Source organism: Haliotis cracherodii, unplaced genomic scaffold (genome assembly GCF_022045235.1).
Source record: "Haliotis cracherodii isolate W230 unplaced genomic scaffold, xgHalCrac1.p SCAF_8, whole genome shotgun sequence".
Classification (NCBI taxonomy): domain Eukaryota; kingdom Metazoa; phylum Mollusca; class Gastropoda; order Lepetellida; family Haliotidae; genus Haliotis; species Haliotis cracherodii.
In genome coordinates this window covers 54,231,020-54,297,611 of record NW_027266341.1, presented here as the reverse complement: position 1 = coordinate 54,297,611, position 66,592 = coordinate 54,231,020, and the positions used below count along the sequence as shown (strand labels likewise).

Here is a 66,592-nt window from a genome sequence, read left to right as displayed (position 1 = left end):
TCCAAGATGAGGCTACAAGAAATTATTAGATTTTGATCCACCGAAAAAAGTGAGGCAGGTTGCATCATTATTGTTATATTTTATGATTCATTTTCAATACTATAACTATTCAAGGAATATGTGATTCCCCTGAAGCATGGGTCTTTTGTATATCATCAAGAAAAGAAACATCATCATCAGCGCGGCATTGTTGATGTCATTTGAATCATAATGTTGGATTGATGTCTCGCTAGAAACGACGTCATAGCTGAAAATTGTGGACGTCATTCTACAGTAGTGGTTTCTTAGATGGCGGTCACGATCAGTGCACATTTCTCAAGGAGAGCTTAAAAGGATTAAGAAATAATGGGTAATAAAGTCATTATTACACTGCATGTGTATCATACTGATTTTACGAAACTTGTGTAAGAATTAATGTATTCCTCTCAATCTCGCTCAGAAAAGACAGGTTATATATGTATATGTATATGTATATGTTTCTAGGTTTGTCAGCACCATACCCGTGCTCGTGGGTTTCACCGAAGTGGTAAATGTCTGAGGCCTGCATTACTTCGGGCTTTCCACCCACATTAAGCTGACACGCTGTGATATAACTGGAATACTGTTAACAACCCTAGATAACCTGATTGTATTGTTGGCCCAGCATTACGACTATTGTCCATGTCTATGCATTGTCTCCATCACTGGGATGCTGCTTATTGTATACGGACGAAGGAGATACTTCACCTTGATTCAAGATTGCATGACAGAGGGCTTCATGTTGTTAATCAAACAGTCTGCTTGTCACACTTTATCATGCAAGTGCAATATTTTGTGTACAGTGTTTTTGTTCTGTAACCATGGTAACCAATGACGTTTGATCATGTGATAGTCGGAATGACAGTTGGTGGTATGAGTGAACTGCTGTTTCATTGACAATCTATACTGATGTATCCTCCTCTGTACATGTGTGGAGATATACCAGTAAGCTTTAAACACATGACAAGGGAGTACTTCAAATTTGTTTGTGAAAACAGGATGCCCATCATTTACTCACACATTATTTCAACCTTCTTAATAAAATCAGGGATGAGAATGGATATTTTTCTTTTCAGCCGAAACTTATTTGCTTTGGAGCATGGTCTATAATTTGGGGTTGTTTAGGGGAGAAGCCGTGAGATTTTAACAAATTTGTGATCACTAAAATTCGCGGAAGATTCTCACCCCTGTAATGAAAAAACCTGTTCTATATTTTCAAATATTTCTCTTTATAAATTTGATTATTATTTAGGGACAGGTCAATTATTATAGGTAGAGGGGAATCTTGAAAAAAATGTTACATCTTTGTTTTGGGGTAGAGGCATAAAAAAATGTTACATAACATGGGGGTCTGCAGCAAAATATAACACACCCTAAGACCAATCTCCTCCACACCCCACAACCCCACAACCCCCCCAAAAAAAACAACACACACATGCACAGAGTTAAAGGCCAGTCCCTAAGTAGGTAGGAGGTCTAGTTCCACTCAAACTTTTATCAGTGTCGTCTAAGGCGCCGCGATTCGCTGTGCAGAGTTACCTCCCTTGGGAACGCCAGAAACCCATGATTGTGGGTTTGCTCCGATTATGTTTCTAGGTTTGTCAGCACCATACCCGTGCTCGTGGGTTTCACCGAAGTCTGAGACCAGCATCACTTTGGGCTTTCCTCCCACATTAAGCTGACACGCTGTGATGTAACTGGAATACTGTTAAAAGCTGTGTTAAACCCAACTCACTCAGTCACTCAATTTTATCAGTGTTTGTCTGCCACTAAGATAACACCTTAATTTCTCTGCATACCAGGTGCAACTTGAAATCAAAGCTTCCATAGGGTGATCTCTAGGTATTTTATTTTCATTGCAGTCAGTATCAGATTCGTACATACGGGTAGAGCTGTGTACATTTTAGGATTTCGAACTTCCAAATATTTTATGAAGAAAAATTCAAAATATTTCTATTGATTGAATGTGTCTTAGGATGATAGGTTGTGACCACAACAGTGACAAAATGGCTGCCTCATGTGGACTGGACTGTGTGTATATTCAAAGTCAGTGGATATATTGAATATTTTCTTGATCACGTCAGTTCATATTTGTTATAATGTTGCAGGTCCATATGAAACAGGTGAGCTAGAGAGCCACATTGCTTGATTTCTCAATTCTATAACATTGTTAGAGGCATGATGGGTCTATTTTCACGTATCTTTCATCACAATGACAAAGAAACTGGGATTTGGTGGGCTGCTTGTGAAGAACTGGCAGGAACGTCAGCCTCTAAATGGTATGCCAAAATAATGTGTTGATGTATATTTCCTATTGTAAATAATAATTGTGACTATTTTTGTTGTAAATAAATATATATCAATGATGATGACTTTGGTTTATTCTCTATTTTACACACAATATGGGTGGCGTATTCGTCTAAGGTAGCGCAAGAGTTGTGTCCTTGTGTTGTGTTACTAGTTTTATCAAGCAAACACTGTTGTGAGTTTATAGGAAGCAAACATTGTCGTGAGTTTATAGGAAGCAAACATTGTTGTGTTGTTGGTTGGTTTGTCGTTTTATGCCGCACTCAGCAATATTCCAGCTATATGATCGAGTCTGGATCAGACAATCCAGTGATTGATATCATGAGCATCGATCCACACACTGCAAACACTGTTGTGAGTTCACATGAAGCAAACACTGTTGTGAGTTCACATGAAGCAAACATTGTTGGGAGTTTATAGGAAGCAAACACTATCGTGAGTTTATAAAAAGCAAGCACTGATATGAGTTCAAATGAAGCAAACACTGTTGGGAGTTCGTATGTAGCAATCTGACTTCAGGTTTTCTTAACATGTTTTTCTCAGCTTCAACGAACTTTTGACAAGATGTTTGAGTGAGAAAGTGGTTAAACTATCTGAGCTATCTGAGTGTCAATGCTGACATACACATGACAGCCAGGGTTGGTCATCCTCGGTGGTGATCATACTATTCATATGCAACTGCCAATATGACCATCCATGTTGACCGTCTTTTAATTTTGTCATTACCAGAGTGAGTGAGTGAGTATAGTTTTACGCTGCTTTTAGCAATATTCCAGCAATATCACGGCGGGGGACACCAGAAATGGGCTTCACACATTGTACCCATGTCGGGAATCGAACCCGGGTCTTCGGCGTGACGAACGAACGCTTTAACCACTAGGCTACCCGACCGCCCTCATTACCAGACATAGTTATCAGACACAGACAAAAATAATACTAATATTATTTTATTTGTTCTGCATAAAAGTATTTGAAACATTGTGTAGGCATATTTGGAATGATTTTACAAGACATTTAATAAATGATAAGTGGTTGAAAGGAAGTAGTACAACTCAATGGAAATTAAACCAAAATCAAAGAAACTGATGATACATAACACATTTTACAAATTAGAACATACATTAAATATTCTGAAATTTTTCAATGAATGACCAAAACGTCAAAGCATTGTTATTTTGATGATGTAGACATTTCACTTCCACTTGTTTGGCAAATACAGCCACACCACAACAGTGTATTGTTTCCATCATTCGGACAGTAGGACTGGGACGAGTCCACATTTACTACCCGGCTATCCGACCCCACCCAGGTACCCACTGCAGGTCTCGAGTTGGGAACAAAATGTCTGATTCAGAATTGTTTTAACACAGCCCTGGCCAAAACTATTTAGATACATGTATCAAACGAAAGTTGACACGGAAGTTGACTGAAGCGTTATCCTTACTCAAACATATGCAGCAAGTCAAAAGGAATGTGTGTAACGTCAGAAAGAAATGCGAACATTAGCGACATATAGTGTAAAACCACTGAGCTAAAGTGAGTTTTTGTCATTAAACAATACATCACGTGACTAACCACGGGTCTGGGTAGTCCTGTGGGTACCCAGATCCTCCTCAGGACCCATCCGACCCTAGTACCCAAGTTACCAGTCCCAGCCCTACCGGACAGCATCGTTGCGTCATTCAGATCTTATTATGACATATTTCTGTAATGGGGAGCTCAAAAGGATTATTATTATGACACATTTTTCTGAAGGGAGCTCAGAAGGATAAGAAATAATCGGTAATAAAGAAATTACTTCAAAAGAGATTATTATATGAGCATGTGTGTCACACTGATTTTACGAAACTTGTGTCAGATAACATGTATTACCCTCACTCTTGCTCGGGGAAATACAAGAAATTCTGAGACTCGTTTCGTAAAACCAGTATGATAACATACTCATATATATCTCTATTTACTACTTAGAGGTGAGATATGCAGACTGATGTGTTTGAGTAGTATAAATGTAATACTGATGTAGGGTCTCTATAATTGTAGTTCTGATATAGGCTCTCTATGAATGTAGTTCTGATATAGGCTCTCTATGATTGTAGTTCTGATATAGGCTCTCTATGATTGTAGTTCTGATATAGGCTCTCTATGATTGTAGTTCTGATATAGGCTCTCTATGATTGTAGTTCTGATATAGGCTCTCTAGGATTGTAGTTCTGATATAGGCTCTCTATGATTGTAGTTCTGATATAGGCTCTCTATGATTGTAGTTCTGTAAAGGCTCCCTATGATTGTAGTTCTGATATAGGCTCTCTATGATTGTAGTTCTGATATAGGCTCTCGATGATTGTAGTTCTGATATAGGCTCTCGATGATTGAAGTTCTGATATAAGCTCTCTATGATTGTAATAATGATAGCATTAAAATAAAAGAAGTATCAAAACCATTTCAATAGTTGTGAATTCCAATACATGTTTTTTTTCTGGGATGGTCAATTTTGCAAAACATGACTTGAAAGTCTATCGTTATATTTTAAGAACCTCTGTTAAGGAATATATCTTTGTCTATAGATTTGGGGGTTCCAAGACGCTGTGTCGCTCTGGTTTCACAACATTTCTTTAAACAACAAAGTCAGTCAGGCACAGAACAATAGAGGGGTGATTTGGACCATCCCACTGAAAGGGGTGTTCAGTGACACGAGTGGGCATTTGGCAAGATGTGCAGAAACATAGACAGCAAGCTGACTTTCGTCGAGACGACCCAGTCAACTTCCGATTAGCCATTAGTTCCTGTAGCTGGCATTGAGTTAGTGAGTGAGTGAGTTGGGTTTAACGCCGCTTTTAACAGTATTCCAGTTATATCCCGGCGTGTCAGCTTAATGTGGGAGGAAAGACCGAAGTGATGCAGGTCTCAGACATTTACCACTTCGGTGAAACCCACGAGCACGGGTATGGTGCTGACAAACCTAGAAACATAATCATAGGTTTCTGACGTGCCCAAGGGACGCAACTCTGCACAGCAAATCGCGGCGCCTTAGACAACTGGGCCACCAGTGCCCCCAGCTGGCATTGAAGACATGTGGCTTAATGTCCTTAATGAATACCCCTTCACGACCCTTGAGTACTAAGATTTGCTAAAAATGTTACAGACTTTTGGGTAGAAGGCACCCATGGCCATATGTGGAACCACCATGAAACTGTTGCCCCAGAAGCACCAACCATGTTGAGGGGTGGCATCAGAAGTTGACAACCATTTGGGGCAGTCCTCACCCAAACATCTATATATGATAAACTTCTTCAAGACAGAACAAGCCTACACTGAAACCACGATACTCCAATTACATATTGGAAGTCCTGTTCGACCCAGAAAGAAGAACTCCCGCAACCTCCATGAATCCCTGGAGTCCCATCCCGAGAGAGCAGAAAGTCACTGTTGGTCATTTGGTTGGACAATCAATTGTTCAATTTATATGTGTACTCAATATTTGTATGGGCTGCTACATCCATGTACATATCCTTAGTTTAAATTATGAAAATAACATATTTAACGAATTTAAAATATTATTTTAGAAAGTATGTTGATTTTCAAACATTTATTGTAATTGTATAATATTTCAAAAACTATTTACTGATATTCAAATATTGCTATGGGAAAAATCACATATGAAGAAATATTTAATATTTAAGTACCCCTAATGTTAGAGTGTGTTACTCCCACAGCTCATAATTCCTATGCCATTCAACCCATCCAAGTACCCCTAATGTTAGAGTGGGTTACTCCCACAGCTCATAATCCCTTTGCCATTCCACCCATCCAAGAACCCCTAATGTTAGAGTGGGTTACTCCCACAGCTCATAATCCCTATGCCATTCAACCCATCCAAGAACCCCTAATGTTAGAGTGGGTTACTCCCACAGCTCATAATCTCTATGCCATTCAACCCATCCAAGTACCCCTTTTTTAGAGTGGGTTACTCCCACAGCTCATGATCCATATGCCATTCCACCCATCCAAGAACCCCTAATGTTAGAGTGGGTTACTCCCACAGCTCATAATCCCTATGCCATTCCACCATCCAAGTACCCCTAATGTTACAGTGGGTTACTCCCACAGCTCATAATCCCTATGCCATTCCACCCATCCAAGAACCCCTAATGTTAGAGTGGGTTACTCCCACAGCTCATAATCCCTATGCCATTCCACCATCCAAGTACCCCTAATGTTAGAATGGGTTACTCCCACAGCTCATAATCCCTATGCCATTCCACCATCCAAGTACCCCTAATGTTACAGTGGGTTACTCCCACAGCTCATAATCCCTATGCCATTCCACCCATCCAAGAACCCCTAATGTTAGAGTGGGTTACTCCCACAGCTCATAATCCCTATGCCATTCCACCATCCAAGTACCCCTAATGTTAGAATGGGTTACTCCCACAGCTCATAATCCCTATGCCATTCCACCATCCAAGTACCCCTAATGTTAGAATGGGTTACTCCCACAGCTCATAATCCCTATGCCATTCCACCCATCCAAGAACCCCTAATGTTAGAGTGGGTTACTCCCACAGCTCATAATCCCTATGCCATTCCACCCATCCAAATGTTGGGAAACCAGGGTGGCCAATAACACATAAAATACAAAGTACCGTCACGTCTCGTTAATCCGACAATCTGCCTTATCTGACAAATGATGGGAACCAATTTAATTAGTGCTATTCAGACCCGTTTATCTGACAGTCCTGCACTCTGACGCCGACATTATGAATGACTGAAATTACTCATTAATCAGTCTGGTTAATCCAACACCGTGATCAGTGTACAGCCCTGTGTTTTGATGCGAGACGACTCAGCTAGTAGCTGCATATTACAAAGGCTGCAGAGATAAACTTGCCTGGCAATAAACAACTAATGCTTTCAATAAACCATGTATGTATGATGCCTTGTGTTTATCATAGACGTGGATTTTCTTCTTTGAATCAAACTTATTGACTGAGAGAAGGAAATCTCACATGGACTGTCTTAACATTGACTGTATTTCCTATCAGACAAGAAATGCCAGATAAATCTTGTCTACATGCTTAAATTTAGTTAGTTTAAATCATTCCAACTTCCATCTTTTCTTCAAAACGATATTTTTTGTGTCCATTTTTTATAGTAATGTGCATAAAATGTGAAGTATTGCGTCTGGTAAAACTTTATCTATTCCTATTGATAATGACCCAACACATTGTAAAGAAATTTCCCTCAAGTAAACATTGCAATGTTTATTAACAATGAGTGAAGGTTGTTCAATGCTGCAGTCACCAAAAACGAAACTAAATTACAGCTGCCTGTAAATCATGAAACTAAATCATAGCGACCTGTAAATAATGAAACAAAACCACAGCGGCCTGTAAATAATCAAACTAAATCATAGCGGTCTGTAAATAATCAAACTAAACCATAGCGGCCTGTAAATAATGAAACTAAATAATAGCGGGCTGTACATTATCAAACTTAATCACAGCGGCCTGTAAATAATCAAACTAAATCATAGCAGCCTGTAAATAATCAAACTAAATCACAGCGGCCTGTAAATAATGAAACTAAATCATAGCGGCCTTTAAATAATCAAACTAAATTATAGCGGCCTGTAAATAATCAAACTAAATCACAGCGGCCTGTATATAATGAAACTAAATCATAGCGGCCTGTAAATAATGAAACTAAATCATAGCGGCCTGTAAATAATCCAACTAAATCATAGCGGCCTGTATATAATGAAACTAAATCATAGGGGCCTGTAAATGATGAAACTAAATTATAGCGGCCTGTAAATAATCAAACTAAATCATAGCGGCCTGTAAATAATCAAACTAAATCATAGCGGCCTGTAAATAATCAAACTAAATCATAGCGGCCTGTAAATAATCAAATCATGGACTCAAAGCTTAACAAGGTGCTAAGTGATGATATGCATATATACACATACATTTGTTTGTTTGACGTGGGTGTCCATTCGAAGCCCAAAGGTCCGCTGGTATGGCTTCTTGTTGACTGTTGTGTATCAGCGATGACATATTTTAAGTCAATCTATCCCCACTATGAAGCTATGCAGCTAAAAATCATAAACTAATTGTCAAATTGTATAAAACATAACATTGTCTATAAAACAAATTCCAATTTGGCAACAGGTTGCATATTATTTTTTGGCAAAGGTGAATGTGAGAAGCGTGGCAATGTTCTTTTAAGTATGCATTGTAAAAAAACTTGAATAGACCAGCAGACATCCTGAACAACAGACACTAATCACAGTTTGTTTGTTCATTCATTTGTTGTTTAACGCCGCACTCAGCAATATTCCAGCTACATGACGTCAGTCTGTAAATAATCGAGTCTGGACCAGACAATCCAGTGATGGATATCATGAGCATTGTTCCATGCAATTGGGATAAATGACATGCATCAACCAAGTCAGCGAGCCTGACCACCCGATCCCGTTAGTCGCCACTTACGACAAGCATAGTCCCCTTTTATGGCATGCATTGGTTGCTGCAGACCTATTCTACCCCGGATCTGCACGGGTTTCTAATCCCAGTAACCCCCTTTACATCCATACGTGATTCCTGCTATTCTATTTGGCAATGGCACTGACATATGTTAAATATTGAAATGAAATTTACACTAGTGAAGGGATAGATTGTTTTCAATACTGTACTCATGTTATAACTATTAATATAATCAAGTAGATACAATTCTCAAACTGATAGCACCATTAGGCTCTCTGGCACACATGAACTTATGAAATATCACACATTAAATTCTAAACTAGTTCAAATCAAAATCATACAGATCACAAAAGGTCAAAAACTCAAATTACAAAAAAACATATAAACATCTATTTTCACAAAATTGCAATCATGAAGTGATATATTAATTGACAAAACGGTACATATAAAAATTGCTGAGTAATAATTCAAAGTAGTGAGTGAGCGGGTATAAATGCTTTGTTTCAGTTATATCATGGCATGTCAGCTTAGTGCATGTAGTGTGGGAGGAAAGCCTGAACAGGTGGAAACCACAAGCATGGGTATGATGCTGACAATCCAGGGATCATAATCAGGGCAAATCTTGTCTCAAACCCATGATCAGTGGATCCTGGTGCACCCAAGGGATGCCACACCACACAGTGAATTGTGGTGCTTTAGACTGGGCTACCCCTCCCCCCAAGAATTCAATATGGCGGCAATAATGGATACTATTATATACTATCCATGATGTAATAAGTAAAGATTTTGATGGAGATGTAACCCCACATGAACATTCATTTCAGGCAAGTCGAGGTGTAAATGTTCATAACAGATCGACAACAGATAACATGTCCTGCAACAAGCTCACACGAACCTGTGTCAGTTGAGCTAACAACATCAAAGTTAATATGGATTGGCCCCCGAGGAGAACAACTAAATCACAGATGCTTTTGTTTGTTCAACACTACACACTCTTCACAATCAAGAGGTGAGGTGAAATGGAGACTAACGTCGCGTCCAACATCATTGCACTTTTATATCGACATGCATCCGAGTGCATGTGCATGTGCATGGCTGCTTGTACTAGTCCGAACTGATGCCAATTTATAGTGCTAGCCCACTGAGATACCATGCCGCAGTTTAACATGAATACCCCACTAAGACACAGTATACTGACTCCAAGCCGACCAGTCCTCGTTTTAGCCCCTTCATACTGAAGGCCAGAATGGGTAACAACAAGTACCATATTTTAACGTCTTTTCGTATGACGCGGCCGGGGTTCGAAGCCCGGACCTTTCACTCTCTGGGCAGATGCTCAACCACTAGACCACGGATGTGGTCTGTCAACCAAGAGACAAGAGTATTCCACCAGTCATGGTGATTGTCACTGAGCAATATTTGAACAATTCTGGTTTGCTTAAATCAGGTGTTGGCATTTTTTTCCAACCATAACAATCTTACTGAAATTCTCTTCAAGCATCGAGAAAGTATTCTGAGACACAATAATCCTGCTGGAATTCTTCACAAAAACATGTTAAGTAATTTGACTGTAATGAATGTAATCGAGCACAACACTTCCTCAGGCCGAGTTAACATGGTTCAAATAGCTGCTGCAATGCTTTGGCCAACGCTGTTCTTGACTATCCACAAGATGCCAGAATAATAAAAGCATGTGTGTAAACAACTGTCAAAACTAGCTAATCAAGAGTGACGAGATTCTCAACACATTCCCAGTCATGCCGATCGATCAGCAATGAAATTGTTTGGTCACGTCTGCTTCAAATAATTCAAAATGGCTGCCACCTGATGATGGTGATAGTTTCATCATCAGCTGCTATGGCAACCACAGGACTCTTGCCATCATCTCCAAGTGATATAGATGTGATTGTGTTTTTCCCAGTCCTAACAACACTATCTGGATGTTTGAACTCCAACATATCCCACGATTTGTTGTCTGGTATACTGTAGAGGAACACTCCACCTGATGGTAGAAAAGGAAATCAGTTCATGGACGCAAAATTTGTCTGTGAAAGAGTATTTCAGTTGTTTTGTAGCATACCAGCTCAATGTGTGAGGAAAGCACATGGTGACACAGGACGTATAAGCATGAGTGAGTGAGTTGGGTTTAACGCCGCTTTGAACAGTTATCAAGTTATATCATTTTGTGTCAGCTTAGTATGGGAGGAAAGCCTGAAGTGATGCAGGTTAGGGCTGTGACAAGTCCAAATTTACTACCCAGGTACCCGACCCCCTATCAACCGACCCTACACGAGTACCTGCTGTAGCTCTCAAAAGTTGGGAATTGTTTTACTGGAGCCTTGCAAAAACTACTTAGATAGTAGCATACATCATTGGATCATAGGTTTTCGGACATCATACGTTTTCTGACGGTCATGTTTATCGCAATTACTCTCGCCATAATGGGGGTGTAGCATCATGCAGACATTGTAAATAGCCAGATGATGGCTTGTTTTAAAGGGAAAGTTGTCTTTTATGAGAGAATGAGATTTTTTACAGTTGTTCATGTGATTAGAGAGAAAACTACGAATTTTCTTAAGCGTCCAAAAACCCATAACACTGGGATACACGTACAAAACAATCTGATCAAGCATACCCTGAAGTTAACTGGAGCAGTTTCTTTAATAAAGCATATGAAGGTCAGAAGGAATGCAAACATTAGTGACTTGTAGTGTAACCATGTCATTAAACAATATATCACGTGACTAACCACAGGTCCTACTCATTACCCACCCGACCTGAGAACCGAGATACCCATCCCAGCCTAATGCAGGTCTCAGACATATACTACTTAGGTGAAACCCATGAGCACAGGTACGGTGCTGACAAAACTAGAAACATAATCAGGGTCAACAGGGATTCGAACCCATGATCAAAGGTTTCTGGCATGCCCAAGGGATGCAACTCTGTATTGCAAATTGCAGTGCCTTAAACGACTGGGCAACCCTTGCACATGAGCATGACCTGATGGGGTTAAACCTATTTCTGGTGTCCCTCGCCGTGATTTTGCGGGAATATTGTTACAAGTGGTGTAAAACCATACTCACTCACTCATTTCACTCATATATACTCAACAACAAAAGTTCCTGTGACACCAATATTTTAGTGTATTTTTCAAACAAGTAAAGTTTGGTTTTCAATATTGTAATACATGTTTGGAATCAAGTCACGAAAATGGAACTGCTACAGAAAAGCATGCATTCCATGCAAAAGTTGACTTTTATGCAAGCCCCATGCATTTCACTTCCCAAGAATGGGTTTAAAAACACGTGCGTTAACAGGATTCCATATGTATTGTTTAGCATCGTGCTGACAACAACCACTCAGAAAAACAACAAAATTACGCAATTATTCAACATTATGAAATGCCACACCTGTCCGAAAATGAGCGTCAGCGAGCCATTGGTATGCTTGAACCAGGATCGAGTCAACATGATGTTGCAAGACCATTTAACGTCCACAGAAACACCATTTGGTGTTTATGGCAACGTTGGCAACAGACGGATGCAGTCAGAGACCATCCTCGGAGTGGCAAGCCACGCGTAACCAATAATCGACAAGACAACTGGATTCGAACAAAACACCTACGAAATTGATTCCAGCCAGCAACAGTGACTGAAAGAAGCATCCCTGGCCTTCGATGAACATCTTCACAAACCGTACGTCGCCGCCTCAGATGTGCAGGGATTGTCGCCAGAAGACCCGCCAGACATCCCATTTTGACAGGAAACCACTGTCAAGCAAGTCTAAAGTGGTGCAGACAGCGTCTTCGCTGGACAGCCATGCAGTGGGGACAAGTTCTATTTACTGACGAGTCTCATTTTCACCTCAGCCACAGTGATGGACGGATTCGAGTGTACCAACGTCGAGGTGAAAGTTACGTCAATCGTTGTGTCATGGAAGAAGATCGGTTCGGGGGCGGTTGCATTATGGTATGGGGTGGGATTACAGCAAGACAAAGGACCCGTTTGATAGTGGTAGAGGGAAATCTCAATGGACAGCACTACCGTGACGAAATCACCAATTGAGCACATGTGGGATGAGATGGATCAGCGCCTTCGACATCAACCACATGTTCCACAGACACTCCAGGAACTTTGAAACATGCTCCAGATGATATGGACAGATATCCCACATGACTTTGTGCGAAGCCTGGTCCATTCCATGAGACGAAGATGTGTTGCTTGCATCGCAACCAGAGGTGGACACACATGCTATTGATTTGTAAATTGACATTTTGGCATGCTCATGTTTTTTATGAAACAACGCATTTTCTGAAGTCAGTATGGCAAATTAAACCATTTGAACACTTACAGGAGTCTTTATCTGTTGCAAACCGAAATTGTTTCAGATTTGGTAAAAATCATAACTTTGCATTAAATCTTATTCAATGTCACAGGAACTTTTGTTGTTCAGTATAGTAATGTAAATGCATGTGTGTGTTTGAGGCTGACTGTACTACCTCGGACATGTCAGTTTTATAGAGCTAGCCCGCTGAGACACCATGCTGCAGGTGAACATGGATACCCAACTGAGACACGGTATACTGACTCTGAGCTGGCCAGTCCTTGTTTTAGCCCAAAGTGCATCTCAATGATAGACGCTTGGCAGCATGTCTCACCCATAGTTGTAGCAACTGCTAATATGGTCCCTCTCAATGATAGACACTTGGCAGTTCCCTGGTACGTCTCGAACAAATCGTCTGCCAACCATTGGGTGAATTTTGTGTCCCTGCGTACCCACAGGCTACCATCATCTATAAATAAGTAGAAGCATGCATACAGAATAGTTCCTCGTATACCCAAGGCAGTCAGCGAGTGAGTGAATGCTGTTTTATGCCACATGCAAACCAGTTGTTAGGGTACAATGACATGATGTTGAGGTGCGATGACACATACTTCATGCTGTACAACAAGAGTTATCAGCAGATGACAAACGCCTCAGCCCCCACAAATTCAAAAGAACAAATTATCTGACAGTTACTTTCAGTCCAACTTGATGAGAGAACTTCTATCTAATCTGCCTGTCTGTGTACAAGAGTAGTCATTGAGCTGTTAAAACAATACCATGGAATTGGGATTCGGAACTTTGTATTTCTATGTCAGGTACACACCACTATGAACAGAGTCAAAGTCAAAGTCAAACTTGTTGCCATGGAAACATAAAAAAAGAAAATAAATCTAAACACCCCTAGTAGCAAACAGCACCATTTGGCAACCTGGTCTTTGTATGTGCACAGTTTCAAGAAAGAATACCTATAAGTTTCAGAGATATGGTCCGGACAAACACACCTCAATGAACAGAGTCAAAGTCAAACTTGTTGCCATAGAAACAGGAAAAATTAATATTTTCTATATTCCTAAATAGCAAAAGGTACCACTTCAGCCCTTCATTAATATACATGTACCAAGTTTGGACGAAAAATGTTGAACAGTTTTTTAGTTCAGCTCTGAAAACAACATCCATCTTCGTTTAAACTAAGTCTAACTTGTTTCCATAGAAACAGGGAAAACTCAAATTTTGAAAACTTCCTAAATAGCAAAAGCCCTTGATTTAGATGAAAACTCTTTCACAGTAACAACACGGAAACAACCCCCATCCTTTTGAGACTATGTCCAAATTGTTTCCATGGAAATCGAGAAAAATAAAAATGCCAACAATCCGCAAATAGCAAAAGGGACCACTTTAGGAAATGTTTGATATATCTGCCAAGTTTGTTGAAAGATATTAAATGGTTTTCGAGTTACACTCTGGAAAGGAAATGATTACGGACAGACCAGATGTCGACTATATCCCCCCCCCGCATTTTAAAGCAATAGGATACTACTCACCTAGAAGACAAACCAGACGTTCCCCTTGTAGACAGATTTGCTTGACACTGCTGGAAAACTTGTGTATGACTTCAGGCTCTCTGCCCTTCAGCTCATCTACACCACTGTCCCACATCATCAGGTTGCCCATCACGTCCCCCGACACAACCTGCACAACACCAAGTCACTACAGATTAGCCAAGACACAAACTTCACAACACCCCACACGCAACCTGCACAACACCAAGTCACTACAGATTAGCCAAGACACAAACTTCACAACACCCCACACGCAACCTGCACAACACCAAGTCACTACAGATTAGCCCAGACACAGACTTCACAACACCCCACACGCAACCTGCACAACACCAAGTCACTACAGATTAGCCCAGACACAGACTTCACAACACCCCACACGCAACCTGCACAACACCAAGTCACTACAGATAAGCCCAGACACTGCTTCACAACACCAAGTCAGTACAGATAAGCCCAGACACTGCTTCACAACACCAAGTCACTACAGATAAGCCCAGACACTGACTTCACAACACCAAGTCACTACAGATAAGCCCAGACACTGACTTCACAACACCAAGTCACTACAGATAAGCCCAGACACTGACTTCACAACACCAAGTCACTACAGATAAGCCCAGACACAGACTTATCAACACCAAGTCACTACAGATAAGCCCAGACACTGACTTCACAACACCAAGTCACTACAGATAAGCCCAGACACTGACTTCACAACACCAAGTCAGTACAGATAAGCCCAGACACTGCTTCACAACACCAAGTCACTACAGATAAGCCCAGACACAACCTGTACCACACCCTATAGATCAACCCACATCTCCCACACAACCTCCTCCAGCCCTCTTGGTTAACTTTTAGCCCTGGGAGCCATTGGGTCCTTATGGGTCCTTATCTTCCCTTCACTAACTTGCTAGAAGCGCTGACCCAGCCCCGGGACATGCACCCGGACGGTCCAGCCTTAAACCCGACAGTGCATGAGCGGTATGTGTTACTGTCACGCCTATAGACAGTTATCTAATCTAGTATAGCCTTCACCTCAATTGGCAACTTTCACGTTGGTGTATGGACAGTTATCAATATATTCCCAGTTTGTAAAATCATCTTTACTTCTCTTTTTCCACCGTCAAAATATTACATCCATTTCAAGATAATGAGTGTTATATGTCACTGTAGAAAGCAGACCGAATAATACTACTCAAAAGAAGTTAAAGAACACCCAACAATTTTCATATGACTATAGTTAATCTGCCTTGCCATTCAAACACATATATATTTACCGTGCCAAATGTCATGGCAACAGCTGTGACATTGGATGTCCTTTGTCCCCAAAGCTGATCCGTCTGCTCTAGGTTCAAAGGTCGGGAGGACGCCACCCGCCACACAGGCTGCCCATGAAGCACAGACGACTTGGCTGCCGCTACGAAATACTCGCCACAAACACTGAAATGAAGTTCTACAGATGGCTACAACATATATCAGGGTATGAAACTCCCAAAGATTTCTGCCAGACCACAGGACTGGCTAGCTGAAATACTTGCCAGCCCTGACCAAAACCTGCCTGCCAACTATAATCATATGTTTCTCAGGATAAGCTAACGAGGTTTCTTTTTGGTTACATTTTATTATTCATATTTACATGTGAATTAATGCTTATCATCGGATAAATTTTTTGAATATTTTCACACATAAAATATAACCCGACCGTCGGGCAGGGGGATTTGAAAATCTGGCAGCCCGAGTTGAAATCAACCCGTCTCGGACGGTCGGGCAGGCAGGTATTTCGAACACTGCATATATGGCATTGTTCTCTAACTATACACTTTCCTATTGGTCTGGGTGCTGTTGTACAAAGTGATCTTAGCCCTAAGGTGATCGTAACTCCCATACCTTAACATAGACTTACGATAGTCGTAGCGCTCAGGTTGTTTGTACGACGACACCCTGGTGGTGTTTAATGTTATCTACAAATATGATATCTTGATGTGACTTCTTGAAAGAGGAACTACAATAAACTTTGTTTATAATGAACACGCTTATAAAGAACTGACAGACATAACAAACTATTTTTTTGTCCCGACTATATGTTGTATATATGTTGTATATATGCTTATTACAAAATATGGTTATAATAAACTAACATAAGTGGTCCCTGTGGTCACAAGGTCAGAAGTGATGCAGGCCAAACCAAAGATTTTTGTCAGGACAGATCTGGGATTTGAACCTGTGATCATAGGCTCCTGGCACGATCAAGGGATGCAACTCTGCACAGCAAACTGCAATGCCTTTGATGACTGTGCTACCCATTCCCCCTGATCAAACAAACCCAATTAATCCCACACAAGTCAACCAAGGAAATTTGATATATCAGAAGGTAATTGTATTGTCATGACATGATCATGATGATAATATCTTGACTAAATGTGTGTTTTGAATGTCTATTTCTAACCCTAGATGACCCTCACATCATGACAAGCATGAAATGCCAATAACTTATTCTATCCCAGCATTCAAACAGGTGCCAAACTAACCTGAGATTGTTGACTTGTTGGGAAAAATGTGCAATATGATGTGTGTCTGTACCCCGAATCGTTGACACATTGATGACGCAATCTCGAGATGAGGAAGCAACACATGGACAGGCATCTTCCACTTGAGCAGCTCCTAGATCTGTCCAGCTCCTTTCTGTAATCATATATGAGACATGCTGCCATTACTGCAAAGTACATAAAACAATATCTAATGTTAGTCCTGTTGCTACATTTTAACAGCAGCCTCACTGCTTACAGCAGATGTACATAACAAATGACCACTAAGATGATATAATGGAGGACTGCAAATAATCATATTCTGCAAGTGAAACCAACAAAATCATAGCATTAACAAGTACAATGTTGTTAGGCCATCCACTTGAATGTGGGGGAAAAAAAAGAAAAGATAGAAAGATAGGTGTAACTGGTTGAGAAATGAGAATGCAACTGATAGGATTAGTCTAAAAAAACATATTTGTCTTGGTTCTCAGGCACCGCCCGCATCATCATAAAGTCTGCCGCACGTTTCGTTTTTATTTGAATTTAAAAATAAAAATTTATATCCTAAAACAATGCGATCCAATATGTCACACAGTTATTTCCTTTTACATGCACGCTGCTTTACTGCGCATCTCATGTTATGGTCATGGCGGCATTAGGAGTTTGTATACTTGTTTATAAAGGGAGGCCCTTTCCCAGGTTGATGGTACACAACTGTTTATTTGGGAACATACTAGTTTGAACAATAAAAAAAACCCCAAAACAACCGCCCATCCGCACTCTATTTTCGAAAGTCATTGCCGGAGAAAAAAATTCTTTTATTTTCTTAAGCCTTAGTGTTGTATTTTTTCATGTGCAAAAGAGGCTAACGCTAAACAAAGATCTGAGGACATCCCATTACGGGTCACGTCAGAATGACCTTCATCCAACCAATCAACGCGTCGCTTACCAGATCATGAAAGTGACAGTTGGAATGTGTTTTCTCATCATGCAACCTCGAAAATGATAACACTGGGTATTCCGAAAGACAGTTACAGCCTGTACGACTGATTCCGTCAAAATTATTGTTTATCTCTCGCTTCCGTGGGTAAAACATTTGAACGGAGGAGGCGTTGCACAGTACATGGGAAGTACTGTCATACAATTTCAACCATATATTAGACATTCTGGAATGTTTGTTTGTTCAGTTTTCAAAATTTTAATGGATTACTGTGCCAACATATTTTTCAAAAATGGATGTCACCAGGTTGTAACGAGTACCATGAAGCTCGAGAAAGCTGCTTTCTAATTGGCTGACGTATGTCATTTCACTGGTTGGTCAAAGTTTACGAAAGGTCGTTCTGACGTGACCCGTAATGGGATGTCCTCAGATCTTTGTTTAGCAAAAGCGAGAACTTAGATCTGATTTTAATGAGATTGCACTATGATAAACATGTTGAAATGCAGCACAGGAGAAACAGGTGTTTTCTTGGGTGGGATCCTAAAATAGCTTATGATGTACTAACAACAAATACAGATAGCCTATCCAAGACACACATTGACGGAACAGCATCCCTACCTGAGGCCAGCACGCGGACACAGGACACATGTTGGTGGTGTTTATGTACCAGGCCCATAGTGAGGGCGTCTGTCTCCCTCAGGTTCTCCCACACCAGCACATTGCCAGTGGTGTGGCCAGACACTAGGTACCTCTCTGTCAATCAGCGGAATAAACAGAAGCGTAAAACACTCTGAAACAGTTTACTCAACAAAAGGCAACCATCAAAAGTGCACAATATTAATACAGATACTCTGAACATGCTGAAGCAAGTATTTATTTTGCACGAGATATGACGTAATACATTGAGCACTTCGCATGCATTTATTACCGTATTCGACGTAATAAGTGCCCTGCTCTAATAAGCGCCCATGGCGATATTTACTAATATATTTGCTGGTGAACAATCCCAATTAGCACCCCTTCCGATTGATCAATGTACAAAAGACTTATTTATTCGCGTATAATACGCAATTAAATTCTGGAAAAATATGTCTGTTGTATATAAACATTTCAGGCTGTCAGCATAAACCACGAAATTTATCTTTCAAGGCTGTTTTTTTTCTCACCAAAATAACATTATATTAAAAGCCCCCCATTTCTAATTTTGAGAGCGCCCTGGGCGCTCATTACGTTGAATACGGTATATACACAGTGGAACAAGCCGTTTAAAACATGAATGTCTTACAAATTGCAGTGCCATCTGGCGTTCTTTATTACAAAGTGTCCTTTAGTTCTTTAGTACACATTGTTCTTTCTTCACGACGTCTTTTGTTTGTGAGTCGTACATTGGTATCATTGTGTATTTTGAATTCCTTATCTGTATGTAAATAATTACCTTTATTTATAACTTCCATTATTTATTCATAACATTTGACTATTATTGCATACTTTTGTCCTGTATTTTAACTTTGTATTTCTTTACCAGATGGCCACCCATAGTTGTGTTATAACAAGAAAGACACTGAAGCATTACCCCCTAGATCAATGGATGTTGCCTTGCCGTACATGAAGGGAATGGTTATCTCCATACTCGTCTCCTGCCATCGAGTCAGCAGCTCGCCTCGTCGGTATTCTCGATACAGGTCTCGCCAAAACTCCCACCCAACACGATTACACACGTCTGCAGTTATCTCCCCTTGTTCAATGAATCGACACATCCCTGTGAGTTCTACTAGAATGTAGGATGGTATTTCCTTCAGACAACATCTCAGCCAAATGTTAAAAGATGATTCCAGATGTCCAACAATTTCCTGCCATGATCGACAAACACACTGAACATGGCCGAGGGCCACGCCATCCAACTTGGCCAGAATAAAGAACTGCAGTTCGCGGGGGAATTCTAGGATGTGCATCCCTGGTGGAGACGTTGCTGAAATAATAAGAATAATTACAGGGAGACTAGAATCATGGTTTTGTGCCTATTTTGGGTACGTCTAAATATTGTTAAGTCAGTTTAAACTTAACAGGGTCCTGGGGTCCTTGATGTTTACTATTGTAACAGTGAGTGAGTAAGGTTTTCCACTTCTTTTAGCAATATTCCAGCAATATCACGACAGGGGTGTGTGTGAAGCACCAGAAATGGGCTTCACACAGTGAATCCATGTTGGGAATCGAACCGGGTCTTCAGCTAACGAGCGAAAGCTTTAACCACTAGGCTACCCGACCGCCCCTTTGAATAATAAATACATGGATATTTGCCAAAGTTGTATTCAAGAGACCAATCCCAGATCATTTTAGTCATATATCGTCTGACGAGAATTTTGTTTTGATTGGTCGGATGTGTTTGAATTTGACACATAGTCTAAAGCCTAATCTGTCTAAAATTAACTTTATTTGAAATCCATCAATATTTGTCTAAGCTTGTCCAGACCTTATCATTTAAAGGTTGCAAAGATATACACAAAGTCGTTGGAATGTAGCCTACAGTGGCATATTAGCAACATGCGGTCTCTTTCATAAAAAAAACATACACCAAAAATCCTCCACAAGTTTAAAGTAAAACCACAGGTTTTCAGTTTTATAATCAATAACATTGATATATCTTCATTTTCATAGATTACCAAATCTATGTAAATTCTCTACTTACATATAGGGAAAATATATATATTTTATTGACTTCCCTGTGAAAAAATCTCCCCGACTATGCCTAAACATGCTAAATGTGATTTTCAAAGAAAATACGATAGACCCTATATTAGCCGTGTTTGAACATTTGGTGATGTTTGTAAAGAGATAATATAATCTGGCAAGATTAATTCTGCTATGGCAACAACACCCCAGCACGACCTTTTCAGCATGTGTGATGTTCACAAAATTATAGACCCCTAGCCCAAATGTTCATCCCGTAACACGATCTTACTTCAATTCTCTAGAAATATTGCTGAAAATAGATTTTGAATTTAGTCACTGGGTTATATTGAACCATCAGTTCTCCTATCAAGAATAGTTTTCCTGTCACAGGAAGGAGTATCGTCACCTTCATGTGTTTCACCCTGCCTGTCAGTGTTGGGAAAAGACTGTTCAATCATGTGTTGTCGACAATGTCTGCAGGCAGATGTCTGTCGGCGCGTGGGCAGCCATACAATAACAGAACGAGAGTTATCTCCCTTCAATAATCTCCTTAAATAAAATTCATTCGACATTACGCGATATATACGTCAGTTCGTATTATCCTTCGTATTCATATTCATAAACTTAAAGTTTGTTTCCATAACTCACATTTTAAGCAAGTGTCGTGAAAAGGAGTGTTTACACTGGTTCGTCTTTTCTTCCTTCGCAACTAAAGATTGCTAAACTGGTCATTTGTGTTTACTGCACTTCCAGACGGATTCTAGTGCTTGTTTCTGTGTTTTTTGAGTAAATAGATTTTTAAAACATTTTTTTGTACTGAAAAACCTTACAAAAGAAGTGGTGCTTCAAATCCTCCATTTATTTATTTTATTTCTTTTAAATAGAGACCATGAAAACAATATATTCTTTCAGGTTATCAGTCCACTTCATTTAGAAAATCTTCAAAAAGTTCATCTGTTCCATATCTGATCGTGATTTCGTGCTATGTGATTATACTATACCAGTTGTGTTGTATGAATCAATGTCTTTCAATTTGTAAAATTTAAATCAAAATTGGATATTCCCAGAAAAAAAAAATATGAGTAAATTATAAGTTGTCAATCTTTATGGCTATTCTTATTCTACTGCATTTGGTCACACATTTTGTTAATGCAAGAATAAACCAGACCATGCTTGTCCCCCAGGGCTGGGACGGGTTACTTTGGTTAGGTGGGTACTGACTAGGACCTGGGTACCCACAGGACTATCAGGACCCCTGGTTAGTCCTGATATATTGTCTGATTAAAAAATTTATCTAGAATATGGTTACACTACAAGTCACTAATGTTCACATTTCTTTCTGACTATGCCCCCATTTCTTCTGGTTTTTATGTTTGCATAAAGATAAAACTTCAGTCTATTTCAGTTGATGGATGACCATCGTTTCATATGTGTATCTGAATACATTTTGCCAGTGCTACAGTCAAACTATTCCATATCAGACATTTTGTACCCATCTCTTAAGGCCTGCAGTGGTACCTGGGTAGGGTCTGGTAATAGGGGGGTGGGTAGTACAGTTGTACTTGTCCCAGCCCTACTACTCTGTCAGTGAAACAGTCATAGTATGACTGGTTGTCAAGGAACTTAATCAAGTTTGGAGGTGGGGTGAAATGGGGTTTAACATGGCGTCCAAGATTATTGCACTTACATAGCGACGTGCATGTACGTGTGTGTGTTTTTGTGGCTGCTTTTACTAGTCCGGACTGAAGCCAATTTAAAGTGCTAGGTCACTGAGATACCATGCCGCAGTTTAACATGAATATCCCACTCAGACACGGTATACTGACTCTGAGCAGACCAGTCCTTGTTTTAGTCCCTTAATGCCAAGCGCCAGACAAGGTAACAACAAGTACCATCTTTTAACATCTTTTGGGTTGACACGGCCGGGGATTGAACCCCGGACCTTCCTCTCTCCGGCGGACGCTCCACCACTAGACCACGGAGGCAGTCAATCAAATTTGGAAATAAGACATTTGGCATCAGAAAAGTATATTTATTCTTACCCAGTGTTCAGATAAACTATTGAAAATATATTAATTACTTATATCATCTTTTCATCTAGTACAAAATTATGTAGACTTTAAATATATGATTTGGAATAAGCTATTGGACAGTGTTTGTATAGCATGTGGTGGTTATGCTAATTATAGGGTTGTGAAAATGTAAAGGACACTCATATTTGTTGATATAAAATATCCACAATTTTAAATCCCACACTCTGTAATTGACAAAAACAAATCATTTATGACTAAATATTTTATTTTACAATATAGTTGATCAATGTATGTAAAGAAGTAAATAAATAATATACAATATATGCATATGAATAAAATATTCTGTAAGGATCAATTAATATATCACAAACAATCTATCTCTGTTAATTCATACCTTGATGCTTTCAGTAACTGACCTAAATGCACCATATTAACGGACCAGCTATTTAATAGTCTCATATTTATGTTTCTGGAAGGAGGAGCCTCTCCATATTTTGGGGACCCCGAACACATTCTGGAGTTATTTTTGTCCCAGTATCTTCTGGAACAATTTCTTTCTTTTTTTCAATAGGAAATCTAAGCATCCGCCATCCTCCTCCAGAATATAAAATGGTCAGTCCCAAAGTGTCACCAACTACTAATAGCGAGTGAGTGAGTTGGGTTCAACACCGCTTTTAACAGTATTCCAGTTATATCATGCCGTGTCAGCTTAATGTGAGAGGAAAGCCCAGAAGTGATGCTGGTCTCAGACGTTTACCACTTCGGTGAAACCCACGAGCAAGGGTATGGTGCTGACAAACATAATTGGGGCGAACCGGGATTCGAACCCACAATTATAGGTTTCTTGTGTGCCCAAGGGATGCAACTCTGCACAGCGAATCACGGCGCCTTAAACAACTGGGCCACCCGTGCCCCCCAACTACTAATAGAAGAATTGTGTTGTTTGTGTAAAAAAACCCAATTTTTTACCAGATATTTCAGTTCTCTCTTTGAAACGTGGGACCAAGATGAGTTAATTAATACATGAAACAATAATTCATCTTTCTAAGGTCATGTATACATCAGATAATAATACATACATATGTACTAATTACTGTGGAAACTCACCTATAATATATAATTCAACTATAGACCCAACTGCATAGCTTAAATACCTGTAAGTTTCGAGGAGAATAAGTTCATTTTCAATCTTTCACCACATGTATTTTCCCTATCTGTCAGCAGCAATATATGCACATCCTTCACCTAAATATTTTGGTGAGGAGATATAGTAGAATCAGTTGGGCTTAATAATTTATTCTCAGACCTTAAAATTAACAGTTAAAAATGACTTTTTTCTGATTCCATGAAATGGAAAAACACTTATACCTGCCACTGAAAAATATTCAGAGACTGAAACCTTTTGAAAACGAATAATGGATTTTGACTCTTGATAAGTATCAAGTAACTGAAAGCGTATTTCCGGTTGTAACAACGTGAATGACGGAATGAGGATTCAAACTTGCCGTCAGCTTGCTGAATGTTATTTCCCAAATTCTACCTTGCGTTTTCATAATGTGTCAATATACACACCAGAAAATCTTTCTCTTTGACCCAAGTGGATTACATTACATATACATGACAATGTCTATTCTGTTAAGTCAGACAGGCATACTAGAACGTCCTACAACCCTACATGAAACTATTAAATACCCATATTCGATATATGGTCTATACAGTTGGTGTGATATAAGAAAGGCAAGTGTTCTACATTTTACAACAAGGGTTCATGCGTTCTACACTGTAGAGAAACAAGAAGACAAGTGGACGGATGTTTGGATCAATGGTCATCTCCTCAGGAGCTGGAAATGCCATACACTTTGGACAGTTTTGTGTTGCCACCTCCAGCATTCTTCTTTTTCAGTTTGCCGGCCCAGCTTGGTGAACCCTGCATTGTCTGGAACAGGAGGATGGGCTAATGAACACATTTTTAAACAAGAAAACCTTGATGCGAGTCACAGAGCTCCAGATAAGCTTTTTGTGTTGTGGGTATTTTACCCATGCATTTTAAAATCATTGGGTATCAGTAATTTTATCTGGGTATTCAAATTTCAAATTTAAGTTAAATATTTAAAAACACTATTCATCCTACTAGTCCCTGCAAACTGGTGTCGTGTGGGTTCGAGAGCTTTATAGGACTCAAAATTACCACGATACTTCCATAAGAAAGTGTGATGGCAAATGATCATGGTGTAACTGTAATCATGCAGTTAAGCAAGGTTGACGGAATGCCCATTTATAATTTCAAAATAAGTTGCTGATCTGCTAATCAAATACGCAGGGCTGCTTCACAATATTTTGATGATACGCACAAGTTTTATTTTTGTAGTGTATCTGTAATGTTTGTTGCGTATTTGATACGCTTGAGTTTTATTTTACTGCATATGTCTGCATTTCTGATGCGTATTTTACGCAGATACGCAGCTTAATTGGCGCCAAACCTGGAAGGAGTAGTATCAGCTTTTTGTCTTGCAAAGTTTGACTGGAAACATGCAGTGTATTTGATTGAAAGTATTTGGCACATGCCAATGCATTACCAAGCTTGAAGAGTCATCTGCATAGCGTACTGATAGAGTAGAGAAGTGTGGTAAACGAATGTAACAAATCTAATGAAACCATATAAAGTGTCCTCAAGACAAAGATTTCTAAAACAAACGCTGAACTTCCAAATTCTCAGTATCCTGATATCTCTAATAAATAGACTCCTTGTATAAAGTACATTTCATGTCAAACCAAAAGATGAAAATGCCAGACATTTTTTTTATATTCTTCGTTTACAGACTTCAGTTTGGAATATCCTGAAAAACTTACTAAATAACCTTTCAAATTCGTTACTGAAAATATTATCTAACTATGTTGCCATGTGTGTACAGCACACCTTACCATTGAAATTGACCCAGGTCGGTCAATATTGGGGTCATCTGTCATGTCAAAACTGTTGTAGGTCATGGATTTAGGTTTGACAGGTTCTCTTGCATGTGGCTTCTTGTCACCATGACGACGAGTCGATAGATTCATCACAACTTGTTTCATTACAGCCATTTCCTTTCAAGAAAAAAAGTTTAGTTACATGTGGTGTGTGTGTGACTGGTTTCAAGCTGCTTTGAACAATATTTCAGTTGTGTTAGTTGAAGGAAAGTCTCGGTGAGGTGAGGTGAAATGGGGTTTAACGTGCATCCAAGATTACTGCACTTATATAGCGACGTGCATGCATGTGTGTGGCTGCTTGTACTAGTCCAGACTGATGCCGATTTATCGTGCTAGCCCTGATACCATGCCGTAGTTTAACATGAATACCCGACTCAGACACAGTACACTGACTCTGAGTCGACCAGTCCTAGTTTTAACCCCTTAATACCGAGCGCCAGACAGGGTAACAAAAGGTACATCTTTTAACGTCTTTTGGTATGACGGGGCTGTGGATCGAAACCCCGGACCTTCCACTCTCCGGGCAACGCTCTACCACAACAACACGGAGGCGGTGAAAGTCTCAGTGATGCAGGTCTTTGGTGAAACCCATGAGCACAGGTATGATGTTGACAAACCTAAAACATAATCTGGGCGAACCAGGATTCTAGCCCACAGTTATAGGTTCCTGGCATGCCTAAGTGATGCAACTCTGTACAGTGAAATGCAGAACCTCAATACATTACTGGGCCAGCCTAGTTACATATGGGTGTGATGATTTTTTTCAATCTGAAGGATGACAACTCACCATTTTTGACATGTGAACAGAAATTTTAAGTATGATACAATATTGTTTTGTCCTGGCGACTGAATAAACACATTGACCAGAGAAGAATCAGTTATTATGATATGAAGGAACGTCTTCAATCCAATTGAATATTACATTGTACACATAAATAGTAAGGCAATTAGAATCATTGTGAAGAATACAATTTTTTTCATTTCTATTTTCAAAACAAGCTTAGTAAAATCTAAATATTTTTTACATTTGTATACTTATCCTGCATTACTCCTTAATGCATTCACTGCTTACCTTGCGACAAAAAAAAACTGGGACAGCTAACCGGCGATGGTCCTTGGGTGAATGGCTCTGTTCGTAATCCCACTTTTACATCCCCCGTCGCTGTCCCTGTGACCTCACGTGACCAAAGGTCAACTCTTCACATCACTGCCTGTCGCCCGAGCTTAAAAAAACATACTTTTGAGGTTTCTGAAGCCAAAGTGGGGAGGCAAGTCTGCGACGGGTGGGCCTTAAACGTAGTAATGCAGGATAAGTATACAAATGTAAAAAATATTTAGATTTTACTAAATTTTTTACTTATCCTGCATTACTCCTTAATGCATCTGTATCGGACGGTATGGAGGTGGGAAATCCTCAATACAGAAACCTCGATAATTCACACCCTGACAACATGACACAGATTGGTCAGTAAACCGTTAAGCGGAAAAGTTGAGAGAAAACGCTAATACGGTAGGGTATTACAATGTGGCAAACAATTGCACATGGGAATTAAAGAATAGTTCCCTATACATTTTAGTAATAAAGACAATGAGCTGCTCAGCCAAATCTTTACTTACTATATAATTATAGCCCTGCTGACAAAAACTTGTCTTCCCCTGGCGAAATCTGATCGATTACACCAAACATGAAAAGGCTCTGTATAGGGTGCGTACATTATTTGCGTCGAGGGTTGGTAACTTGCTGAGCTACAACCAACGGCCCAAAACTCCGTACACCTTCAATGTCCTCGAGAGTCACATCTCGAAGATAATGACTAGCGAAAACTGTGTCAGACCTCCAAAAACATCCTTCCATGATTGTCTTAATAGTACAATTGCTGTGTAAGGCCATGGTAGAGGCTAATGCCCTGATCTCATGAGGATTATTCGTTCTTGGTGGATCCAAATTGGCGATCGAATAGGCCTGAAGGATGACTGCGCGTAACCATAAGGATATGGTGTTGCGACTGACCTCGGTCGTGGATGTAGTAGATACGGGTATAAATAACCGCTTCCTCGAACCACGCCTAGTCTTGGAACGGCGGATGAAAATTCGCAGTGCCCGTACTGGACATAATAGAAGTTCACCCTCATCCTCACTGCCCACAATCGTCGAGATTGGTGGAATGGTGAAGGAACGATCAGGTTGGCCTGGTAATTGATTTTTGGCAATAAAATCCCAGCACAACCCTAGATGTACCGTTCCGTGCGTCCCATGCTCAAAACGAACCCGGGTAATGTCGATTGCATGTAATTCGCTCACCCGTGCCGCTGTGGCTAATGCCAAGAGAAACATTGTTTTCTTGGTGAGGTCATAAAAGGAGGATGCATTGAGGGGCTCAAATGGGGGTCCTCGCAAACCTCGAAGTACCACGTTCAGATCCCATGCAGGTGGGCGGAACTTGGTCTTCTGATCCTCAAGCCTAAATGAGCGTAATAAGGCCTGTAGTTCCGGGATCTTAGTAATCTTACGATTATCCGGAACGGCCAACACTGAGTTAAGTGCAACCAAGTACGTGGTAATGGTGCTACCTTTCAAGTGTCTCTGGGTACGCAGATGTAGGAGGTATTCAGCTAAAAACTGAGGTGACGCTGTGGTAGGATCTTGACCTTTTGCCTTGCAAAAAGTTTCAAACGATACCCACTTATCATCGTAAAGGCTTCTAGTAGAGGGACGATGAGCTAAGGTTATAGCTTTTGCTGCCCGAGCCGAATAGCCTTTTGCACTTAATGCCTTTTTAAGACGAACCAACCGTGCAGACGAAATCTGTCTGGTGTTGGATGAGGCAATTTGCTGTGAGGGTGGATAAGTAGGTTGGACCACTGTGGAAGGGGTAGTGGGTCGTTTCCTGCTAGCTTCCTGAGCTCGACGAACCACCCTCTCGCTGGCCACCAGGGCGCGACCAAAGTCAGAGCAAGTGTTCTTGTCTCTTGGATCTTTTGTATTACCCTGGGAAGTAGAACTGGTGGCGGAAATGCATACGCCTTTAGTCCTTCCCAAGGAATGCTGAATGCGTCCACCGCCCAAGCCCTCGGATCTGGTAACGGGGAGACATATGTCAAAAGTTGATGGTTTTGGCAAGTTGCAAACAGGTCGATGTTTGGTTGCCCGAACTTCCGAACCAATATTTGGAATGCTTCTGTGTGAAGTTTCCACTCGGTGGGTGCTACCCTGTCTGGTCGTGATAGAGCATCGGCCAGAATGTTTCGACATCCGGGGATGTGCTGAACTATGAACTGTAGTTGCAGCCGATCCACTAAATGGAAAAACCTGAATGTCTGTTGCAGTAGCGAGTTGGAGTGTGTTGTTCCCTGATTGCGCAGGCACCACACCACAGTGCTGTTGTCTGTGGATATGGAGAGTTGGGTTGATTGTAGTTGATTCTGCCAATGGGATATGGCTAGGATTACGGCTTCCAACTCCAGATTGTTTATGTGCCATTTCCGATGAGCGCTTGACCATAGCCCTGAGACTGTCTGGTCTTGTAGATGAGCACCCCACCCCTGAAGGGAGGCGTCTGCGAATAGGTGTAGATTCGGGGACAACCCTGATAAAGAGATTCCTCCTAAGACATTCGACTCTATCGTCCACCAACGGAGATAAGGTCTCAAGTGCGTTGGTAGCATGATGGCCCTGAGTGGATCCTGACTCCTGATGTAGGGATTCAGGAATTGTTGTATTGGGCGTAACTGTAATCGGCCTCTGTTGGTTAGGTCCTGGGCTGAGGTGAGTAACCCTAGCAACACTTGCCATTGGTGAAGTGTGCGTGGTTGACAAAGAGCAGGTGACAGGAGGCGTAAAATCTTGTGCCATCTGTCCCTGGGGACCGACAGGAGGTTCTGATCTGTTTGAAATAGTCCTCCTATGAACTGGAGTCGAAAAGATGGAGTTAACTCCGATTTCGCCTCGTTGACTATCCAACCCAGTTGATATAGTAGTCTTCTGGTGAATTCCCGGTGGCATACTAACATCAGTGTGTGTTGATGACACAGGAGACAGTCGTCTATGTACGACTGGAACCAAATGTTCCTCAGCTGTAGAAACACAGTTATGGGCTTCATTATTCGCGTAAATAGCCACGGGGCCACTGAAATGCCAAATGGGAGTACTGCCCACTGGTAGTGGACCCCATTGAACTGGAACCTGAGGAATCTGCGATCTTTGGGATGAATCGGTATGTGCAGATATGCATCCTGTAGATCGATACTGATCAAGGAATCGAACGCTTTTATGCTGGTTCTGAGTATTCTCAATGTAATGAGGCGGAAATAGGGTGGACGCTTCAGATAGAGCTCGTTGAAAACAGAGAGATTGTGTATCATTCTCATCTTGTCTGAGCCCTTCTTGGGTACCAGGAAGATGTGAGAATAAAATCCCGGAGTTAACGCTGGGCTGTGTATAATCTCTACGGCTCTTTTCTCCAATAGTAAGTCTATGTTGGCCTTTAAAAGGACATGTTGCTTCCTTGGATAATTCCCCGGAATGGGTGCCGTGGTCAACGGAGGAAAAACCTCTATGTCTAGTTGGTAACCGTGGCGTAGAATGTTGAGAACATAATCGTCCCTGAGGATGCTCCAGTTCTTCCAAAACAAATTTAGTCTCCCGCCTACGGGGGTATTGACAATTGGGACGACTGGGGGTAGGAGATCCCAGTCGTGACTGTCTAACATTTCAATGTTTGCCCCTCCTTTCACCTCCCTTACTGTGGTATTTACCACGTCGGGATTGATAAGAACCCTGGGGTTTTCCTCTGCCACGCCCTTTGCCACGAAAAGAATCTTGCACCTGTCCTTCCTTAAGCGACTCACGTCTAGGCCTGTAGTTGCCTGACTTGCCTGATCGCTGGGAGAAATTTTGAGAAACATGCTCCAAAGCCTTGAGTGCTGTTTCATCCCTAGCGTAACTGGAAACCTTGGCGTGTGTGTCTGAAATCTGTTCGTTGAACAGAGATGATGAAGACCAGGGTTGACGTAGCAATCTGCGTTTAAACTCTGAGTCCCAAGTAGATAAGGCTAAATAACCCAATCTCCGAGTGACAGTTATTTCTGCCAACGCAGCTTTAAGATGATTCCTTATATGGTCAATCTGACGCTGTTGAAAATCAACTATAGTTTGGAGGTGATCTAGTCGGTTAGGATTATCCTCTGACAGATCCTGCTCTACCGCCCGAGTAGACGATGCTAATGCTGCTAAAGGTTTTAATACCCTTCGGATTTCTGTTTCAATAAACGCAACTCTGGTATCCTGAACCTTAAGAGTGGTAGGCCTTGACGAGCCTGTCATTCTCTGTATATCCTCATCCAAACTATGTGCCTGGTTTGCTGCCTCAAAGCCATGTATAGGAAATTCATCTTTCCTAAATCTGGGAGGTCTGAATGACGGCGTAAGTGTCAGCCTGGAGAAGTCCTCATCCAAAGATCTAATCATATCTGACATCATAGGGTCAATCGGAATCGACGTGGGATGTGTCCAAATAGTATCTTTTTTATCCACCCCACTACCCGGGGAAGGTACTGAAATGAGGCGGTCAGCTACCCAATCAGGTACTTGAGCCAGGCTAAGGTGAGTATTCCATTCGTTCGCGGAATCTCCCTCCTCATCATTAGAACCATCTGATGAATCAGAACGACGTTGATGTGTACGTCTTGATGGTGAACGACTTCTACTCCGATGTGCAATATTACCTCTGACCGAGGGCTTAGATGAACTGCCTGGTGACAAGGAATCATGAGTTGATGTCCAAGTACGGGCAGGTGTACTGGTACTACTCAACGAAGAATGTACTGTATTATGACTCATAATAGGAGTGTTATACACATTAGTCACTGGAGTAGGCGGTAAAATATGTGCTGTAGATGTATTTGATGCAGGTGTCTGATACATAGGCATAGGCGTAGGCATAGACGTAGACATAGGCGTAGGCGCAGGATACAGTTGTGTCATAGACTGCTGCCACATTGACTGTAGAAAATTTTGCATCCAATTAGTGTTTGGAATTGGCATAGGCGCCTGCGCTGGGAACGTTGGTACAGCGCTAAGCTGATCGTGCGCTGCTTGCGTAATATCATACGCTGATAGCCCTGGGGCTGATGTCCCTGTAGAAGCGCTTGTGTAGTAGGGCTTGGCTGCGCTTGGCGCAGGCATATGAGGCGCAATGCTCAATGGAGACCTGAGTCTAGCTTGGCTTGGCGCTACCCCCGACAACGCATCTTGAGACGCTGGCGCACTGTCTGCAGCCGTAACAGATGTAGAATTCTCCAAAGACTGCAAATTAGGTGCAATTATAATACGCCCAACATTCTCCGGGAGAGAAGATTCCGGTGGCATGTGCACCTCCGCGGTGACAGTTACGGCCGACCTATTATCCCTCATAGATAAAGGTTGCGTCGTAATGATCGAATCCTGTCCATCGCTCATTCGCGATAGCGATAAAGACATTTTCCTTTTCTCACGACGTGATTGCTGTAAAATACGTTTGTGAGTAACTTGCCTATACCTCGCGAAACTCGTTGGAGAGAGGTTTATACAAAAAACACATTTAGAATTTGGTGCACAAATTTGTGTACACGACAAACAACGTGGGTGAGGATCTTGAATAGATTTTTTTCCACGACAATTAGTACAACGCGCAAGCATAAGTTACGCAATAATATACTAGAAGAAAACGGGACTGGAATTTACTGCCGTAGATAATTTCTCGGCAAATTTTGAACGAGTTGAAAGTGTATAAATGCTTGAATATACGCAACTCAATGAACCGCCAAGGCTAGTAGTATTTAAAACAACATATGAAATATGTTATACATACCTAGCCGATAATTGTAAACAATTGACTACCTTCCAAGCAAACAATTGTAACACAATTCAAAATGGCGGGGAACAGATAGCACGTGGCGGGAAAAGCAAAAAAGACACGTCTTTTTTTCCCGCCTCAAAACATCAAATACAACTTCACAACATGTTGAAAGTAATATGAAATGTATACATCACCCATCGCAGAAGAATTTTAGAATGGTAGAAGAATTAGAAGGTCTAAATAAATCCAAAAAACGAGAGCTCCGCTGGAAACGTCCTAGCTATGTCGCGACAGGCAGTGATGTGAAGAGTTGACCTTTGGTCACGTGAGGTCACAGGGACAGCGACGGGGGATGTAAAAGTGGGATTACGAACAGAGCCATTCACCCAAGGACCATCGCCGGTTAGCTGTCCCAGTTTTTTTTTGTCGCAAGGTAAGCAGTGAATGCATTAAGGAGTAATGCAGGATAAGTAAAAAATTAAGTTTTACAGCGCTAAACCTGCTTAAAACCAGTTACATTGATGATTGATTCCCATCACAAAGCCACAACCTATGTTTATAACTGAGGTATTTGTACTTACCTCCTTCTGATTAAGCAGCCTCTCCAAGTCCAGGGACATCTGGTTCTTAGTTCGAACCATTTCAGTGCGCTCACGTTCTGTTTTCCTGGAATGAATACGTACACAGCTACAGCTGAAGTAGACACCATTCAACCTGCCAATTTCTCCAAAGCTCATTTTGAACATGCAGTTTATTTAAAAAACAAGATCGCAGTAGAAAACAACTAGTACCTCTACTTTTCACTAGTCTATGACTAACAGACTAGTGGCTGTGTCTAACCTGGTAGGATTGATCTGAAAGTTCAAACAGTCTCTATCTCACAGACTGCACTAAACTGTGCTAGACTAACATAAGGTTCCGTCATATTGCATGGTGCATAAATGACCTGACCGCAGAATGATTATCTTACACTCCATGGGATCAAATGTCGATCTCACAGCAATTATCTGGCTGAACATCACACAACTGATGATAAATGAAGTGAAATATGCTGGATGTAGACGCAAAATCTCTCATTTACAGTTATCTGACTCAAAAGATTCAACTGCACTCTTCAAGCTATATCAAGAAGGCCTGTATATAATCACATCAATCGGGCCAGACAAACCAGTGGTTGATATTATGAGCATGTCAAAGCCAGTCTGACAACATGCAACTAACCAAATCATGGAGAAGAGCAGGTATTCAACAAGTAATAGGGCACAGGACCAATAATTAACCAATAAGGATCAATGTGACAAGTCTCACCTGAGGTCCTCCTCCAGCCGAGCTGTGTGGTCCTTCAGCTTCCTCATCTGATCATCGCGGACTCGGATACTGTCTATAAGATAGTTGTAGGGTTGCTGGGACTGGTCTAGCAGACAATTGGCATTCTTCACCTGAGAGGTGACAGAATAATGTCATATAGCTTCAACAATTTGTTTAAAAAAGAATTAAAAGAACTGACTATCACCAAAGTTTAACATGTTAAGCAGTGTGCAACATGCTGTTCTCAATTGAATTTAAGTACACCATATTCAACCCAATTAGCGCATGATATGTAATTACAAGGTGTACATAAAAAATGAAAAACAAACAAAGACAACAGGTTGTTATCAGTGTCCCTACATTTATGATGATGATGATGATGATGATGATGATACATTTATATACCGCAGGTATCCAGGTACTAGTATCTGCTCAAATGCAGTTTTATTTGTTCCCCAACCAGTGGATTCGTTCGCATTTCCGTTATAATTCTCAACTCCCTGGGGAGTATACAACCCAAGCTGCCCAGGAACCCTAGAAGGTGTTTACATCCACCTCACATATCTGGTACCCCTATTCCCTGCTGGGTGAATAGAGGCAAATTTTAGCCCAGGGTGACACCACAAGTTTTGTGTCTTGGGTGTGTACATATTCACGTTTCTACCATCTGGTCAACTACCATCGGGTGAGTGGGTTCTTTTGAGTGCACAGGGTGTATGTACTGTACACTGGGGGTAGTGACATCACTGTAAGGACCTGTAAACATTGTTGGTCCCAAGGCCAAATAACAACCCGGTCACAAGCGGGATACGATCACAGCACCTAGCAAGATAGGTGTAGACACACAGTCGATGCTTCAATGACGTCGGAAATGTGAAAAAAGATGAGTTCAAACATGCACAAATCCATGCAGTAGTGACCAATGTGATTTTACCCTGCTCTTAACACTATTCTATCCCTATCATAGTAAGGGAAAACAAGAATGGGCATCACACATTATATCCATGTGGCTAACTGAAACTTTGGCATGACAAGCCATTCAGTCCATGGATACAACAGCAACATGTACATGATTGAATAGGCTTAACAAAATCATAGAACAGCAATGCAGACCTCCTCTGCCAGCTGGGAATTTTTCTGTTTCTCCCTCTCTATCTCATGTCGTAACGATGTGTTGGCCTTCTCCAGGTGCAAGGTCCGTCGAGCAAGGTGGACACTGGACAAACAAATGGCACAAAATTGGAATCTTGACATATCACATCATGGCCTTAGGTTGTTATTATGGAAAAAGAATTGTCAGATTGTGTATATAAAAAAACATTAATTGAAAGGCTGTATTAATGAAGACAATAGATTGTTTAGGCTATATCAATGAAGATAATAGACTGGTTAGGCTGTATCAATGAAGATAATAGACTGGTTAGGCTATATCAATAAAGACAATAGACTGGTTAGGCTGTATCACTAAAGACTATAGACTGGTTAGGCTGTATCACTGAAGATAAATAGACTGGTTAGGCTGTATCACTGAAGACAATACACTGGTTAGGCTGTATCACTGAAGACAATAGACTGGTTAGGCTGTATCACTGAAGACAACAGACTGGTTAAGCTGTATCACTGAAGACAACAGACTGGTTACGCTGTATCACTAAAGACTATAGACCCGTTAGGCTGTATCACTGAAGACAATAGACTGGTTAGGCTGTATCACTGAAGACAATAGACTGGTTAGGCTGTATCACTTAAGACAATTGACTGGTTAGGCTGTATCACTGAAGACAATAGACTGGTTAGGCTGTATCACTTAAGACAATTGACTGGTTAGGCTGTATCACTGAAGACCATAGACTGGTTAGGCTGTATCACTGAAGACAAAAGACTGGTTAGGCTGTATCACTTAAGACAATTGACTGGTTAGGCTGTATCACTGAAGACAATAGACTGGTTAGGCTGTATCACTTAAGACAATTGACTGGTTCGGCTGTATCACTGAAGACAATAGACTGGTTAGGCTGTATCACTGAAGACAAAAGACTGGTTAGGCTGTATCACTGAAGATAAATAGACTGGTTAGGCTGTATCACTGAAGACAATAGACTGGTTAGGCTGTATCATTTAAGACAATTGACTGGTTCGGCTGTATCACTGAAGACAATAGACTGGTTAGGCTGTATCACTGAAGACAATAGACTGGTTAGGCTGTATCACTGAAGACAATAGACTGGTTAGGCTGTATCACTGAAGACAATAGACTGGTTAGGCTGTATCACTGAAGACAAAAGACTGGTTAGGCTGTATCACTGAAGATAAATAGACTGGTTAGGCTGTATCACTGAAGACAAAAGACTGGTTAGGCTGTATCACTGAAGATAAATAGACTGGTTCGGCTGTATCACTGAAGACAATAGACTGGTTAGGCTGTATCACTGAAGACAATAGACTGGTTAGGCTGTATCACTGAAGACAATAGACTGGTTAGGTTTATCACTGAAGACAATTGACTGGTTAGGCTGTATCACTGAAGACAAAAGACTGGTGAGATGACAGCCTACCTCTGTTGCAGTCTTCTCTTGGATGTACTGGGCACATTGGCTCCATAACCATAGGAGAACAACACCCGTTCTGCATCCTCTTCGTTCTCAACTGGAATATAACAGAACAGTTGATCATGCATGTGTTGTTGTGTTATGAGAATCAGGAAAGTCTAGCGTAGCAGCATATGGTGACTGTATCTAGCCATCTTAGCAAATCAATTTACAATAATGCTTAAAAGAAAATGGAACAATCCTCATTACTCGTGATATGAAATGTACTCAGTTGTTCACAAAGTAGAGAGACGTAACAATTCAGTGAACTATCGATGTACGGCAGTCGTTCAAGCGTAAGTCACCTCTAACAATGCTGTGCACTGATTTAGGTATTGCATAACTTTCAGGGGTTTCTGGCAATCTGAAGTACTTGTTACGGTTCTGAAGTAAATGAATAACCAATACACTGTGCCAAACTTTGACAGCATTTAAGTGTACTAAGGCTCCCAATCCACAAGCAAATTCAAAGGTGATCATAACTCCTATACTTTAACATAGGCTTATGATTGTTGTAGCTCTTTGTAGAATGGGCCCTTGAACATACTGAAAACTAAATCACATTAATGAAGATATGCCATTAATGTGTGGTCACATCTACCTGCTTTTGCTGTGCGCTAAAATCAATACAAAAAGCCTTTTTAGTAATCTGAGTCTGTATGCACATCTATGAAGGCCACTCACCCTCAGCAGCCTGCATGACAACATCATCCAGTTCCTGCTCCATCCGCTCGTACGTCTCCAGCTTCATGGCTCTCTCAGACACGCCAGACTCTAGTTCCGACACCCTCTTCTCCATGGTCATCTCCAGGGTGTGGTACTCCTTGATCAGAACCTGCATAACACACCCACTCACTTAACGAAGCACACAGCAATGTTCCAGCTATAAGTCAAGACTAACCAGTGTTAGTTTGATTGTTACGCCACACTCACCAATATTCCATAATCAGAGTATTATCTTTATTTCATATACTAATCCTGCATAACATATTGCTCTTACTATCAAAGTCCTAAATGGAAATGAATGACAATCTAGTAGCGTTTTCAGTAATTCTTTTGCCCAACATGACCCTTGAGACATTTGATGTCGGAAGACATGCCCCCTATATGTCATAATTGTCTTCAAATCTGAGGCTCCGGCACTGATGACACAAATGTCAGTAACCGAGTGTTGTGTCTTTGGGCAAACAGGTTAGTACAGTAGACAGAAGCACTCAGGATGCAGCTTCCACTCTGTGAGGGATGGGCGGTCCAGCCTAGATAGTACATCGGCTAAGACATTTCTGCACCCGGGAATGTGTCTTGCTCTGGCCTGCAATGGAGGAGTCCTGTCTAATAGATGGTAAAAACGTAACGTCTGGTTCAAAAGGGAGTTCGAGTGGGTTGATCCCTGCTTGTTGATGAGAGAGATAACTGTTGTGTTGTTCCCAGCAATAAGCAGCCTGGTGTTGGTTAGTTGATGAGCCCAATACTGTACTGCAAGGATGACGGCTCCAAGTTCCAAATTGTTGATGTGCCAATGATTTTTATCTGGAGACTGCCCTGAGGCTGTCTGGTCAAGGAAGTGGGTTCCCCATCCCTGGGGTGATGGGACGCTTTGAACTCTGTCAGGGAAATGCCACTGGTGGTATTGAAGAGGCCTCCTACGAATGACAGGCTCTGGGTCGGTGTTAGTTCCGACTTCTCGTAGTTGAGTAATCAACCGAGTTTGTGAAACAGGCGCAACGTGAAATCCTGTTGAGAAATGAGTTGTTGTCTCTCTTGGTGGATCATGAAGCTGATTCCTCTCAGGTGTAGGTAGGAGACACTTGGCTTCATAATGCATGTGAACAACCACAGGGTCTTTGAAATTCCAGGTGGGAGAACGGCCCATTGGTAGTGGTGGCTGTTGAAGACAAATCTCAGGTAGTTCCTGTGATTTTGGTGGATACGGAGATGGAGGTGTGTTGCATGCCTAGGGGGATGAGATAGTCACCTGGAGTGATGGACAGATGTAGCAGAGGAAGCATTGTCATCCTGAACCACAGTGGAGGCTCTAAATAACGCTGATTGAACATTGTGAATCATGCATAGTTTCTCTGAATTTTTCTTGGGGACCGAAAACACTGGGGAGTAGAACCCTGGGGTCAGCTGTTGGGGGTCCAGTTCTTCTATCGCCTTTTTTCCAGCAGGATGATGATCTTAGTCCCAAACTGGGCGTGATCTAGACTGAACTTCTCCTCAACGACGTCAATGTGGATGTCAGTGGGGGAGTTCTCCAGGATGGTGTGTAGGTAGCCGTGTTTTAATAACTTTATCACAAAGTGGTCCCAAAGAGCAATCCAATTTTGCCAAAACAGAGAGTCTTCCCCCTACCGTTATGTAGTGGATAGGGATGGCTGTCCCCTAGAAAGTTCTCCTCATGGAGAACCTGGATCACCTGCCATGGCTGGATCCACCTCTGGGGTAAGCACCACAATTCTTGCCTCAAAAAGAGTCCTTGTCTTTGACCGGGAGACAGAAGGGAACTCTGTCCCTGGGGGGCTGTAGCTGAGCCTTGAGGTGCTAGCTGGTGTGGACGATGGGTTCCCAATGAGTGCCTGACAGGGTAATGGTTGCGCCTGGTTGTGTGTTGCTGTAACTGCTGCGACCTCAGCTGACAGTGTTTGGAATTGTCCCATCAAGTGCAGAGTCCAAGCTGGAGGAGCATCCTGTGGACTGGGGGAAGGTGCACTGCTTGAGGTGCCACTACTGGTGGAGCAGGCTTCTTGTAGACTTGAACAATGTCTTATGCCTATGCTTGGCCGGTTGTTGAGGCGATGAAGAAGCAAATCCTACAAAAAGCCTGTGAGGAAGTTGGTATCGCAGAGGGAAGTGCACACTGGACATCTTCAGTGTGGAGACATGGTGTTAAACAATCCAGGCAGCTTGATAATAACGCTGTCGATAACAACCATCTACGTCTCCCGCCAACAGATAAAATGTCATGGTGGAGGCATGGATTATTTACTTCCATGCGTCGAAAACACTGAAAAACCTAGTCCACCAAGGTAAAAAAGTGTGGATAACACAACGACTACGTTCAGATTTAAGAAATTTAACCAGGACAGAATCTTGAAAAAAACACAGGTATGATCTCGTCTCCTACATCCTGCTTAGTTAGCAAAGATGAGAATAATGACATATAGGAGGCAAAAGAGTTACTGTTGGTTTGTTGTTTAACGTCGAACTCAGCAGTATTCCTGCTATATGACGGCAGTCTGTAAATAATCGAGTCTGGACCAGACAATCCAGTGATTGATATCATGAGCATCGATGCATGCAATTGGGATCGATGACATGCATCAACCAAGTCAGGGAGCCTGACCACCCGATCCCGTTAGTCGCCTCTTACAACAAACAGTCGCCTTTTACTGCAAGCATGGGTTGCTGAAGACCTATTCTACCCTGGATCTTCACGTGTCAAAAGAGTTACTGAAGACCCTGACAGATAGTCATTCATTTCAAGTTAGGACTTCGATAGTAAGGGTAACCAGCAATATGTAATGCAAGATAAAAATATTCCACCTATATAAAAGCAGCCTGAAAATAATTTAGTCTGGACCAGACAATCTAGTGATTGATATTGTGAGCTATAATCCACGTCGTCAGGGTACGGTGAGGCAATCAACCAAGTCATCAAGTCTGACCTACAGATCCATTTGGTCTCCTCCAACGACCAGCATAGGCTGTTGGGGACCAATTCTAAACTGGAATCCGAATGGGTAACAAACCAGTGACTCACATCAGTAATGTCACTGTCTTGGATTTAGATAAAATCTGCAGACAACATTCCTCACATTTAGTCATTTACATCATCCCTAAAGGTATGTCTCACCTCTGCTTTCTTCTGCAGTTTTTCTATTTCCATCTCACTCTGACGCAAATTCTTCACCGTCTCCTCATGGACCATCTGTGTCCGCTCGGCCTCGAACGTCTTCAACTTCACCTCATTCTGAAGATCACCAACACGGGTGTCGCCACACGTTTGCATCTTCCGGTACCTGATCCAAGTCAGAAAACATTTATCTGCATGCTAATAAGGCATCAGATGCAACATTTATGTGGTTAACTCTTTCCAGGGTAAACTGTCTGTTGATGATAACATCAAACTATAATTCCACAATCTATGCCGAACTGAAACAGTGTTAAACACATGCAGTTTGGTGTATACTGATTCATAACTATCTTTTAAATTTCCTAATTCAAACATGCCATCCCGTTCCAGATCTCAAATGTAAGTATGTTAATCACATTTGTTCAAAGAATGGTGTAGGGGATCAAATGTAACTCACTCATTAAGCAGTTGTTCATATTTAGTATTCATCTCCCTCTCTCCAGCCTGACACTTCTCCCTCTCCGATATAGCCATGTCACGAGCCTCGCGCAGGTTCCTTCAGAAATAATTCAGAATAAGCAAGGTTTACATCATCCCTGAACAAAATGTTGTCTCTATCAACCCTTCTGAATCATAAAAGGAGGAATAACGAAAACTGTCACGTTATCAATTACTTTGTACATGTTGTAAGGTTGAGTGAACTAAGACTTAATATTGCAGTGACAATATTTCGGCCACACAGAGATAAGTCTTTGCATAAATGAACTCTTGTACTTCCAGTCATGATAAGGGGATGACATATTTTGGACCGACCTGTTTTCCCGCTCATACATCTCTTTGGTGGAAGTTCGGAGACGATCAATCTCAGCGTTGGTGCGTACACGGATCTGCTCCAACTCGTCCCTCAACTTTGCCTCATACTCAGATTTGTACTGGTCTCTGTCACAAAAACATGAAAAGATGCCAGGATACGCCTATCTCATGTATCCATACATATCATGATACTTAATTTGCGCTGTTTCCAGATGAAAATCTCTATGTTCCATGTTTTGTTTGTTGTTTAACGCCGCACCCAGCAATATTGCAGCTATATGATGGCGGTCTGTAAATAATTGAGTCTGTACCAGACAATCCAATGATTGATGTCATGAGCAGCGATCCACATGATTGGGATCGATGACATGCATCAACCAAGTCAGTGAGCCTGACTATCCGATCACGTTAGTCGCCTCTTGCGACAAGCATAGTTGCCTTTTACGGTTGCTGAAGACCCATTCCACCCTAGATCTTCACGGGTCCCTAGTCCATGTGGCCAGGCTGACAGTTTATGGTAATAGTGTTATACCTTTAATCCATCTCATACATTTGACTGTTTTAATTGTAATTCCAGGCACCCAAAACAAGGTAACTTATATAATGTAACGTGTGCTTACCTTGAGGCTACATATTTCTCATACATCTCCTCCCTTGCTCGTTTAGCATCCTCAAGCTGTCTGCTAATTTGCTGTATCTTTTCCTCAGTAAAGGAACTCTTGTTGGAAACGTCAGACACTTGGCGTGTGAGATAGTCCTTATCCTGCTTTAGCAATGCCAGGGACTGCTTGGTGGAGGACAGCTAGAGAAGAGGAAGATTATATACAACACTTCACATTCTGACAAACCAACAAGTATGGGTGTGGTGCTCACAAAGCAAGGATCAAAGTCAGAGGGACTCAACCCTCAACCTTGTCAGATAATCCTGGGCTAATGGGATGCAACTTTCCATAGTGAATGGTGGTGCTAGACCAAACACACATCCTGACCCTGCAGTGTCAGAGAAAACATGTAACACATCTGCATCATCAAAGCCTTTTTTTCGGAAAACATAACTCACTTCTAAAACACAGAGAGAAACTTAATATAGCAAGAGTGAGTGAGTTTGGTTTAACGCCGCTTTTAACAGTATTCCAGTCATATCGCGGTGTGTCAGCTTAATGTGGGAGGAAAGCCCGAAGTGATGCAGGTCTCAGACGTTAACCACTTCGGTGAAACCCATGAGCACGGGTATGGTGCTGACAAACCTAGAAACATAATTGGGGCGAACCGGGATTCGAACCCACAATCATAGGTTTCTGGCGTGCCCAAGGGACGCAACCCTGCACAGCGAATCGCGGCGCCTTAGACGACGGCCACCCGTGCCCCCCTAACATAGCAAGAAAATCATATCAATCATCAGCCATTTACCACAAAGTGATGCGCAATAACAATTTAGCTGATCCAACAGTCACTGTTAATAAAGATACTTCTTTGGCTAAAAAAAAAAGAAGTCTTGGTTCTCAGGCACCGCCCGCTTCGTCATAAAGTACGCTTTCATTTTTATTTTCATTTAAACATGTTAAAAAAAAAATAATCCTAAAATATTCTAAGTTCAACAGTAGTCAAATACTGTGTTCCAATATTTTACTCATCAAGGATATACATTTATGTAGGGAGGCCCCTTCCCAGTCTTATTGTGCACAACTGTTTATCTGTCTACACAACTGTTTATTTGGTTACATACTAGTTTGAACACCAACCCCTCCTCAAAAAAAATAACAAAAAAAACACTGCCAGCACTATATTTTCAAAAGCCATTGCCTAAGAGCCAAGTCTTTTATTTTGTTTACTGATAACCATACCTCTCTGCTGAGATCATCCCGTTCCTTCTGCAGATTGGAGTGAGCTGCTTCCAACACTGACAGCTGTCTGTGCACATCCAGGCTGTCATGCTCCAGATTATCCCGCTCACTGGAAGTTAAACCATTGCACTCATAAAATACTAACCATCATCATCATCATCATCATCATCATCATAGCTCAACTGTGAACACCAAGAGTTCTGAAATAGGCCTGTACATACATTTTTTGTGATGTTTAAGTTAACATGGTTAAATATTTTGTCATTTTTATCATAGTGCTCTTGACAAAGAATCAAGTTGATGGGTCCATGTCATAATCATCATAATCTTATGTAAAAATTCAAATATATAAGGGGTCGTAGAAGAGAACATACCAGAAATAAATACACTCCAGTATTGCCCTAATTCTTAACACAACACAAGATAATCAAGGTAATATACAGACAAATTGGACATGAATTGACTAAGTATTTCCATACGTCACAATGCAAATATTATTCTACCATACAATCAAGTGATTGATATTATGAGCAATGATCCCCTCCATCGAGGTACGTTGACACGCCATCAACCATACCTGACCACCCGATCCATTAGTCGCCTATTACATCCAGCATAAGTAGCTTCGGACAAATTCTAACCCAGAACCCACAGATTGCCAAAATTACTCTAATCCTGAAATCTTACCCTTTAACTCTATCATAGTTTTCAACTCTATAATCATCATGTTTAACTTTTCCTTTAACATCGGCATAGTTGATTGCCATTTTCTGAAACTCCACACGAAGTTCACCATGGCTTTGTCTTTCTTCATCCAGTTCCTGCAAACACAATGCACAAATAACTACCAGGCTAGCACACACTTTCCACTGAAGAATTGAAAATTTAATTCATAATAATTTCGACAAAATCATTATAAACTTTCAATGGCATTCAAGGATTTCAATGTGTGAGTGGCATTCTGACGGTGATAGATAACCTGATTATTTGTTTTACGTCAATGCCATATCCTTGTCAACTTGGTGAAGGACATTCAAGGTGTGTTGAATTTCCTTCATCTGACATGTCTAATATCATGAAGGCCATACATGATCACTTAAAAAGACTTAAGTCGCAGACACTATTAGCATGAGTAGGACAATGATGTACAGCCGAACCTTGTTGTGTCGAATTTGTTGGGACTTGGAAAAAAGTTCGAGTTATCCAGGGTTTGAGACATCCAGTGAATTTTATGCTTTTTGGCCATGCTTTTCATGTAACATTACTACATTTCTCAAGAAAATTAGTTTACACAATCATGGTTAAACTACTTGTTTTTACTTCTTTTCACTTGAACTAGTAGACTAGTGGATATCTTACAAATATAATCGTGTGGTCTCTACATTGCTTTTGACATGTTTGATATGGATCATAAAAAAATGCAAAGCATACCTTCTGTAATTGAAGAATGTCCCTAGCTGACACCTGTGTCTCTTCCTCCAGGGTCTGCTTGCTGAGACGTAGTTGATCAACTTCAGTCTGAAGTGGTTTCACTGCTTCAAACAGGCGCATCTAAAGAAAAGAAAAGAAATTCACCAATGAAACCACACTTGTCATGGAAAAAGCCACTACGAATTTGAAACAAAACATGTTTTAAGATGATTAAAATTACACACATAATTGTGCTTGCATGTGCATCTGTAAGTTTAATTTAATTTTGTTTTAAAAACCGAGGTACAAAAAAAATAAGGTGTCATTTTCATCTTGTATTAGTAGCCGTTTTGCCGAGTTACTGTTTTAGCTATAACCCTCTACTTATGTCTTATTAGTTACTTAGCACAGAATTTCTCTTTCAATGATTTGTCACTATTTTAGCTCTATGCCATTAAATTCTTAACATGAAACTATGGTGGCAAATGGGTCCAGGGCAGTTTATCATAATAAAATGGAGGTATGATACACTAGATGGTTGTGGATGGACAGATAAACATTGAGGACAATGTGCTAAAAGTACATTAAAGTGAGCAGTCAAGACTTTAGACTACACTAGTGACTAGGCACAGACACATGTATCTGCGCTGATAACCCCAAAACCTCACTTTGGTCACACAGCTGACAAATAAAGACCAAAGTAAACATTTAGCAGTAAGATTCTTACAGCGACATAATCTCTCAGTGACAAATCTTCTTCAGTCAGCGTTTTCAGTTGAAAATATTTTTCTTCGGACAGTGACAAGTCTTTCAATGTGCGCCGCACATCACCAGCCTTTTCCTGGAGTCTTTCATTGGTACCTTCCAACTGTTGCTGTCGCCGTCGAACTGCCTCTAGCTCTTGCTTGACAAGATCCTGGCGCTTCTTCGATTCTGTTTCCTGTATTTGCAACTGAGACTCTAGCCTTGCTGTCAGAATTTGTTTTTGATGAAGAGTATCGTTTAGTTTCTCTTCCAATTCCTCAACGCGCGATAAACTTTCGGCTTTCATGTTTTCAATTGTCAGATTTTTCTGTGACACTTCAATTTTCAACACCTGTATGTCATGTATCAGCTGCTTTCGTTCAATCAGCTGTTTCGTTATGTGTCTTTTCTTCGTCAATCCCTCCCCATCGCTGTGTTCTGGGGACATCGTCAAATCAGTTGGAACTGACGTCTCATAGCTGATGTCCTCAGATTCGAACTCCTCAAATGTTTTAGACAGATCTCGAGCTGCCATTTTGCCTAATATATGCTGTCCGTTTACGTCCAAATGTATTCAATATGTACCTCAGTTTTATCAACAAAAATGTTTAGACAAGTTTTGAAAACTGAGCCATTTTGTAGCGTACATCCGGGCGACTCGGGAGTTAGGAGCTCTTCTGGAAAAGAGGAAGGGAGTAATCATTGCGGTAAAATGTATTACTGGCAGGTGCTTGTTCATTCCGACCTTATGTGATTTCAGTGGCATGTCGTTGCCAACATGCTTAATGAAAAATGAAATTGTAAATTTTAGGATCTATTTATACAATATACTCCAAACTAATATATTTAAAAAAGAGAGTAATAATGGTTCCTCATGTTCAATTAGTTTGACACACTTGCATTCACTTTATTATTTATTTTTAGAGATTGGGTTTGAGCAGACGGTGATGCCACATGAGCATAATGACTCTTGACACATAAGTTGCGATGACATCCCAATACAATTATATTATCATAATAGGTAATTTTCATACATTCATATAAGAAACTAAAATAATAAAACTAAACTACTCTCGTTATTAAAGGTTGCCACTCAACATTATTTCAACATTATTTATGTACTGTTCATTTATAAGGGGGTTGGGTTGGGATGTGTGGGAATTTGGCGGGGGGGGGGGGGGGGGTCCTGAAAAAATGTTCACGGTCATACTTGCCATTTTTTAATACGGGTGCAGCAAACCAGTAAATGCATAAAAAACATGCATAGGTTTTGAAGAGCGAATATATGTAATACTGAGAGTTGAATAAGTACCAAAGCCAAAATACATAGTGTTCAGTCTACAAAAAATACGAAGGGTATTAGTGAGGCCAAAAAAGATTTCGTTTCTCTTTTGTTTAATGCATCATGTGTGGTTTGCACAATTTTGAGAAATGTTGCTATGCTATGGTGGTGAGTATAGTGTTATAGCCATGGTATCATTGACAGTCCAGTTTCGCAGACATCTCACATTGTGATTGTTGTCTGCCGGTAGATTCAGTATCTAGATTCCGAAGGCTAATTATTTGTGTATATGTCTAGAACCACTTAATTGTTAATCCCCAACTGTTCATCTTCATCAACCTTGTTGTTCACATCTGCTGACCTGGCATAAAGTGGTTCTAATATATATCTTGCACAACACTATCCATTTCATGATAAAGCACCTCATGCACGAAGCGCACATTCTAAGAAATGTTCTGTGTATGTGCGCTTTCATTTAACATCAATCAAACTTTATTTACACATCCATTCATTCACTCGTACGCATAGTCTGGGAAAACGATGTTTCACTGGCTTATGTAGAGTGTGAGCATCCTCTCCTTCAAGATATTCCTTCACTTTCTTTATATCCTGATGTATACCTGGTTTCTGTAAAGTTGATCGAAACTTAGATTGTCCATAATATGCTCCACTTTTGTAAGGATCGAAATAATAATCTTCTAGCATAAGAAACTCATACTTTCTCGCACTAGACATGATGGCAAATGATAAGGACGGTATCGAACCTATGCTTTATATTCTATGATAAACATACATAAAACAGTAGAGTGTTAATGAGTTTGATTTATTCAAATCGAGTTTGCAAGTACAATACTCTGACAACTAGATTCCCCACAATATGTTTCCATTGCTCTGTCTTGAGCTGTGCATTCAGGAAGTGGTGAGATGAGGTGAGGTGGGTGAGGTGAAATGGGGTATAAAGTCGCGTCCAAGATTATTGCACTTATATAGCGACGTGCACGCACGTGTGTGTGTGGCTGCTTGTACTAGTCCGGACTGATGTCGATCTATTGTGCTAGCCCACTGAGATACCATGCCACAGTTTAACATGAATACCCCACTCAGACACAGTATACTGACACCTAGCTGTCCAGTCCTTATTTTAGCCCCTTAATGCCGAGCGACAGACAGGGTAACAACAAGTACCATCTTTTAACGTCTTTTGCTATGACGCGGCCTGGGATCGAACCCCGGACCTTCCGAGTGGACGCACTACCACTGGACCACGGGGGCGGTCTCAATCAGGAAGTCTGCACATTGATATTGAAACAACACAAAGTTGTTTGTGTCTCTCATGCTCGGATCTACCATGACAAGTTCTCGCCATTGATAGATCACGTAGTTCTTGCCAAGTCAGTATATCTTGATGTCATTTCTTCTTTTGTTAAAGTGTTACATGTGTGAGGTGTTTCCATGGTATCAAACAAGCACCACAGACAAAGTTCAGCAGTAAGTCGTCTTACATATTCTCAAGGTTGTTATTTCGGGTTACCACATCAATTTCATCAATCATAATAGGGATAATTTTCCTCACAATAATCCTTTTACTGCTTCCAGTAGAGCCTGTGAATGAAGACTTAGCATCTTTAACACAAGTATCTCTATCTTTAAACTATAGACTTGAACGCTGAATAACTGTTCCTGCCAATCCTGTTTAGCTCGCATCACGTACTTCCATGTATAGATATTCATCTTCGACATGGCTTCTAAACACAAAATAAAAATAAATATTGAAAAGTATTCTTTGTTAATTTCTCACATGGAACATTTTCTCTCTCCATATACACTACATCGTTATTTAATAATTATTTTATTAATCGCCCTTTTTAAACAGTCATGCAGATCAGTAAAATTGTTTGATGGGCATTACTTAGAAGTTGACGGATGACCTTGTCAGTCAGATCAGTTAATTCTAAACAGGATCTATAGCAACTCCACAAGTACGTCTTTGTGGTAAGGATGCTGTTACTAATGTGAAGCCCAAGTAATGATTCTCCTTCTGTTATTTACTCACCTTGTAGCGTGTATTTTCATCTGTCGTTATCTTCATTCCCACTCACGGTTGCAGTGTACCTACTCCGCATAACTCCCCACGCGGTTTTTTGCCTTCTTCTCATTCACGTCAAAGATACGGGTATTTTCCTACCACCGACCTTTGTACCAGCCCCATTCATTCCTATACTAACTCAGCGGCAGGAAAAGCGCTTTGTTCTCAACATGTTTTCACGCAGGTTCTTCTTAGTTCAGCAAAACGCATGAGCACAGAAATCAATTGAACATTTTTCATATATTTCGAGGGGGCACCGCGATTCGCTGTGCAGAGTTGCGTCCCTTGAGCAGCCAGAAACCTATGATTGTGGGTTCGAATCCCGGTTCGCCCCGATTATGTTTCTAGGTTTGTCAGCACCATACCCGTGCACGTGGGTTTCACCGAAGTGGTAAACGTCTGAGACCTGCATCACTTAAGGTTTTCCTCCCACATTAAGCTGACACGGCGTGATATAACTGGAATACTGTTAAAAGCGTCGTTAAACCCAACTCACTCACTCATATATTTCGTATTGTGTTGAGGAATTTACGAGCGCTTCCCACTGTATAGATTTCAACTTTGAATTTTGCACGTTATCCCCTGAGCCATTGATCGTTTTTCCCCATTCTCTGTTATTCGGGATTGGTCATTTATTTGAAAAGAAATAGGGGAGGAGTTATCTTAGGACTGTATGATAATTTGCTCTGATCTTTCGTCTCCGGCTCGTGGTATGCAATCTAACGTGGGCCGCATAAAACCACTTATAATTTTCCTATCAATGATATGAGGCATTTTGCATGTGCGATAGAGCCAACACGGTCATATCACGTGGCGTAACAGCACGACCCGTATTACACCTCCTGCCGGGCTGATTAGACTTGTCACGTGTCACATTGTCACATGAGCTCAGATAATGATTTTAGTACATGCAATGCATTGTTTTAGGAGGTTGCATCTTACATCCTGGCATGAAGACGAACCTCAAAGCCCTCTTCAACATGTTCAACTGACGAAATGTGAGCATTTATTGATAAATATATGTTTATTTGTGTATATGTATATGACATATCCGTCTAGTTAATACTACCGTGAAAGCAAAACTGTCCAAAGTCCTAGAAAGATAAAGCACTCCCTGGTTCGAGCAACGCCCCCATTTTTCAACTAGCCTTTCATTCAGGATGAAAAAATGTTTGAGCAAAATATGATACAGCCATCCCCTAGAATACTATATTAAATGACCAATCCCTTATTGGAGGCTAGGGATTGTCCCATAAGAAAAGTCAAACTGACAACGCCGAATAAATCCAAATGACAAGATGTCTACAAGGTCACAAGCTGTTGCCGAGAATAAGGGATGGCACCGTTTTACAACCGTTTTTTGACAATGCCATGTCACTGTGTTACAACAATGATCTAACCTTGTCATGTCACTGTTACAACATCGTTCTAACCTTGTCATGTCACTGTTACAACAATGATCTAACCTTGTCATGTCACTGCGTTACAACTATGATCTAACCTTGTCATGTCACTGTTACAACAATGATCTAACCTTGTCATGTCACTGCGTTACAACTATGATCTAACCTTGTCATGTCACTGCGTTACAACTATGATCTAACCTTGTCATGTCACTGTTACAACAATGATCTAACCTTGTCATGTCACTGCGTTACAACTATGATCTAACCTTGTCATGTCACTGTTACAACAATGATCTAACCTTGTCATGTCACTGTTACAACAATGATCTAACCTTGTCATGTCACTGTTACAACAATGATGTAACCTTGTCATGTCACTGTTACAACAATGATCTAACCTTGTCATGTCACTGTTACAACAATGATCTAACCTTGTCATGTCACTGTTACAACAATGATCTAACCTTGTCATGTCACTGTTACAACAATGATCTAACCTTGTCATGTCACTGTTACAACAATGATCTAACCTTGTCATGTCACTGTTGCAACAATGATCTAACCTCATGTCACTGTTACAACAATGATCTAACCTTGTCATGTCACTGTTACAACATCGTTCTAACCGTGTCATGTCACTGTTACAACTGGGCGGTCGGGTAGCCTAGTGGTTAAACCGTTAGCTCGTCATGCCGAAGACCCGGGTTCGATTCCCGACATGGGTACAATGTGTGAAGCCCATTTCTGGTGTCCCCCGCCGTGATAATTTCTGGAATATTGCTAAAAGCGGCGTAAAACCAAACTCACTCACTCACTCACTCACTCCCTCACTGTTACAACAATGATCTAACCTTGTCATGTCACTGTTACAACAATGATCTAACTTTGTCATGTTACTGTGTTGCAACTGTGCTACAACCATTTTCTCACTTGGTCAGGACAATATTTTTTTCGGTTCATTGAGGTATGAATCGAAAAAACGAGGTGCAAACTTTTGTAAGAATCTGCTACGCTACAGTCAATGCTTATAATTAAATTCGACAACGTAAAACATGTTTTTTATCTACAATAGTTTAACCCAAAACAGTTGCATATATCAAAACAGCCGAAAATGACGACATTGATAAACATTCCAGGTGTAGGAATACAATTTATGCACATAACTTGACACGCCTACACAGTCAGTAGCCAATCAACGGAGAGTGGGATTAAAACAATGTTCAATAATTAAATTTTCGTTGTGTTCATGGAAATTCCTGCATTCTGATTAGCTGAATTGGTCACGTGTTATTGCATTCATTTCCCAGGCTCACTCGCCTGTTTTTTTTCCCGCTCGCCTCGGTTCAACTTTCATGTCTTCGCGTTTCATTTCTAACTAGCATTTCTCCAACTGTTTTGCCGTAATCAGAGAAGTAATGTTTGAATCACGCAGTACATGACCATGTTATTTGAAACAGCCGCCTTCTCTCGGACATATTTCTTCCGGTTCGTTACAGTCTGACTGTTGCAAGTCTTTTCGCCTCTTGCCTTAATTGACAGGTCAAATGAACATTGTTTTAATCCCACTCTCCGTTGATTGGCTACTGACTATGTAGGCGTGTCAAGTTATGTGCATAAATTAAACGATCACCTGATTCATGTCACGCCACTGTATGTATTCCTACACCTGTAATGTTCATCAATGCCGTCATTTTTGTCTGTTTTGATATATGCAACTGTTTGGGGTTAAACTATTGTAGATAAACCATGTTTTACGTTGTCGAATTTAATTATAAGCATTGCCTGTGTATTTTTTTCGGTTCATTGAGGTATGAATCGAAAAACCGATGTGCAAACTTTTGTAAGAATCCGCTACGCTACGCGGATTCATACAGTTTGCGCATCGGTTTTTCGATTCATACCTCAATGAACCGAAAAAAATACACAGTCAATCCTTAATTGGACCTGTCAATTAAGGCAAGAGGCGAAAAGAACTGCAACAGTGAGACTCTAACGAACCGGAAGAAATATGTCGGCAGTTTCAAATAACATGGTCATTTACTGCGTGATTCAAACATTACTTCCCTGATTACGGTAAAACACAGTTGGAGAATGCTAGTTAGAAATGAAACCCGAAGACATGAAAGTTGAACCGAGGCGAGCGGGAAAAAAACAGGCGAGCGAGCCTGCACGTTTGCTGTTTCATTTCATTCTCGGCCTTCGGTTTCAAAGGGTAGTTTGGACAATGAATATGCATGAAAGTCGCTTAATGTCCTGTGCATGACGGTACACGTGAGCAGAAAGGGAATTTCCTCGACTGTTATATTGGGATTCCCCGACATTCCGCAGTAATAAAAGTAGTGCGCAGCGGTGGGCGTGGCTTAATTGTTTTTACATTCAATGGGAAATGAATGCAATAACACGTGACCAATTCAGCTAATCAGAATGCAGGAATTTCCATGAACACAACGAAAATTTTATTATTTCAATATGGCTTCAAGATGTTTAACACTAGGGGATATCCTACAACTGACTCATTTGACATGGACCTGGCAATTCCTTCTATTCAGAAAAGTCAGAGGTCAATGTTAAGAGAAATTTCACAAAATATGTGGTTACATTTTAAAAAAAGTAAAAATGCTACAATATTTTACCTAGTATATACCGATATATCTTCTTTAGGATGGGGTCCTATCTGGTAAAACAATGATCAAAGTATGTAAAAATGTAAAAAAGTTCAAGTCATGATTCAGGTTATTGTGAAACATTGTTATATCATTCACTGTCAGTTACTGTTGCACTTTAATCGTACAACCTGAGACTTGTCAGTTGTTTGCTCTTAGATCAAGGTCAATAGATAAGTTTCATTGTGAGTGTTAGTACTTTGTTATTTTCTTTAAATATATGTAGAATAATTTGAGACTAAATACCATTGAGGAAGTAATGTCCATGCATTTCATTTTTCATATTTGAGATAAATAACCACTACATGGATGCTTGAGGGTTGTGGCATGTATATACGATGGTCACACTGGCTAGTATGGTGGTTGACTGATAAGTTCTGAGCCTCACATTGCATGACAGTGAAATCTTTTGTTGTTAATATTACACAATGACATAGAGTTATATACACAAATTGTTTCACTCTGACCAGTCAGTAAAATAAGCCGAGGTCTGTAACCTTTGAAAACTTTAAGAACGTGCAGAGATCAAGTACAGAAAAAGAGCTTAAAATGCAAGTAAACTCAACTTGCAGTGTTTAACTTTAGGTCATACTTAATTACAAATGCTTGACCAAACTTAAATTTGAAAAACAGAAATAGCGTAAAACTAGTGATATAAAATGAAGGCGAAAACATCTCTAAAACACCTAAGGGTAAAAAGGGGTTCCAAATGTTTGACTTGCTGCGCAATTTCAACAATCAGGCCGGCACTCGGGCTGCGCAATTGCGTAACGGGTCATTTCCATTTGTTCCACCATATTATTGCGTTCATTGTGTGGAATAGGAGGGCAGCAGGAGATTTAGTCTACCCAAACAGAGGGTTAGTCATAAAAACAACAAGTTATATACATTAATTGTTATTTTAACTATTCACAATGTTTGGTGATCAAGAATGTACATGGATGTTATTTTTGTGGGTGTAACAGAAATAGCAACACTTTCTGATTTTTTTCTTGATTGAGTCCTTCCTTACATATCCTAAAAGCTGCATCACAAGATAGATTATATAGTAGATAGTAGATAGACGCTGCAACCAAGTCTACATGTCAGCCAATGAAAACACTTGTCTCACACCGCTGCGTCGGGAGCTTTAGGCTACGCCCTCAAATAGATTTATCTTGGAATCCGATTATGAAGCATGTGATTTGATCACTTTCAATACGAATGTTATGATTTTTTCTCTCTCTGGAATTGACTTATTGTATCTAGGAGAATTGATATTCGCAATAATATCGAAATCAATTGTTTCACCGTACTTGCACTTTAAGACCAAAAGCCCATCAATATATTACCAAACATGAATAAAGCGCTTGCCAGAAGCCATTTCGGCTCCAACAATCACATCAAAACAGCCGCGAGAACGTTTTGGACAGCCTAGTGGACATCTACGAAAATGGGAATAGCAAAAGTCTCTCAGTGTGGCAGGGAATGAAAATAAATCATTTTGATATTGTCTTCCAGTCAAGTATTTCTAACTGAGGCCCAATCACCCCTCATAATTGTATTTGATTCATTCAAATTAGTTATGACGTAAAACTGTTAATGTGAAGACATTTTAGTGATGTTTTTAATAACTTTTGGTTAACTTTAACAGCAGGAATATTAAAGATCATTGTGAATTTAGTAGACTCATCACCAAGATATTCGTTTCACAGAACTGTACTAAAATTAAAATGTGTCTGCTGCCATAAATAAAAGACGCTTGTCCAAACAAGTCGCTGCAGTAATGCAAAACAATTTTAATTAATAAGCTTTTAAAATTTAAATTTAATCCCTTTGAGAAATTTGGTGTTGCTTGATCAATGTCCCAGTCATAGGTATCACTGGTAGTAACTGTAGTTTGTTTTCAGAACAGTGAGAAATGGAAGGAAATCCTGACTCGCGTGACCATCAGATGACCAGACGCTTCACAGGGGAAGCAGCTGATTTGCTGAGGAGGACTGAACAAGGGAGACAACCTACTTCCACAACTGCAATACAGAACAACTACAGTGAGTATTTCAAACCTGTACAGTCATGCAGTCATACGTGAGATGAGAATGAGTCATACTGGAAGCTGATAAAACATAATGGATTGAGTTCGAAAAGGAATTGATAAAATGAAAGAGTCTGTAATGATATATTTGTTCCAGACAAAACTTTAATCAATGTTAATTGCTGTGAACTTTGATCTTGATAACGAAGGATTCAACTGAACTTACTAAATGTGTTTCTATGTAAGTCAATCATGTGAGGCCAAAAGGGGTTAAACGCCGCGTCCCATTTCACCTCACAGTCATGTGTTTTGCAAGGTGTGTGTGAATGGGAAGTAAATACATTCTCAATTTATACAATATATCTTTAGCTCATCTGACTGAAAGTCACTTGTCAAAGGGTGCTTGTACATTAATCCTAACTATGGTGTCATCTTATCTTAAACAAAATCACCATGGAGGCCATACAAAATGTCATTTCTGACCATCACTCAATCTGAAAAATTGACTGCAGGAAGAATGTTGTATTCTGAATAAGATATAATATTTTGTTTTTGATCAAGAGTGGACCTTTGACCTTCTGTTTTTTACATTGCTTAAACTAACAGAACAGTGGAGCTGCAGATTTGTAATAATGGCCCGACTATAATATCTGTAAACGATGCTCATGCACAGAATACTGGATTTTCCCCTGTGTTCTATGATTATGAGACAGGGGACTCTTTATATGACGAAATGGCTGCTGTCCAATTATATATACTCATGTGTTCAAAAGCTAATAATATCATTGTACTATCATGATAACAATAAGGTGTGTCTAACAGAATGGGAGTCAAGCGATGTGTTAAGAGGTTGCGATGTCACTCAATCTGAAATATGTATTGCAGCAAGAACGTTGTATGCTAAATAATATGTTTAATGTTGATTATTGATCAAGTGAGGACCTTTGACCTTCTTGGAACCCTGTTTTTTACATTACTGAAACTACAAGATTTGTGGAGCTGCAGATTTGTAATAATGGTCCGACTATAATATCTGTGAACGATGCTCACAGAATACTGGATTTTCTTCTCTGTTCAAGAATTATGTGACAGGGGACACTTTATATGACTTTTAATTCTTATTCAACTAATACATATACTCATGTGTACAAAGACTAATGTATGTCACTGTACCATCATGATAACAATAAGCTGGTTATTAACAGAAGAAGAGGTAGCGATGTCCTCGCTGGATGGACAACGTGATGGCAACAGTTAGAATCGCGAGAGATCTCGCAGTAAAGATTATGGACTGTTCTGATCTGGTTTTAAACATAGTGCACGGCAGCCATTTTGAAAATGTAAATTTAGCCCATATCTCAGCCATTTCTGCATGCTTCATTCCAAAATTGAATATGCAGCTAGAATATGGTACATGTATGTCGAGAAACATATTCTGTGTTTTAGGCATTTCAAGAATTTTTATATCAAGCTACAAGCTTTGGCCTTCAAAATATATAAATGCTCAATTTGTCATTAGCAATTTGTTCAAGTCTTGAATGAGGTCATAATTTTCAAGCGTATCTTGAGTTTTAACAGTTTTTCTATGACAAATTGGTAATTTCTAATTGACGGAACAAAAGAATTATAATAGCTTTTCATTATTTGCACCAGGATGTCATCTTATCTTCTTCTTTCGTTGACTATTATTATTATTATGGAAGGGTTTAGTCACTTGTATGTATCTGACAACAATGAGACCAGATTGTTTTCTTAGTTGCAGGTGGCCCATTGTCTCATGTGGACTTGACCAATGCTACCAATGTCTGCATCTCCGTCGGGGAACAAGGAACTAGATGTCTGTCACAAGGTGAGATGCCACTGGCATGCACATGCTGATAGGTGGAAGAACTGTTATTATAGGAATGAAAATATATAGGCTACTTTAGCTCATTAGGGAGGTTGCTGGCAATTCTATGAATACAGAATAAACTGGTAAAAAAGAGTTAATCCTCATATTTGATATACAGGTTCCTTTTATGTTGTTCAAATCACTGAAAATATATCACATGCTTTTAAAAATAATATTTAAAAATTCAAACATTACAAGAAGTTTTTCAATCCTGAATTCATGGCGAAAATGCTGCCAGAATAGGGTACACATTTCTAACGGTAATTGGACCGTTGTCTAGTGGTAGAGCGTCCGCCAGAGTGTGGAAGGTCGCGGGTTGGACCCTTGTCCGCGTCATACCAAAATACAATAAAATATGTTACTTGTTGTTACCCTGCCTGGCACGCCACGCACGACGGCCAGGCCAAGCCATGTCACGCCAGGCCAAGCTACACAACGAAATAGGACTTGATAGTCATTATTCTGTTGTCATCATGTAAAACAGAATACGAGGTCATTAAAAAACATAGCAGAAAATGTTTTGAGAACTTCAATTATTTTTGGTACAAAATAAGAGGTGTGGCCCCTGAATAAAGGTGAGCTTATGTGTGTTATTGGTTAAAAAGGGTTTAAAGTTTTCTTGTCAGATGTCAGAGGGACAAGGGCACATACGTATTTTGATGATGTATAGGACCGTACCGTGTTTGTGAATTATGTAAATTTGATATCAGTGTTTAAGCATTATCATCTCAGAACACAAAAGGCCCAGAGAACTGATATTTTGGTAGATTATATGCCACTTGTAATGGGGTGCACATTTAAACATTGGCAATTAGATTAAGATAATGTTTCATATTTAGAATGAACATAAAATATGTTCGGCAGAACAGTTCAAAAGCTGAAACTAGGTGTGAAAAGTAATGAATATTGGTTTGTTTTTGGACCTATTATGTGCTCTACAACTTTGGCCATTGTGGACGATTTTACGAAATTCAATCTCTCACATCTCTGAAACTTAACCTACTGTTAAGATACTTTACATGAATGTCTGTTAGCATTAGACTCGTTATTGATATACTGTCCTCTAACATCAAACAGAGCACATTACAATTAGAACATACCGCTTGATTGTACCTGGTCAGCAACAGTCTCTCAGAATATCAGAGTTAGTTGAGGTGAAATTGGGTTTAATGTCGCGGTCAAGATTACTGCATTTATATTATATGCAATGTGCATGTCCATGTCTGTATGGCTGCTTGTGCTAGGCTGGACTTTAACCTGGTTTTTATAGTCCTATCCAACTGAGATACCATGCCGCAGTTTATATGCCGCATGTATACCCCACACAGTATTCTGACTCTGAGCTGACCAGTCCTTGTTTTATCCCCTTAATGCTGAATGCCATGCAAGGTACAAGTACCATCTTTTAACATTACTTTGCCCAAGTTTACTTTGAATGTACGTGGTGAGCAATAATGCCTTTACACAATGTTTTTCATCTAAATATGTCAAAAGTTTTGGTCAGTTGATTGAATAAGGAAGAGAATTTATGGATGTCAACTTCTTTGTTATGAGGAAAACAACGTTTCAGAGTATATGCTTACTCCTTCATCAGGTGAATTAATGCTATGAGGCAGAGAGCATATAGATGTACACGTAAGAACAACAAAAGTAATATGATAACAAAAGGTGGAAACTTTACAAGGGAAGCCAACATATAATTGGCGCTGATAGGTGATTAGCAATGGACAATGGAAGGCAACAACTTAACAGATATTAGTGCTGATAGTTATGGACATGTCCTTACATGTACCTGTACATACATATGCTCTCGGGCTCATAGGATTCTGTCACCTGATGAAGGAGTAAGCATATAAATGTACTTTCGAAACATTGTGTTCCTCATAATAAAGAAGTTGACATCCATAAATTCTCTTCCTTATGTGTTTCACTTCTAAATGCCTTTCATAGATTTAATAAGTTGAAAGCTTGTATGAGTAGACTGAACCAGAACCAGAACAGATGGTAAACATAAGCGGCCTGATTAAAACTCAAACGCAAACAATCTGACTGGAATGTGGTGGCACATGGTCCTGTGCACAGCACACAGGTCACAAATTAGGTCAAGTTAAAGCAACGTTGACTCCTGAGAGTTTCTAGGGCTTCGGTCCTGCCCAACACTGAAGCAAATGTACCACATGTGGTGTCTCCTAAGGCAAGTGACTTTGTTCAAAATGTGCCTCTGTTCACCCAACAGTGAGTGGGTACCCGGTAGGATGAGATGGTAATGTGTCTGTTAACCTTCTAGCGCCTCACAGGCAGCATGGGTTGTATACTCCCCAGGGAGCTGAGAATGAAAATTGAGTGCTCACTGATCCATTGACCGGGGTAATAACAGTGTAGTGCTATGAGCATCCACTTGGTGAATATAAATGCACTTATTATTATTATTAATGATGCTTTCTACCCTGGGTCCAGATTGGTCTACTTACACACCAATTTAACATTCACACAATCGATGTGTTTCCCCTCTTCCCACAGAATGTTACTGCCAAAAGGTGGAACTGCTAAAGCAGTATTTTGTGGACATCCATGCCCTCCAGACAGCCCAACAGCTCCTTGAGAAGCATGGCCATGTCAGCATCTGTGGAGCTCCTGGAGATGGGAAGACCAGCATTGCTCTGATAATCTGTGAGGCATATCAACAAAAGAGATATGAAACAGTGTTTGTGGAAAACATTGAACGTTTTGACGTTGATACAATTTCTAAACGACAATCACACATGCTGGTTGTGTTTGATGATATATTTGGTTCTGTCACATTCAGTTCAAATTTGGAAAAACTACATAAATTGTTCAGTGACTTGAATGATAACCTTGCTAAAACTGCCGCTGATACAGAGAGGGAATCCAAGAAAAAGAAAGAGAAAAAATCAAAAGGTAAGGAAAAATACAATGAAGAAACCCCCATCTACAGACTGAAGCTTGTTTTTACATCTAGGACATACATCTGGAAGGAGGGATGTTCAAGACTACACCAGTACAAAGTGGAACTACTCAAAACCGAAGCTATACTTGATATGACTAAAGACTGTCTGACAGTTGAAGAAAAGAAACGTATGTTACAGTCCTACAAGAGCAAACATCCTACATGTGAAATCTCTGAAAAGGATATTTGTAGTATCATCGATTCAAAACACAACATATTTGGATTCCCTCTTATCAGCAAACTCTTTTTCACTCATGCAGTCTTCCAGATGCACAACGTAAAATTCTTCAATCATCCCCTGACCTACCTGAGAGGTGACCTTGACGCCATTGTCCGGGAAGAAAGCAACAGATCGGCAGCCATCATCCTCCTCATCCTGTGCGATGGAAACCTGAACCTTGTTTCTTTGCAGTCACGGAAAGCTGGAAATGTCATGTTTGGTGCTGTGAAGGAAGTAGTTCCTTGTTGTACAAGCACCGGGATTGCCAAGGAGATCAACAACTTTACTGGGGTTTACTGTACAGTCGAGGATCACATCGCATCCTTCTCTCACTCCTCCATATACGATGCTGCAGCCTGTGCTGTAGGACATCTCAATATTGTGTTGCTGCTGGAACACTGCTCCCTGAAGTTCCTGTATGAAAGAGTGAGGCTGGGTAAGAGTATACAGTCATCAGACATTGAAGATGTCACAAACATGATCTACATCACCCCCCAACTACACCAAACAGTAGTTGACAGACTGGTGGAAGGTATTCGACAAGGATGCTTCATTTGGTCAGTGAAACATCCAGTTCTCCGTGAAGAGAGGATTGCCTCCCTACTATGGACAGAGATTAATGATAACATTGTTGAGATTGTCCAACAAAAGGATAGTGACTCTGGTGAATGTTTTTGGTATTTGGCTTCCATATCTGAGAGTTACTTTCTATTCTCAAAGACATTAGAAATAGTTGTAAGACTTGGTGACTCTGCGCCTGATCTATATGACTGTGTGGTAGCCTGTGTTACACATGGCAAACTGAAACACCTGGAACACCTGGTTACAGTCATGAGTCTACATGGAGGATTCAATGTTGAATTTTCCATAGACGGGAAAACCCTCCTGATCATGGCTGCCGAAACAGGACAGTCAGAGGTGTTCAACTTCCTCATCCAGAAGGGTGCTGATATTTCAGTGACGGACTGGGCAGGAAACAACTGTTTACATTATGCCTGTGAATCAGGAAGCATGCCGTTGACAACAAAGGTGGTTGAAACTTGTCCTGTTTCAATCAATTCTATGAATTATAACGGATTAACACCTGCAATGTTTTGTGCAAAAGAAGGCTGCCTTGATATCCTGAAGTTCCTCCAAAAAAAAGGTGCCAATTTAACTCTTACCAACTATTACTTGACAAATTGTTTGCATTTGGCGAGTGAAAATGGCAATCTGTCAACTGTGAGCTTTTGTAATTCACTGAAAATATTTGATATGAACAAGAAGGAAACAATACAGATGCAAACACCAGCTATGATGGCATTGAAAGGAGGACACTATGATGTTTATCATCTCCTTGTATCTGAGGGTGCAGATCTGACCCTCACTGATGCAGACAACAGAGACTGTCTGATGTTGGCATGTGAGGGAGGAAACATAAATATAGTGAAACATGTCTTGTCACAAAGAAACACCAATTATGATTGCATTAAAAAGAGGACACTATGATGTTTATCATCTCCTTGTATCTGAGGGTGCAGATCTGACCCTTACTGATGACGAAAACACAGACTGTCTGATGTTGGCATGTAAGGGAGGAAACATAAATATAGTGAAACATGTCTTGTCAAAGAAAACATGGGACATCAACAGGCGGGGAGGATATTTCAAAGAAACACCAATTATGATTGCATTAAAAAGAAGACACTATGATGTTTATCATCTCCTTGTATCTGAGGGTGCATATCTGACCCTTACTGATGACGAAAAAAGAGACTGTCTGATGTTGGCATGTGAGGGAGGAAACATAAATATAGTGAAACATGTCTTGTCAATGAAAACATGTGACATCAACAGGCAGGGAGGATATTTCAAACAAACACCAATTATGATGGCATTGAAAGGAGGACACTATGATGTTTATCATCTCCTTGTATCTGAGGGTGCAGATCTGACCCTTACTGATGAAGACAACAGAGACTGTCTGATGTTGGCATGTGAGGGAGGAAACATATCTATAGTGAAACATGTCTTGTCAATGAAAACATGTGACATCAACAGGCAGGGAGGATATTTTAAACAAACACCAATTATGATGGCATTGAAAGGAGGACACTATGATGTTTATCATCTCCTTGTATCTGAGGGTGCAGATCTGACCCTTACTGATGACAACAACATAGACTGTCTGATGTTGGCATGTAAGGGAGGAAACATATCTACAGTGAGATATGTCTTGTCAAAGAAAATATGGGACATCAACAGGCGGGGAGGAGAGTTGAAAAAAACACCAATTATGATGGCATTGAAAGGAGGACACTATGATGTTTATCATCTCCTTGTATCTGAGGGTGCAGATCTGACCCTTACTGATGACGACAACAGAGACTGTCTGATGTTTGCATGTAAGGGAGGAAACATAAATATAGTGAAACATGTCTTGTCAAAGAAAACATGTGACATCAACAGGCGGGGAGGAGAGTTGAAACAAACACCAATTATGATGGCATTGAAAGGAAGACACTATGATGTTTATCATCTCCTTGTATCTGAGGGTGCAGATCTGACCCTTACTGATGACGACAACAGAGACTGTCTGATGTTGGCATGTAAGGGAGGAAACATAAATATAGTGAAACATGTCTTGTCAAAGAAAACATGGGACATCAACAGGCGGGGAGGATATTTCAAACAAACACCAATTATGATGGCATGTGAAGGAGGACACTATGATGTTTATCATCTCCTTGTATCTGAGGGTGCAGATCTGACCCTTACTGATGACGAAAACAGAGACTGTCTGATGTTGGCATGTGAGGGAGGAAACATAAATATAGTGAAACATGTCTTGTCAAAGAAAACATGGGACATCAACAGGCGGGGAGGAGAGTTGAAACAAACACCAATTATGATGGCATTGAAAGGAGGACACTATGATGTTTATCATCTCCTTGTATCTGAGGGTGCAGATCTGACCCTTACTGATGACGAAAACACAGACTGTCTGATGTTGGCATGTGAGGGAGGAAACATAAATATAGTGAAACATGTATTTTCAAAGAAAACATGGGACATCAACAGGCGGGGAGGAGAGTTGAAACAAACACCAATTATGATGGCATTGAAAGGAGGTCACTATGATGTTTATCATCTCCTTGTATCTGAGGGTGCAGATCTGACCCTTACTGACGACAACAACAGAGACTGTCTGATGTTGGCATGTGAGGGAGGTAACATATCTACAGTGAGATATGTCTTGTCAATGAAAACATGTGACATCAACAGGCGGGGAGGATATTTCAAACAAACACCAATTATGATGGCATTAAAAAGAGGACACTATGATGTTTATCATCTCCTTGTATCTGAGGGTGCAGATCTGACCCTTACTGATGCAGCCAACAGAGACTGTCTGGTGTTGGCATGTGAGGGAGGAAACACATCTATAGTGAAACATGTCCTGTCTATGAAAACATGTTACATCAACAGGCGGGGAGGATATTTCAAACAAACACCAATTATGATGGCAATGAAAGGAAGACACTGTGATGTTTATCATCTCCTTGTATCTGAGGGTGCAGATCTGACCCTTACTGATGCAGACAACAGAGACTGTCTGATGTTGGCATGTGAGGGAGGAAACATAAATAAAGTGAAACATATCTTGTCAAAGAAAACATGTGACATCAACAGGCGGGGAGGAAAGTTGAAACAAACACCAATTATGATGGCATTGAAAGGAGGACACTATGATGTTTATCATCTCCTTGTATCTGAGGGTGCAGATCTGACCCTTACTGATGACGATAACAGAGACTGTCTGATGTTGGCATGTGAGGGAGGAAACATAAATATAGTGAAACATGTCTTGTCAAAGAAAACATGGGACATCAACAGGCGGGGAGGATATTTCAAACAAACACCAATTATGATGGCATTGGAAGGAGGACACCATGATGTTTATCATCTCCTTGTATCTGAGGGTGCAGATCTGACCCTTACTGATGACGAAAACACAGACTGTCTGATGTTGGCATGTGAGGGAGGAAACATAAATATAGTGAAACATGTCTTGTCAAAGAAAACATGGGACATCAACAGGCGGGGAGGAGAGTTGAAACAAACACCAATTATGATGGCATTGAAAGGAGGACACTATGATGTTTATCATCTCCTTGTATCTGAGGGTTCAGATCTGACCCTTACTGATGAAGACAACAGAGACTGTCTGATGTTGGCATGTGAGGGAGGAAACATAAATATAGTGAAACATGTCTTGTCAAAGAAAACATGTGACATCAACAGGCGGGGAGGAGAGTTGAAACAAACACCAATTATGATGGCATTGAAAGGAGGACACTATGATGTTTATCATCTCCTTGTATCTGAGGGTTCAGATCTGACCCTTACTGATGAAGACAACAGAGACTGTCTGATGTTGGCATGTGAGGGAGGAAACATAAATATAGTGAAACATGTCTTGTCAAAGAAAACTTGTGACATCAACAGGCGGGGAGGAGAGTTGAAACAAACACCAATTATGATGGCATTAGAAGAAGGACACTATGATGTTTATCATCTCCTTGTATCTGAGGGTTCAGATCTGACCCTTACTGATGACGAAAACACAGACTGTCTGATGTTGGCATGTGAGGGAGGTAACATAAATATAGTGAAACATGTCTTGTCAAAGAAAACATGGGACATCAACAGGCGGGGAGGATATTTCAAACAAACACCAATTATGATGGCATTAAAAAGAGGACACTATGATGTTTATTATCTCCTTGTATCTGAGGGTGCAGATCTGACCCTTACTGATGACGACAACAGAGACTGTCTGATGTTGGCATGTGAGGGAGGAAACATAAATGTAGTGAAACATGTCTTGTCAAAGAAAACATGTGACATCAACAGGCGGGGAGGAGAGTTGAAACAAACACCAATTATGATGGCATTGAAAGGAGGACACTATGATGTTTATCATCTCCTTGTATCTGAGGGTGCAGATCTGACCCTTACTGATGCAGCCAACAGAGACTGTCTGATGTTGGCATGTGAGGGAGGAAACATATCTACAGTGAGATATGTTTTGTCAATGAAAACATGTGACATCAACAGACGGGGAGGAGTGTTCAAACAAGCACCAATTATGATGGCATGTGAAGGAGGACACTATGATGTTTATCATCTCCTTGTATCTGAGGGTGCAGATCTGACCCTTACTTATGACGACAACAACAGAGACTGTCTGATGTTGGCATGTGAGGGAGGAAACATAAATATAGTGAAACATGTCTTGTCAAAGAAAACATGTGACATCAACAGGCGGGGAGGAGAGTTGAAACAAACACCAATTATGATGGCATGTGAAGGAGGACACTATGATGTTTATCATCTCCTTGTATCTGAGGGTGCAGATCTGACCCTTACTGATGACGACAACACAGACTGTCTGATGTTGGCATGTGAGGGAGGAAACATAAATGTAGTGAAACATATCTTGTCAAAGAAAACATGTGACATCAACAGGCGGGGAGGAGAGTTGAAACAAACACCAATTATGATGGCAATAGAAGGAAGACACTATGATGTTTATCATCTCCTTGTATCTGAGGGTGCAGATCTGACCCTTACTGATGCAGAAAACAGAGACTGTCTGATGTTGGCATGTGAGGGAGGAAACATAAATATAGTGAAACATGTCCTGTCAATGAAAACATGTGACATCAACAGGCGGGGAGGAGAGTTGAAACAAACACCAATTATGATGGCATTTAAAGGAAGACACTATGATGTTTATCATCTCCTTGTATCTGAGGGTGCAGATCTGACCCTTACTCATGACGATAACAGAGACAGTCTGTCCTGCATGTGCAGAAGGTCACATAGTTATCAATGAAACATGTGACAGATGGGAGGAAACATTAATCTATGCTGGTTATGTTGACATGAGAGAAAAAAAAAGTATGATGTTTATGCCCTTCTTGTGTCTGAGGGAGAAAAAGATATTGTTATTACCTGAGGCAATAAGATCAAAATGTCTTTCTGTATGATATCCTATGTGAATAACAATATGACAATTCTATCAAAATGCTTAATATTTTGTCTTTGTAGTTGTATTGTTGACATCTGTTATAAGGGGTGCTACTTGAATAATGGCAGCGACTTATGAAGAAGATGATGTTCAATGGCTCACTATCTAGGCTACAAATTTTAACGTTGCAGGTTCAATCCCATTGAAATAGAAGTAACATTTCACAACATTCCGCTCATTTCCTTAAGTTAGAATTGTAATGTTTGTTATATGGATTGTGTTCAAAGGCAAAATAAATATCTATGACAGAGAGACTTTCTAGAGCACATCCCTTTCTGGAGAATATCCTGGGAACAGAGGGATATTCAATAAAATGTCCCTTGCCAATAGTTTTTTCTATGAAAACAAGCCCCCTTAAATTCAATAGCATGGCATTACTAGAGGTTCACTTAAGTAAGTTCTATACACATAGCTGCAGAGGTCCGACCCTTATGCTGGAGCAGTCCAGACTTCTTTCTATTTGAGCTCCTCTTGAGGCTATTTTCTTTCTCTCGATAGGAATACTATTTATACACAGGTTGTGATACCACTCACAGTCCTCATGGGCAACTCTGACATTACCACAAGGTCTCAGCTCATTCTGAACAGTTATGAAAATTAGATACTTCAAGAATATTTGGTAATAATATCAAAGTGCATTTTCTGAAATGGTTATACTTGAGTGAGTCATATGATAGTTCTATGGAAGGACATTTGAATCTGAAATGTGCCTATAGTTTCAAATTTGTATTAGAGTGCACATTTC

At 40.5% G+C, this 66,592-nt stretch overlaps 4 protein-coding genes across 4 annotated transcripts; 1 reads left to right on the top strand and 3 right to left on the bottom strand.

Annotated features, from left to right (window-relative positions):
* Positions 1-9,353: 9,353 nt before the first annotated feature.
* Positions 9,354-21,327, bottom strand: LOC139449996 (uncharacterized). Its single transcript, XM_071231606.1, has 8 exons — positions 21,249-21,327; positions 19,746-20,141; positions 18,791-18,925; positions 17,233-17,386; positions 15,982-16,144; positions 14,681-14,828; positions 13,471-13,605; positions 9,354-10,812 (listed from the first exon to the last, which is right to left on the bottom strand). The coding sequence occupies exons 1-8, from the start codon at positions 21,298-21,300 to the stop codon at positions 10,619-10,621; spliced, it is 1,377 nt and encodes a 458-aa protein (XP_071087707.1). The 5' UTR covers positions 21,301-21,327; the 3' UTR covers positions 9,354-10,618.
* A 2,787-nt stretch (positions 21,328-24,114) lies between these two features.
* Positions 24,115-45,776, bottom strand: LOC139449612 (progesterone-induced-blocking factor 1-like). The gene is made up of 15 exons (XM_071231086.1): positions 45,225-45,776; positions 44,519-44,638; positions 43,775-43,908; positions 43,088-43,196; positions 41,864-42,045; positions 41,244-41,369; positions 40,888-40,986; positions 40,431-40,596; positions 37,259-37,409; positions 36,542-36,632; positions 35,100-35,202; positions 33,987-34,117; positions 33,260-33,344; positions 25,798-25,959; positions 24,115-24,811 (listed from the first exon to the last, which is right to left on the bottom strand). The coding sequence occupies exons 1-15, from the start codon at positions 45,774-45,776 to the stop codon at positions 24,710-24,712; spliced, it is 2,313 nt and encodes a 770-aa protein (XP_071087187.1). The 3' UTR covers positions 24,115-24,709.
* LOC139450497 (uncharacterized) lies at positions 26,919-29,637 on the bottom strand. Its single transcript, XM_071232218.1, has one exon. The coding sequence runs from the start codon at positions 29,633-29,635 to the stop codon at positions 27,557-27,559; it is 2,079 nt and encodes a 692-aa protein (XP_071088319.1). The 5' UTR covers positions 29,636-29,637; the 3' UTR covers positions 26,919-27,556.
* An 8,802-nt stretch (positions 45,777-54,578) lies between the features above and the next one.
* On the top strand, positions 54,579-65,652 carry LOC139451065 (serine/threonine-protein phosphatase 6 regulatory ankyrin repeat subunit B-like). The gene is made up of 5 exons (XM_071232864.1): positions 54,579-54,708; positions 56,455-56,541; positions 59,104-61,158; positions 61,721-62,980; positions 63,593-65,652. Exons 1-5 carry the CDS (start codon positions 54,579-54,581, stop codon positions 65,650-65,652), a joined length of 5,592 nt encoding a protein of 1,863 aa, XP_071088965.1.
* The last annotated feature ends 940 nt before the right edge of the window (positions 65,653-66,592 follow it).

Coding starts and splice junctions, on each gene's coding strand:
- LOC139449996 (XM_071231606.1), bottom strand. CDS start 21,300: ATGATTGAACAGTCTTTTCCCAACACTGACAGGCAGGGTGAAACACAT. Junction 17,387..18,790: donor TGTCCGCGTGCTGGCCTCAG/GTAGGGATGCTG, acceptor ATATGATTACAG/AAAGGAGCTGGACAGATCTA. Junction 10,813..13,470: donor AGCAGTTGCTACAACTATGG/GTGAGACATGCT, acceptor TTCTACCATCAG/GTGGAGTGTTCCTCTACAGT.
- LOC139450497 (XM_071232218.1), bottom strand. CDS start 29,635: ATGGCAAGTGTTGCTAGGGTTACTCACCTCAGCCCAGGACCTAACCAA.
- LOC139451065 (XM_071232864.1), top strand. CDS start 54,579: ATGGAAGGAAATCCTGACTCGCGTGACCATCAGATGACCAGACGCTTC. Junction 56,542..59,103: donor AACTAGATGTCTGTCACAAG/GTGAGATGCCAC, acceptor CTCTTCCCACAG/AATGTTACTGCCAAAAGGTG. Junction 62,981..63,592: donor GATGTTGGCATGTGAGGGAG/GTAACATATCTA, acceptor CATGTGAGGGAG/GAAACATAAATATAGTGAAA.
- LOC139449612 (XM_071231086.1), bottom strand. CDS start 45,776: ATGGCAGCTCGAGATCTGTCTAAAACATTTGAGGAGTTCGAATCTGAG. Junction 42,046..43,087: donor GGGATGATCTCAGCAGAGAG/GTATGGTTATCA, acceptor CCTCTTCTCTAG/CTGTCCTCCACCAAGCAGTC. Junction 34,118..35,099: donor ATTCCCAGCTGGCAGAGGAG/GTCTGCATTGCT, acceptor GTCACCTCTCAG/GTGAAGAATGCCAATTGTCT.